Consider the following 72,089-nt stretch of genomic DNA (forward strand, 5'->3'; position numbering starts at 1 on the left):
AACCTGATCAAAGGCGGAAATATGCGCATCTTTTGTTTCATCTGCAACACGAAAACAGGTCAACCATAAAGTTGAAAGCAGGTCAGTCATAAGTTGCGATATTGTAGTGAAAAGGGAGCTATAATCAAACGTCTCTCCGTAACTATTTTTCAAGAGCTGTTTACGGATGTCAGCAACTTCTAAATTTATTCAAGGTGACATGCTGTTGAATTGATGTAAACGTGAATGATTTTACTTTCAACAGGTACATTTTCAAGCGTATAATCAAGTTAGTACTTGCATTCCATTTTCAAGACATTGTCATTCCATTTACAGTATACCTTTTACTTTTTAGTAAACCTTTTCGTCTCTTATTTCATGCTAATAAATCTATTTCGTTGCTAAACTTTATGTTGTGCTTAGCTTAAAGAGTCGCAGTCCATCAACCGCTAGTTTACGCAGACGCATGGCATGTGTTTGCTTAACCGAAGTGGTCGAGTTTTGTTTATAATAATTAACGGTACCGGTAGGTCGAACGTAGCGATAACTCCGAGTGTGGCAATAAAAGCAATCCTAGTGTGACGACATAATTATGTCATCCATCTGCGTGACATTTTGCTGAATTTACGTTGCTGCTGATGAAACACGCTTTCGCCCCCACGGCCAAAAAAATAGTTAGGCGCCTATGAGCTACAACATTAAGTTTCGCTGAGAAACGTTGTCGTGTTTTATCTGAGAAAACTTTCTTCAACGTTTATCAGCGAAACTCAACCTTGCAACACCCGAATTGACTATATATTTTTCGGACATTTTGACCAAATTGACTATATTTTTTTCGGACATTTTGCTAAAAAATTGGTCAATGACCGAAAAAAAAAACCCAGGTTGTGGCCCATTGCGATAAACAGTTGCACGCCCCTGTTCTAATCGAAGTATTAGTCTTGTTTGTGTTTTCTTTTTTGATTGTAACTGATTTGGTTTAATTGTTGATTAGTTTCATAACTTAAACTATTCTTTCCAGGGTTGCAACTTACTAGTAGACCGTATGGTCGTTTTGTTGTCTCCCTATCAATAACAAAACCTAAACATTGTATGTATATAGGCTATTACTGTTTTATGTCACTTTTATTTTTTGATAAATAAACAATTGATTGATTGATAAATTATTTCTGGTAGTTTCGCATACTTGTACTGTAGAGGCTTTTGACACAAGGCCGGTAACCAAGATTGACAGATTAAAGTTTCCTGGTTCTTGAAGTGTTGTTGCCAGGGAATTATTCCATCCAATAGATGCCGCTGAATGGAGAGCAGTCCTTAGGAATGTGTTGCTCAAACGCACACTCCGAGAGTCGAACCAGCACTGTTTAATATTAAACTTTCTTCGGTCACAAAGTCATGTGCTATTGTGCTATCCAACTGAGATATCGGGGTGGACGTGAAACAACCTCTACTAAAACTTACATTATTATACCTTTGTGATTGCAAGTATATATAATATACATGACTATTGACTATGCATGAGCTTAATAGCGTAATAAAAGCAATGTAGTATGTAGATATACACAACTTTTTACATAATTATACTAACAATCTTCTTTTTTCAACAACCCTAGTTGATACAACATGCGAATTTCTGACATGAGTGTTTTTTATACATACTAAAGTTCTTTTACAGACTTTAGGTAGGTACCTTTACATGGATATGTAATGGTAGTGTATTAATTCTATTTTATTAGAGATGTCTAGAGCTACCTGTGTTTTCAACTTCCCTGTAAAAATTGTTTCCACAGTAGTGGTGTTTCTTCCTCTGTTTGGTTTAGCTTTTGCTGTTATTTGGTCAATTTTATTTGACTTTGAACATTCTACATCAACTCATTGTAAGGTATGTTTTTGTATGATTCTTTTTGACGATTTTAACTTTTTCGTTTTCACCATCATTTACAACGATGCTTGTTAATGTGTGACACAAACCTATGTTTTGCAACAACATATTTATAAATTTCATGGTCACTTTCAAAGTGCTTGTCGCTGGATGAGACATATCAAGGTTGTTTGGGGACAAGAAATTGAAAGTGGTGACAGCCTGCTACGAAGCCCGACAGAAGTGCATGGATTTTTCAGTCAAACTGCAAGAAACGCTGAGTGCAAAAAAGTTAATCCAATATTTTTCATCACCAAAACCTTTTTATGCAGAGTAGACCTCAACTTACTTACTATTTGATGCAAAGTCTCTGTTTGTTTTTAAAGTTGTCTTTTTGAAGTATGAATCTTGTAAATCTACACTATGTCATTACCATAGGCGCCGACTTTTCAAAAAACCTTGGGGGGCGAGAAAGGTGATGACTGATGACGTCATAATCATAACGCTATTTTATTCAATTAAAATAGTCTTTGATTAAGCTTAGTGTCTTGTTTATATTGACTCTTAGGTCGCAAACCGAATTTATTAGAACCGCTGCTTGAAACGATTAGTTTTACGCATTTCGTAATAGTCGTAATAATTTTGATATTGTTAGCTCATAATTGGAACAGTTGGAAAACAAGCCGATTCATTTCCTTTTGGTGCGAGTGAATAACAACGATAAAGATAGTGAAGTAATTGAAATCAAACGCAAAAAGTCATGATCTCAAGCTGAGTGGAAACCCGCTATCAGTTTTATTAACTTCGTTTTGCTAATTACTTACCTTCAAAGCGTTGACAACGACAAAATGTTTTCTCTTCTGTTCTTTTTTATCGAAAGTCTTTATAGTCTTTTATCGAATACCGTATAATTATACTCGAGTATAGGTCGAGATGTTCGCAAGTGATTTTCACCTCAAAAAGACAGATTCAACTTATACACGGGACAACAAGCTGTTGTCTCCAGCACGGCAGGTTTCAAAATGAACGCAGTTTTGCTGTGGCAAAATCATTGCCGACGTAGATTACGGGGTGTGAAATGGCGTCGGCCGAAGTAAAGGTTTTGAATACGTTTATTTGCATTGATTAAAATTTAATTTTCAAATTTAATGATTTCTTTCAATTCTAAACTTTATGCACTTGTTGAGCAATATACAAAGCTCACGAGACAAAACAGCAGAAAGAGCTGTTTTAAGAGATCAATTTATTTTTTATTTTTGCGTGTAGGATTATAGGGATGGGCAAAATAGAACAATAAGCTATTCTAAAATTATTCTAGAATAATTTTTCGAATTTAGAATTTCGAATACCTATTCTAGAATAATTTTTTTTAATGTCAGAAAAAGTTAAAAACTTTGTTTTTATTCTGGTTTTATTGAAGACACATCGGGGCGCAACTAGGGGGGCTGTCTAGTCGGCATGACAGCCCCCTTTAAGATTTGCAACTTCAAGAAGAGGGACGACTAACTAGACTGAGACTTACGTACTACTTAACGTGTGTCCGTTCAAGCTACGTCCTATGCATACCAAACTTGTTTCACGCTCAAGTCGCATAAACCGCAATACAAAATATTAAAAGACCGTCATTTATTCACGCAATATGATGTCATAAAAACAAAATGGCCTGAGAAACCGGCTCAGCTTTACGCTTACAACAGCATGAAAAAGAAGCTTTGCAAAGCCATCATTTTAACAAGTTCTCATTCTCAATTGTTTTCTTCTTCTTGCCTTTGTTCTCTCAAAACAACACACGCGCGCACACACTCGTAAGGGACCTCTGTTAATCACATGCAGAAACGGATTGGCATGCACGACGCACGTGACTTGCAGGCGTTTTGCGGTCGGCGGAGCATTTTTTCAATTTTTTTTTTTTTAATTTTTTTCCTTTCTCCGTATTATTTCCGAATCCAATTACCCGATAAAAAGCGGTTTTTAGATTCGATTCTGGATGGATTCGAATCTTAAGGATTTGAAATTCTACTTTGGGCATCCCTACTTAGGATGCAACCTTATTAACCCACAAAACGAAACTGCAGCTGGCTTTAGGCTAGTCTGATTTGTAATCTTCGTATAGTCGCAACTTCACACATTCTTAAACCAATTTTATGATTTTGGTATCAAAAAGACGGCAATTAAACTTTCTTTACAATCTTGACGTGTATCCAGGCCCTAAGCTTGCGTGGACTACTTTTTAAAATGTGGGCTTGGAGAGCAAACAATTTGCTGTCTACTTTCGAAAGCGCGGGAATCTTTTTTGAGAGAGTAGCAAGCGCGGACAGAGCGAAAACGGTCGCTTCGCACGTCACAGAATTGGATCATTGCGCTGTCAAATTACACTAGGCTAATATTCTAACAATCTAACTGTGATATATCCACTTCTACAAATAATTGTTAGTTTTCTCTCTCGTTGCCGACCCCCTTTGATTTTTTCTAGTTGCGCCGCTGAGACACATAATGGAAAAGTGGCAACAAAACGAGAAACAACAGTAACTGCCTAGGAGAGCAAGTCTTTGCGGCTGTGAAGAATGTTTAAAGCTTCTAATTGCTCTCCAGTGACCCGCAATCGCAATTTTGATGCTGTTAATCCAGCACTTGAGAAGAATCTTTCTGAGGATGCAGTAGTGGCTAAATACTTGTAAGATCAAACAACAGCGGGATTTTTCTTGATTTTTGTTCCACAATTCAATTGCATCGCTGTATGGCACTTTTGCATTGGAAGTAGGATCGGTTTTCTTTGGCAACTCAAAGCTGTTCGTTGTTGTGGTTACTTGATGCTGAAGTATTTGTCGTTTCAACACCGGAGCTCAATAGATCATCCATTTCATTGGATTGAATTATGACACTAGTTGCAGAACTTATGACATTAGGTGTAGCGGTAGCCTCACCCAGAGTTGAATTGTGTTCCATGTTTCGTACAATAAAAATAGATGCAAATCCACAGCACAACAGTCTTCCGACGTCTACTAACTGCACTGGTAAAGAAGGCTGGCTAGCCGTTTTCGCTAGAGCTACTAGCTATCGTCGCTGAGCTGAATGTAATTGATCGGCAAAAAATCAATAAAAAATTTTGGTTGTCTGAAAAGTGGATATTTTTATTTCGGTTTGGAAAATTCGATTCGAAATGTCATTTCAATTCGAACAATTAGAGATTCGGATTCCAACTATTCGAAATTCTATATTGCCCATCTCTAGTAGGATATAATCGTTCTTATTACGTAACATTCCATGATCGTTGAAGTCGATGTAAAACCTTAGCGGTCGCATAAAACAATGATGTCAGGTTGGCTAGGTGATAATAGCGGTTAAGAGAAGTTATTAATGCAGGCAATATCTGCGACCAAGACCATTAAACACCTTTTCTTTTATCGGTTTTCGATTTAATGCTCACACATTGCGAACAAAACAATGTGTTCTGTTGAATCATAATTGATCTCACAGCGAGAAGACTTCGTTGAAAATAGCGCATGTAATTTAGCTGGTTTACTTAATATTACCGTGAATAGCTACGTGACTATTTCAGCAGCGTAAGTTACTCTACGATCTACTTTGAAATTTCCATACTGTATGTCAATGCCAATACTTACATGAATCATGACATGGTAGTGTCGGAAATAAGCTATTCGACTTATACACAGGTTGAAGGAAATATCACCGATTTTCAGCTCAAAAGTAGGGGTTCCACTTACACAAGAGATCGACCTATACTCAAGTATATACCTTAGTGGAGGAGTGTTACGAGTGTATATAGATGAGTGTATGAGATGTAGCCTGAGTAGAGACATTGCTTATTGAAACAAAACACGGATGACAGTTTCGAAAAGTGGATTTTTTTTAAGCTGTATTCACGTAATGGTTCATTGTGTCGTAGTTCCAACTCGATAAAGTTTGCTAAAATCGAAATCATGTCTGAAGTCACAAAAATTTAACGGACGTTTAGAGTACTCGTGAAATGAGAATAAACATTCAACCTCGCTTTTTTTTTTCGCTACCACGCGTTTTGACTTTGAAATTGCTCCTCACGCGCGGGAAGATGAGCAAAGTGTGTGACTCACTGTGAGCGTGCGCATCTCAGTAGTAATTCACGTTCCAGAGAAAGCCATGCGATCAGCTTCTGTTTTGCGTGCAAGAGCAACGCGTAGGCTGTTTTTCGCTTTCGGCATTCTTTAAATCCGTTTAAATGATCTAAATTTCTTTCGCAAAGTATTTTATTTTGAAACACCATCTGTAATAGCGATTTTTGTTGCCCCTCAAACATAAATTCACGGGGGGCGCCGCCCCCGGAAGTCGGCGCGTATGGTCATTACACCAATCTCATTCACATTACACCAATCTTCTTCGTGCAATTTCGCCTCTGGCAAGCAAATTTCTGCAGTATTTCAGAGTGAGAGTGATATCGCCATTTTGTAAACCAAAACCTTTCACCGGCGAATATTTTCACTAGCCAATCGGACTAGTACTGCAACGTTTCTACTAGTCCTCGCAAATATTCACTAGCCATTGGCTAGCGGACTACCGCTAAGATCGAACCCTGATTGTTCTTGCCAGCAAAACAGCTGATCGCAACGCTTTCTGTGGAGTGTGAATTATTACTGAGATGCACACACTGCTTTTCTTCCCGCACGTGAGGCACAACTTCAAACTCAAAACGCACAATAGCAAAAAAATGAATGCAAGGTTGAATGTTTGTTCTCATGTCACAAGATATCCAAAACTTTATCGAAGTTGAAACTACGACACAAAGAATAATCGGTACAGGACATCTGGGCGAGTAAGCAAGCAAGAAAACTTTAAAGTGAACAGTAGTAAAGGTGTGGACTAGAGTGGTTCAAAAAATACAATTTTCTCGGAATCTTCCTCCACAAGGCTTAAAATGTGCCATTTCCCCATAGAAGTGCCCTTGCAAAAAATTAGACTGATTGGAAGTCATTTAAAGGTTAATCAGATTTTCACTTTTTTACCACATTCTGCCTATGTCAAACCCTATCGCACACAGGCCGATATTGTGTGCAAGACTTACAGAGAGGGAAATGCCCGCTATTGTTTTGAAAACCACAGCAGAGAATGAGCTAGACTTCTATTAGGGGGGTATGTTAAAATTAAAAAAATCTCAGTACCCCCCAAAATTGTGCCACTGGGTGTAAAAAAATATGTTATGAAAAAAATTTTGGGTTGCTCCTCCGGGAACTCCCCGCTACCGGGGGGTCTAACGAGCGATTTCCAAAATGCATGGGATTTGACACCTAACTTTTGAACCGGTAGTCATAGAAAGCTCAGACTAGTCTCAAAAGTTTCATCTTGAAAAGTTAAGATAAGAATGTAACAGTTTCAGAAGTGTCAGGTGTATAGTTTGGCCCGTACAAACCAAATTTGGCCCAAAATGACCCATTTAGCCTACCGCGATGGTACAAAATCGAAAATTTGGCAATAATTGGCCTTAATGAGATGGCAATGGGCCTAAAATGTTTGATTAATAAGCTATGATAGGGTTGTAACATTTTTGAGTCATATATTTGCCCGACTTGACTATGCTTCAGGCACATCATTTCCTGCAAACATCAGAGTGTGTTACTTCTTTTTCGTCAATTGATATGTTCAAATCAACATTGCCAAAACCAACAATTCTCAGCTCGATCGATGTTTGCTTGCAAGAACACTGTAACGAAGTTAAGAGCTTGCTTGCTCTATTCTTTCAATCTTTTGCAAAAGGCTTGGCAACTCAAAAAGGGTCTCTGTTTGGTTTTGGTCCTGCTGCAAATGAGGACACAGGATCGTTGTTGAAAATTGGATGGGCAAGTGATGATGTCCTACAGAAACTGGATAATCTTCCAGTCCACAACCTGGGTGAAGAACGTAGTGTCGGATTAGCGAACTACAAGATAAATGTTTATGGTAGAAGAAATGTTGATACAGTGTCCAGAAGCGTAGTTCTCAATAAAAGCACAGATTTACTTGAAAATATTCAGAAGATTGACAAAAAGAAATGGGAAAAACCAGTACAGAAATAAGACAGCAAAGAAATTAGACTGCAATGGAATGAAAAGATGAAAGCTTATGAAGAAAAAGGTTACTCTAAAAAAGAAGCTCTTAATATCAGAGCAGAGCAAAGTAAACTTGCTGATTTAGATTTCCTGAAGGCGCAAAATCCACCAGGGCCTTTCACCACTTCTGAGGAAGTGAGTGCTTACCTTCAAAGTGATGCTGTAACAGATCACATAAAGAACAAAAGACTTTGCACTGAAGTTCGCTATGCAAAGAAGACATGCCTCTCCCTAAAATCAAGTGCTTCAATATTCCGACTGAAACGAGACTATAAAAATTCCAGATTTGAAGACTATGCCAACAACCTTATCAGCTAGTTAGATAATTCACGTTCATGTACAACAATGTCAGACCTCCAAAGTGTGCTTTCTGCTATGCATTTGCTTACAGAGGCAAATTCAAGCTCCACATCAAACGACCAGGAATCTGATTTTGCAGCACCAGCCTATCAAGCTGGTGAGTTCATAGCTGCCATCTGGATTGAAGGAAGCTAATAACACTGGTACTTTGCTAACATTGTTGAAGTTGTGAATCGTCTGAGCTTCTGGGGCCGAGGGTCTATCCTTTTATGGGTCTATCCTTAATATTTATCTTGGGTCTATCCTTAATGATGATGCCTTACTACTTACATACTTCAAGAAGGTTGGCAACAGCAGAGATGAAGAAATATGGATTTTCCTGAAAATCCTGAACTTCTTGTTACTGTGTCATATGTCAGATCTGCCCGAATCAAATGCCGTGTTTCAAATGAAACAGTTCAACTATTGCATGAAGCTCTTAATGAAAAGATAAAAAACACTAATTTGATATCTGGAACTACACAATACTTCCATAACATTGGACCTTTGAAACATAACTATTATTATTATTTATTTGCGTCAGACAAAGCTGTCCATATTCAAAACAAAACAATGAAATAATACACAAACTGCAAATGCACAAACAAACTATCATTTAATATTACATAGCATCCTGTTCTTATTATTTTATCAGTACATTATAGACACTACAGCAATACTGAATATATATAATATGTCTCATTGGTAACTGACACGTACATATTATATTTATATTCCAAAAGAGCAAACATGGGCAAGAAAATTGAAAATGCTTTATAATGACTGGCTGTATGCCTATATTACAATTTTTACGACATTACCCAAAACGTCCCTGATTTTAAACGTAATGACGTCATATAATCAATCAATTTTTTACAACTAGACATGCATATGATTCATTTGAAAGTACTAATTCGAATCATAACGTTTTAAACAAAAAATTACCCCGGTTTCATACTTAGTAAGGTAAAATTTTGAATTTCATACAATCGCGATAGGCCAAATAGGCCGCTTTGGGCCAAAATGGGCCTGTCCATACACCTGACACTTCTGAAACTGTTACATTCCTATCTTAACTTTTCAAAACGAAACTTTTGAGACTGGTGCCAGCCTTCCATGACAACCGGTTCAAATTTTAGGTATCAAATCACATGTATTTTGACAATCGCTCATAAAACCCCCCGGTAGCGGGGAGTTCCCGGAGGGGCAATCCAAAATTTTTTTCATAATATGTTTTTTTACTACCAGTGGCATAATTTTGGGGGGTACTCAGAGTTTGTACTCAAAATTCGTATTTTAACATACCCCCCTACTTCTATATGATGCAGAAGTAAACTTCGTGTGTATTTTCATACTAAACTATCGGCAATTCGGCATCTACCATTTTTATTGAAAAACACTCGAAACCGGCAGTAGTCTTATCAGTCATCACTTCAATTATTTTGATAGGTTAAATAAGTTTAAACATAATACAATTTTCCTTTTATCACAAAGAGACATCCATATCACGATAAATGAATTAAAATAAAATGTTAGCATCAAGGACTGTGGTGTTAAATCAGATATGACATTCGGCCACTGTTTTCGTCACAGTCTCATTTCAGGCTTTGTTGAGATTAAGGGTTGCTTTGGTTGGCACCGGAAACCTTTTCCTGTGGATGCTTACTAACTGCAGTAGGTACTGGTACTGTTTCTGAGTCTCATGAAAATGATTGAAGTGATGACTGATGAGACTACTGCCGGTTTCGAGTGTTTTTCAATAATAATGGTAGATGCCGAATTGCCGATAGTTTAGTATGGAAATAAGATTTTTGCTTTGTTGGGTGTTAAGTTGATAAATACTGTTTACATACACACTAAGTTTAATTCTGCATCATATAGAAGTCTAGCTCATTCTCTGCTGTGGTTTTCAAGGTGATAGCAGGCATTTCCCCCTCTGTAATTCTTGTACACAATATCGGCCTGTGTGCGATAGGGTTTGACATAGGCAGAATGTGGTAAAAAAGTGAAAATCTGATTGACCTTTAAACGACTTCCAATCAGTCTAATTTTTTGCAAGGGCACTTCTATGGAGAAATGGCACATTTTAAGCCTTGTGGAGGAAGATTCCGAGAAAATTGTATTTTTTTGAACCACTCTAGACTGTGGACACACAACACCTTCAGACTCCACACCTTTACTTTACTGTAAAGTGAAGTTGGGGATCAAGATAAGTCTTGGGCTCCCCACATTGTTTGCAAAACTTTGAAAGAACATTTACGTCAATGGACGAAACAAAAGAAGTCTAATGGTGTGGCATGAGCTAAAATATTATAATAGCGACTGCTGTTTTTGTGCAGTAAACACAAAAGGCATAAACAGGAAAAATAGGACTTTCTTGCAATATCCAAACCTAGCTTCAGCAATCAGGCCAGTGCTACACACTTGTACACAGTGAAGAACTTCCTGTTCCTGTTTTTGAAGGGTTGCCACAATTGGATTTACTTTGACGCATACTTTCTATAAAACATTGAGAACCATGGATCAATTTTGCATGGTAGACTTGTCATGTCTTAGTGAACATGCGGATAAAATTTCAGTGCAAATTTTCTCTGGGGTTATGGGTAACCGGGATATTAAAAGGACCCCACTTTTAACTTTTTTCCATTTTGACCCATGTTTCATACAAAATATCTCCCAATCTATTTAATATTTTGTACTGAAATTTTTTTAGTTCATTCCACCAAATTTCAGCCAAAATCAATCAAAAATGGGGTCTTGGTGAGCTTTCCAAATTTTGGAAAATTTTAACCAAGAGCTGGAAACGGCCAACTTTGGGAGTTTATGACCTTTGACCTTTTAGAGTGACAAAGTGAACGATGTTGTTTTTTTAATATTTGGCAGAAGTACTATCCCCTGTAAAAAAATTGGGTTGTTACCTAATTTAGTTTAGCAGTAATAGGGCCTCAAACATGGCCAAAAAAAAAAAATTGTGCCCCCTCAGCAGACCCCCCAAACTAAATGGTTCATAACTTTCGTGTTTCTCAATAAATTTAACTCAAATTTTGCAAGTGTTTATCATATAGAATAGTAAAAAGGTGTGTAAAATTTAAAGAAAATCGAAAGGTTGAATCTCTTGACTGTGTGAATCGACACGGAGTGGCCCTCATGCACAAGTTCACTCATGCAGTGGAATCACCGTAACTAGAAAACTAGATCTGATAGACAAAAACTGACTACATTTTCGAAATCAGCGACCACAAATTAGCTGAAAACAGCTGAAAAATCTTCGGCACCACAAAAATTTTTTTTTTTTGTTGGCTAGTGTAATAGATCCGCAGCTCCCCCGTGAACAAGCTGGTTTCCGACACAGACAATCAACCGTATATCAGGTCACACTTATGACCCAAGACATTGAGGACAGCTTCTCGGCTAAGAAGAAGGCTGGTCCACATGATGATGGAACTTGTGCAAAACAGCAGCTTTACCCTCACAACCGGTAGCGGTCGTCAAAGCAGACTACGCCGACTTAAAAACGGCGTCCCACGGCCACAGGGCTCAGTCTTGGCTCCTCTCCTGTTCAACATCTACACCTACGACTTGCCCCCCACCATCTCCAGGAAATATGCTTATGCAGACGACCTGGCACTCCTGCACTCAGCAGGAAACTGGCAGTCAGTGGAGAGGAACCTCAGCCAAGACATGCAAACACTATCAGCATACCTCCAGAAATGGAAACTACAACCCAGCAAGTCACAGTGTCGGCTGCCTTCCACCTTAACAACCGGGAGGCACAGCGTGAGATAAACATCAACATTGATGGGGAACGCCTACCCTACTGTGCCTACCTTACTGTGCCTACCCATCCTAGCAGGCATCCAAGCCGCTGAGCTACGCCGTAAAGGAGCCACAATTTCTCTCGCTTGCCGCGCTTTGGACCTCGACCATCTCCTCCATGCAACGGCTTAAATCCCCTTTGTGCCTGCCGCACAACAACTACTTAAGAATGCGGAAGAACTTGGTTTAAGTGCGGCACACTGGTCGAACCACATGTGGAACACGAAGTGGCAAAATCACACCTCCACGCTCCGTGACTTCATACCCGACGCCGATCCCCATCCACCAGGAATGTCCCTCGCAAGGCTTGCGTGGGTCAGGCTTAACCGCCTGCAAACTGGCGTTGGCCGCTTTCGTTCGAACATGCACAAGTGGGGCCTGGCTCCTTCATTAGAATGCAAGTGTGGCGCCACGGTACAGACCGCAGACCATGTCATCCACCACTGCCTAACCCACCGGTGCACATGGTCTGAGGGTCCTGGACGACGAGACTGTTGAGTGGCTGAAGATTTCCTGCCCTCATCTAGCCTGGAAAGATCGCTCATACGCCATCATCTTCAATGGCAACGACTGACCAGCAAGTGACAGAGTCTAGAAGTACAACAGTATCCCCAATTCCACAATAGTACCATGCGTAAACTATTTTTTTAATTTTAGCATGAATTTAATTAAGTTTATTTTTAACTAATCAGTTCTATTGACTTAAAATGAGTAGGGAAAAAGAGAAAGTATGACAACAATTATATGAAGTTTGGCTTTATAGATGTGGTAGTAAATGACCAAGTTGTACCACAATGATTCATGTGTTTTTAAAATCTGAGCAACGACGGTTTGCGACCAACTCGTTCGCAGCGTCATCTTGAAAAATAAAAACAGCTTGACCACCAAAGTAAACCTTTAGCTTTTTTCCAATGCAAAGAAGACTCTTTTGAAAAATGAAGATTGCAAGTAGCGAGTGCTTTCGCCAATCGTCGTCGGCGGAAGTAGTACTGTAGAAGCGTCTTTCGGAATTTGACATCGTCGAGTTGGCCTACCTCGTGTCGTTTTCGAAGCTCTTCATAATTTAAATCTGCTCCTGCAGGGCAAGAATACTAATCACATCAAAGACTATGATGCCATCCATGCTTTCATAGCAAAACTGGGGCTGTGGCAATGTGGCATCGTCCAGTTCAAAAAGGAAACGCAACTTCATTTTCCAACCTTGGTACTGTCCTTGAGAAAAACCAAATTGAACTGAAGGCTGAGCTTAAGTTCAAAGTGGTGCCACCTTCAACTTTGGAAACAAGAATTTGAACGCTATTTTCCAGACTTGGGTGACACCGAACTTCCAAAATGGCAGATGACAAGGAATCCCTTTTGTCTAAACGAGAAAATTCTTCCTGACAATTTACAAGAAGAATTCTTGAAGCTAAAATGAAATTCTTGCAAGGGACAACCTTGAAGCAATGCCACTATTACAGAGTTCTGGGCGAAAAATGTGCACATTTACAAGAGTGTGGGACTGTGGGTGCTGTGGCTACACGCACACTTCTTCTATTTTCATCCACTTACTTGTACAAAAATGATTTTTCTACTCTAGTCTCGTGAACATAGACAAAATCTAGAAACAAACTTGAATGTGAAGCCGATCTGAGATGTGCATTATCTGCTACTAATCCCCAAATTAAACATTTGGTATCCACAAAAAAGTTAAAACTTCGCATTAATGCAACTTACCTCCAGGAAATGAATTGCTGTTCTGATTAATGTTTTTTTATTTTGAAACAAGGTAGGTGCGAATTTTGTTAGAATTGTAAAAGGGAGGCGTGTCTCAAAAAGTTCCGTCAGTCATTCCGCCTTATTTCTAAGATTTGTCCTCATTTTGAAGGGCCAGGTCTTAGAAAACTTAAATGTTCTTATTTCTAAGAAATGTCCTTGTTTTCGACTTGCGTCTTTATTTTGTTTTATTTTCAACAATTACAGAACTTCAATCGTTTTCTTCTGGTATCCGGTGTTGCATAATATTCTAAAGTTATGCTTTTGCGCCGAGATGCTATGACATACCTTAATAAATAAAAGGTAGTCCCATGGCGTACACGTCACAGGATTTGACTTCTAAGCGATGAGACAGCTAGGGCACTCAGGGCAGTGGTACAGCAGTTTAGGCTACAGTAGAATAGGCTGCGGAGAAGGCAGCATTTATTGCGAAGTGGTTGTTAATGGGTAAATGGGTGCAGTGCAGTCGACACTTGGATTAAATCAGTAAAGCGATTAATGATTGATAAATTTATCTGAATTACATTGCACATGTAGTTTATTAGCTTCTTATAAGGCTAAATCTGATTTAAAATGAGCAAGCGTAAAAACGTTTTTTGTGACGATTATTGAGAGGGAAATCAAAGGTATCAAACGAAGCTTGAACTTCTAGTGTTCCGCACACTGCAATTGTGACATTAACCTGGAGGCCATAGATCATCGTATCATTCCTCCACAGCGCTCTCTTGCTCTTCAATAAACCACTGTTACTGCTGCAAAAGTCAACCGCATTGTTTCCAGAACTGGCAGAGATAATTGAATCTTTCAAGATCAAAATATTGCAACGCCAGTGTTCAGGATTTTTCGGAGCAACAACAGACGAACTACTAAGAACAGTCGATGAAGAGCATGCTAAGGTTCTCAAAGCGAGCTTCCAGGAGTTCTACACCATTACCTTGGAATATATCAACAAGTGGTATCGATTTGAGGGGCATCCAACGTACATCAACTGGACCTTGCTGAAAGATCAAGCAATCGAGTACGAGCAAGTCAAGGGATGAGCGAAGCAAGTTGATCCACTAATCGCAAAGATAAGCTGTTCGATGAGGCCTCGGCTGTTAACACTCCAAAATCGTCAATCCTTCAAAGAGGGGTCTGCTACTATTCGGCGAGTCCGATTCGGCTAATTCGATTCGGCGAGTTCCCTATTCGGCGAGAGCCTTTTTCGGCGAGTGCCCTATTCGGCGAGTTTTTGAAATTTTATTTTTGAAAGGGAATTATCGGGTACCGTAGCCTAATTATAATTGCCGTTTTTACATTGTTAAACGTTGAAATCGTGCAGAAAGGAATAAAAATAAAATGTTTGAACTATTAAATTAAAATTCGTTATATCAGTTCAGTTGAGTTGTTTTTATTTCTGACCATCATATCAAAAACAATACACGTCAACATAGCAAAGATAGAAGCGACAAAACACGAACGTTAAAACGTGCTTAAATTCGTCATGTCAGTTCAGTTGTTTTTATTTTTGATCATGATATCAAAAACAATACACATCAACATAGCAAAGGTTTAGAAAAAGGTAGAAGCGACAAAACGCGAACGTTAAAACGTGCTTGTGACCGAAGTAAGTTATTGAGTTGAAAGAAATTTGGCACGGTCGCAACACCTTCAGAAAAATTTAAAAAATGAAGGGAAAATAAAAAAAAGAAAATGTTACAAAAAAAAATCATATTTAATGTCTATAAGTTAGTACTTTTGAATAGTTAAAATGATTAGTTTGGATCAACAAATGTGTGGCCTACAGCTTGGATTGAAAGGAAATTATCGGGTACCGTAGCCTAGTTATCCTGACTAGCAGAAATTGCCGTTTTTACATCGTTTTAACGTCGCTAAACGTTGAAAACGTGTAGAAAAGAGAACTTTGCTGACTAGGATACGTTGAAACTGGGAAACATTCACAGAAGCCCTTCGATTTGTTCCAAGAACCCATTTAGCCTAACAGTTCATTTGTACATTGATTCAACGTCTGAATACATTATCTTAAAAATGCATAATCTTAAAAATGCAACGTATTGAAGGGCTTCTGTGAATGTTTCTCAGTTTCAACGCAAGCCTTACAACTCGTGTTTTTTTTCAGCAGCCATTGTGGCCTACCGAGAGCTCCTTCTCGGCGGCCAATTCTGTGTGCTTGGAGGCCAAAACACAATAACGATAGCACAAGTAAATAGCATTAAACTTGCAACAATGTTAAAATGATCACTTAGCGTTGTTGAAGTCTGGGCGACGTTCTGCGATAGAATCGTTGTAACACGCATTAAATGCTTTATCGGGATTGTAATCCGGTATTGCGGGACCATCTAACGACCCTAAATTGTTTTAACTGCTCGCAGGTCAGTAAATTGTTTCAACTGCATACCGCCTTTCATAAAACCTGACCATTTATTCCGTTATGATGTCACCATTGAGGGTGTGAAGTCACTAACCCACAGCGTTCTCAACTATGAAGACACGTGTTTTACCCACGGATGTCAACTAAACCTAGTTCTCCTTTTTAACAACGATTCAATGTTCTACAACATTGAATCGATATAAAAACGACAATATTGCCAGCCGATGTAAATTAGCACTTGTTTGTTTGTTTGTTTGTCATATATTTACCCTGCATTGCGGGAAAGCGGACTTGAGCGCTATGCATCGGTGTACGCCTTCCGACGTACACCTGACCCACGCTGCAGCCGACGGCAATGTCTGTTTCCGGTTATCTACTCTACTTATGACTTAAATTTGGTACTACCCATTACTCGAAATCGATCACCGGGTAGAGGCAATTATCGTAAAGTTTCTTGCCCAGAGAAACAACAGCAAGTGCGGAGGCTGGAGTCGAACATGCAGGCTCTCGACTGCGAGGTCAACGCGCTAACCACTCGGCCACTGCTGCCGGATTAACACTTCGTTAAAATAAACATCGTGAATTGCAAACAAGACTTACAGCGCTGGTGATCGCAGCTGGATATATTCAATACAACAGTAGTGACTATGATGCGCTGACCTAATTCTGCGTCACTCTTTGATACTACATATTTTCGACATTTAATCCACGATCATTCTATTGCGAAATTACATAATTGGCTAGAAGAAACCGGCCGCCAAACTTGGTCGACTGAGGAGGTAGCACAGGCGGTCATTCAAGCACTACTTAGCGGCCATGGCCGCGATAGCCGGCGGCTGCTTTAAGGCAACGTATCCTAGTCATCAAAGTTCTCTTTTCTACACGATTTCAATGTTTAGCGACGTTAAAACGATAGGCCACACATTTGGTTAGCTTTCTCATTCTGTTACTACAATGTAAAAATGAACTGTTAGGCTAACTGGGATCTTGGAACAAATTTTTGCTGGAAGGGATAACTAGGCTACTGTACCCGATAATTTCCTTTCCATCCAAGCTGTAGGCCACACATTTGTTGATCCAAACTAATCATTTTAACTATTTAAAAGTACTAACTTATAGATATAAACATGGTTTTTTTTTTGTAACATTTTCTTTTTTTTATTTTCCCTTTACATCTTAAATTTTTCTGAAAGTGTTGCGACCGTGCCAAATTTCTTTCAACTCAATAACTTACTTCGGTCACAAGCACGTTTTAACGTTCGCGTTTTGTCGCTTCCACCTTAAAAACAACTGAACGGACATGACGAATTCAAGCACATTTTAGCGTTCGCGTTTTGTCGCTTTTACCTTTGCTATGTTGACGTGTATTGTTTTTGATATGATGGTCAGAAATAAAAACAACTGAACTGACGCGACGAATTTTAATTTAATAGTTCAAGCATTTTATTTTTATTCCTTTCTGCACGTTCAGCGACGTTAAAACGATGTGAAAACAGTTAGGCTACGGTACCCGATAATTCCCTTTCAAAAATAAAATTTTAAAAACTCGCCGAATAGGGCACTCGCCGAAAAAGGTTCTCGCCGAAGAGGGAACTCGCCAAATCGGACTAGCCGAATCGGATTAGCCGAATCGGACTCGCCGAAACGGGCCATTCCGTTCAAAGAGAGTGCAAACATCAAGTGCTTCACATACCAGTACCAATGTGGCTTCACATCATGTCACACCAAATGAAGAAGATGAGACGACATCAAGTGATATCGAGAGTTGTACAAGTGATGCAGACAGTACTATGGCAGAATACAGTGCCAATGTTACCCAGTCAAAACCAGTGTTGCATTTTTCTACATCGCATGCATCAAAATTGGTTATACACAATTCTCTTTCAACCAACAAAGCAGCAGTTGTCTGTGCTAGCCTGGCTGATAATGGAATCAGTGTTCCCACACCATCACAATCTGGTGTTTGGAGAGCAGTTATGTGAGATGGCAACAATGCAAAGCTAAAATTAAAATCAATTATGAAAGAGGAAAATAATTTCTGTTTACACTTTGATGAAAAAAAGATTGGCAAACATGAATATCAGGTGGTATGCTTGAAAAGTCCATCAAGAGAAATCAAACTGGGTGTTCTAAAATGCGAAAGTGGAACAGCTCAAGATATTTTCAGCAGTCTAGAAAACCTATTAGATGAATATGATGCATGGAAAAATTTGAAAATGATCATATATGTGACACAACATCTGTTAAAACAGGATGGCTGAATGGCGTTGTTGTGAAACTGCAAAATGCAATGGTCAGCAATGGTTTTGATAAACCACAGTATACCGGTATTGGTTGCCAACATCATATTCTTGATAGTCTTAAAGCATGTACTCGAGTTCTTCAACCCGACGTCTTCAACAAAACCAACTCTCAACTACAAATTTGTAGATGATGTTGTGAAACACTACGAAAACTTGCAGCAATACTACAAGCCAGAAATTGAGGTGGAAATAGTTGAAAACCCAGGATGGAGGGATGATTTTAAGTTTCTCTTTGAGTTGTGCAGAGCATTCCGCTTCTTCAAAGAAAATGGTAGATTTCCACTAATCAAATGGCATAAACTTTCATCTCTACACAATGCTAGATGGAATTCAAGAGCCATTTATGATATGATTGCCTACTTCCTCATCCCTAGATGGAGAGTAACTCTGGAGATATCATGCTCATTCAATGCGTGGCGGGAAGCCTGGTTTTCTAACCAAAGGTTTAAAGATAGAATATATATACCAAAGATTATTTGATGCTATCTTTGAGCTCGAATGTCCTGGAGCCTTAAAGTGCCTTAAAACCCATTGGAATTTGGATAAGTCCGTTGTAGATGTCCCACGCACTAACATAATTGCAGAAAGGGGAGTCAAATTGATGGAAGAACTTTACCAGAAGTGCAAAAAGGACAAATATTTGAACTTTAAATTTGTAGCAAAGAATAAGTTTTGAATTGTATAATAATTTTTTTCTTACATTTGGACCAATGTCAAAAATTAAAGTCAGTTTGTGCAGGATATTTTTTACAATTTGAACAAAATAATTATAATTTTCTACATTTATACCAAAATGTTCATTGATTCCTGCTACAGGCAAAAAAAAATCCTAGTCATAACCCTAATGTGCAATCTATGGTGTGTAATGTGTCAGTGTTATTAAATGAGCTTGGTCAGAAAAATAAATACTCAAAACAAATAAGTAGGCTACTTTAGTAGTCGGAAGATATTTCACCAGCAACTATTTCATATATTTTTTCATTTTAGGTTAAAAATTTTCTTCCATCGGTTAGTGCTGCTATTTCTCTTACCCCACAAGCATATGTGTGGAGGGCATGCATTGCATTGCATACCACACCAAGGTATTTGATTTGTTATGGCTATTGGATTTGGTACTCTTACCAAGCTATCGATGAATCTAAAAAGGTAAGGCGGTCTTTAATCGTTTTTTCATTTTGATTTTTTTGTAAAAGATGTGTTGTAAAGGAGTATCATTACATTTAACTTACTGAATTTATGTAATTGCCTACCAGTACACAACCTATTCTCGCGAACACAACTGACATGCGATCATTTTGTCGCAATACATGAATGATGTGAGACTTACAAGTTCACCTCATTTTTAATCTGCCTTTGCTTCTGTCGTATGATCTTTGAAGGTTAATGCATTTTTCTTGTATGGTGCATCTGAAAGTTCCATTTCCAATATTTTTTTGCTTGCTTGTGGAGCAGTGGTCCTTAAAATGGGGGGCATGAGGATTCCCCAATTTCTCTCATGATTATGAACAGTACACTGCTCTAGAGAAAAATGCTAACGCATTTTCTTAGGGCTATGGCCTGCTAAACAGAACATTTGCTGAAATGGCGGAAGCCTTATGAAGTTACCAAGTCAGCTTTCACCCTATCAGAGTGGCTTTTTTGCTACAAGCTCAGAAAGTTGGTTATCAGTAAGAATTGGGACGTTATCCAATGGTGTAGGACAGTGGTTCTTAACCGCCGGTCCTCGGACCGGTGCCGGTTCGTGTAATTTTTTTGCCGGTCCGCAAAAAATCTTACTTTCTGCAAAGCTTATTTTAATGTGCAGTCATTAGCATATTGTAAACTTGTGATCGCACTGTGAAACATGCCCAGCTGTAAAACTGACATATCTCCATGTAAAATTGTTTGATAATAAAGGTGAACTTTTTGATGACTTAATTCTGTGCCCTTGATAATGTTTTTGTGACAAATTGCATAGTAGTTTTTAAAAAGTTTTGAAAAATTTCAAAGTCGTTGGAGACGAAAATTTGGAATTAGATAAGTTTGAAGTTCCGGGATAAAGTCAGGCCTGCAATGGAAATTTGCCAGAACCGGAGTTTGAGAAAGCAAAGATCTTGTTTTTCAAAGAATGGAATGAAGACAAGCCGATTTGCTAGGGAAAATGCTGGTGAAATGGAGTGGTGAAAAAAGTAAAAAGAGGTGCTGAGCGTTGTGAGTCAACAATTGAAAGAGTTAGCTAACAATTTTAACGGTTCATTTTGCGTAACATGAAGATCCTCGACATGGAAACTTTTAGATGAACAATCCATGCATCGATGATGTCAACACATGCGACCTTAATCTTCATGAAAAAGAAAGTCTGATTGAATTACAATATGTTATGCTTCTACTTTGCAGTCCAGATTCGAAAAACATCATCGTCACACTTCTGGTTATCTCTTGCAAACGAATTTGTGCCTAACTTTCAAAAACAAACGATTTGATGGTAATTGTTTCAACCAGCTATTTAGAAACGACAGTTCTTTTTCATGTCTGGCTTTACAAAGCAAAGAAATCGCCTGGATGCCGAAACAGAGCTACGTGTTTTAGAAACTTCTTTGATATGTCGTTTTCCTCACATAGGCTACTGGCAGCGTAACAGTAGCAAATTTCCCACTGACATTGATTTTGTATGGAAATGGATTGACATTTTTCTGTTTGAGTTTTGATTGCCGTTTTATTCTAATTTTCGTCCTGAATACAAATCATATGCTAAAACCTTGCATTATGGTGCGCAACGACAACTTTAGTTAACAAAACGTTACAAATCAGGGTTGGTTGATTTAAATCAAATGATTTAAATCATTGATTTAAATCATGATTTAAATCAACCAATAAAAATCAAAAAAATCAATTAAAAAAATCAAACGATTTTTTATTTGCTAAAATAAAAATAAATACATCAACAAACGTTTCACTGCTTCTTTGTAATACAAAAGTTATATTTAAATACTTAAGGCTATGCATGTTTTGAAAGGCAACTTAGTTTACTTGGCAGTTCACAAACCGGAATGGCCCGTTTCGGTGAGTCCGATTCGGTGAGTCCGATCCCTTAACAGGGGATTTTTTCAATTTTTTTTTTTTAAATTATCGGGTACCGTAGCCTAATTATCATTGCCGTTTTAGGGTTAGGGGTTAGGAGTTAAGGTTAGGGGTTAGAAGTTAGGAACTCACCGAATCAGACTCACCGAATCGGACTCACCGAATAGTAGCAGACTCGTTCACAAACAGTGTTGTTCACTAAACATAGTTTTTGAGCGAGTTTTTTCCACTTTTGGTCTGGTTCAATCAGAAGTTCGAAATCGATTGGGCACTGCAAAAGCTGGCGAGCTTGTATTTATGTACAAACTTCTCAATGCAAAATAAACTGCAATTTTGTGTCATCTGAACTTTTATTGTTTTGGTATGGTACGTCGGTAACATAATTATATTACACAATTGAACTTTCTTTGCAAAAAGTCTAGTTGTAGGCTATGCATCAGTTGAGCAAAAAAGCAAAGTGATGTGAGCTCAAACGTAATAGGAAAGATCTTAGTGTAGGGTCATTCCATGTCAAATCACCCAAAAAAAATGAAATTTTAAGCACCACCTTCTCCGATTTTGATGAAATTTGGCACGTTTGTTGCATATAGGCAGAAACCCCCAAATATAAAATTCTATCGTGATCGGACCATTCGTTCTGTAGATATTGACCTTTGAACTTTTGACCTTTTTGACGAGGCGCCAAATTATAAAACTCAATATCTCATTAACCACTTGACCAATACCCATGTGTGAGGTATCATATTAAAGGGAATTGACTCAGGAATTCATTTTTGACAATAAAATCTGAATTTAATTTTGTTTAGAAGTAATGACCTTTTCACCTATATTTTGACCTTGAATTTCACCTTGTGGAACAAGTTCGATTTTTATTTTGAAATACCCAAATTGTAGTCAAGGTAATGGACTATTACTTCTGTAAAAATCAGAACACTATTATTTTTCGTTTTTGAGATATGTGGATGTAAAAATTCTGTATTTTACGAAAAAAAAAATTTTTTGGTAAAAATTTTTGCAAAGTCAAATATCGTATCTGAATGATTGCTAACTTGAAGTCTAGACTTCAGGACTGAATCACAAAACATTTCACTGAACATTTCACTGAATCACAAACATTTCACAATAAATACATCAGAAAAGAGCATTGATCTTTGATGTTTTATCATTATTCTCCTGTCATGATAAAGCAACAGCGGCAGTATATAATTATATTGGATGAATCTGCATTCATTTAGGAGTTTTCCAATTGCTTGATATGCATTTAAATTTACAATGATATGACACAACCGTGTAATATCATACCGGTACATCTTAAGTACCGTACAGAATTAATAGGCTGAATTACAGTGCTTGAAGAATAGTTGAGAATTTTTCAAATTTGAACAGTTTTGTGATATTTATCACCTTCCATACTAATTTACAGACTTGTACTAATCATTAATTTAGTATGTTTGAATGTTAGTCTAAGTTAAAAATGTGTTTTCAAACGTTTTTGTTGTTTTTTGACTTTACTATTTACCTGCAATATTTGGTACAAATACAATGCTCAAATTAAGAAAAACTTCATGAGCTATAATTGCCGAACCTACATACCTCGGCATAACCCTGGACAGGTCACTCACGTACCGCCGGCACTTGAAGTCACTGTGCAAAAAACTATCTACACGTGTCGCACTTTTGAGACGATTGATTTGTTGTGAAACTGAATGATTTCACCATGAGTTTTGGATAGAGCTCGACCGATATATTGGTCAGCCGATATATATCGGCCGATATCAGGTATAGCCGATATATTGTATCGGCTATTTTTCGCCGATGAACATCGGCCAGCAAACTCAAAACCAGCCATACATGCCTTTAGAAGAAACACAAGTTGCTCCTACGTGCTTGCATAGCACGAACAATTGTTGCGAGAATGTGATTTCTCGCCCATTCTAGTGCGCGCATCTAGAAAATGTTAATACTGTATCCCTTAGCTTCCATTCAAGCAGGAAAACGTTCGATTTTGACGTTGCTTCAACGATTGTTGACATTGCATCAGCGTAACAAAGGTAAACTCTTCGCTAAGAATCGATGGGAGTACCGGTGCACTTCTACACTAACCACGCGCAACTTATTTCAAGTCTTACGTCACAATGTTTGGCTTTGATCTCCGAGTGATATTGATAAGGCAAGATTTGTTACAAAATTAGATCATACGAGTAGGCTATCACAGCAAGATGCAGCAAAATTTGTCAAATTTTGGTATTACAGTAAGAAAGAAAAGGCCCAGGGAAAATTAACTTTTGCTCATATGACATGCAAAAATAAACCCAAAGAAAAAATCCTAGTGAAACTTTGCACAGAAGAACATAGTAGCGTTATTGTAGAAGTTTTCCGACCCGTGCCCAGACCATTGTGACGCAAGAAGCCACACGACCTCGTTCGGTGGAAGTTAATCAGTTATGCAGCGTATTGCAGCTACACGGCGCTTTGACTCTCCAAGCGCACCTTGTTGGTTTCATGAAAGCCTTCGTTGAAATTTTAAAAAGCCTTACAAACCGTAGCCATACCTCTTAAATGGCGAAGAATTCCGACCGGACACGTTTGTCCGCCGTCAGCAAAAACGAATTTCGAGGCCTGGGTTGTTTCTTTTTTGTTCGGTGTTTTTTTGTGATTAGTGTTAAGAATGATTTTTCCATTACAGCAACTAATGCATAAACTTTCTTGGACTGGTTTGTTGCTTAATAACTTTGTTGGTGACAAACTTTTCGTTGCTGATATATATCGGCCGATATATATCGGTATCGGCCTAAAAATTTGATAAATATCGGTATCGGCCTGAAAAAGTGATATCGATCAAGCTCTAGTTTTGGACTTTGATGTATCTTACACATGCACGCAGAGTGTGTCACTGAAGTTCCAGCTAATACGCACCATTTTGGTTGAAGAGCCGCAAATGTAGAAAACCCTACTTTGCTCAAACCAAACTGCATTTGAGTCTCATTGAAAGCTGCATGAAGCTCCTTCAAATTACATAGAACCAAACGTTTCTGGTTTCCGTTTTGACAGTCCTGCTCTTTTTAACCATGTAGTTTGTTGCTGCAAATAGTTGCATTGTGCGCTCAATGGTGAACGGAAAGAGAGTCAGTATTTGAACACGTTCAGCATAGGAATTACTTTGTTTGAATCTATTTATCAGCTCACCGAACATAGAATTGTATAGTTGAATATCGTGGTTTTCATTATCAGTCTCTGATTCTGATGATTCCAGTTGAGTTTCATAGAGCTTTTCTAGACCACGCCTTAGTTTGACTGTCCCTCTTTTTAGCTTCTGTTTTACTTTTGATTTTTTGCTTGATGGTGCCAAGCCCCCAGTTTTGACGGGTCAGCGCATCAGCTGTAAAATGCTTGCACTGATTGTGAAATTGACGCAGATGCATGCGCGACGGCATTACCTCATACACGAAGAGAAATAAAGAGAAAAACAATTTACCACTGCTATGCAAATTGAAATTGTTTTAGAATTTTTGTCGTTTATTTTTTGGTCAATTAACCAACATGACCATAGCTTTTTTAGGTCACTGCAAAATCATTTTGGTTCAACTTCATGCCTGTTTCTTTTTATTGGTCAGGACCTGAAATAAGTTTGGTCACTTTTTAAATGCAGTCTAGTTACTTTGAGTCAAACTAAATTATACTGCAGTTCATGATGCTAATTGTAAAATAAAGAATATGAAGTTCCAAAAGCCTAGATTTTGAGTGACAACCAAAAAAAAGTTACTTTTTATAAAATACAGAATTTTTACATCCACATATCTCAAAAACGAAAAATAATAGTGTTCTGATTTTTACAGAGGTTATAGTCCATTACCTTGACTACAATTTGGGTATTTCAAAATAAAAATCGAACTTGTTCCACAAGGTGAAATTCAAGGTCAAAATATAGGTGAAAAGGTCATTACTTCTAAACAAAATTAAATTCAGATTTTATTGTCAAAAATAAATTCCTGAGTAAATTCCCTTTAAAATGATACCTCACACATGGGTATTGGTCAAGCGGTTAATGAGAAATTGAGTTTTAAACTTTGGCGCCTCGTCGAAAAGGTCAAAAGTTCAAAGGTCAATATCTCCAGAACCATAGGTCCGATCACGATAACATTTTAAATTTGGGGGTTTCTGCCCATATGCAACAAACGTGCTAAATTTCATCAAAATCGGAGAAGGTGGTGTTTAACCCATTGGGTGATTTGACATGGAATGACCCTGTAGTGAGATGACAGTCTGAGACGTACCTCAATCTTGATATGCACATTATGATTTAGTATAAAGCAACATATCACACCTACTTAAAAATATGTGCAGTAGACAGGCTAGCCTACAATATGATAATAAAAATGATTAAACACTTGCAAAGCAAAGCCTTTCAATCAATCAAGAGGTTAAAAATAATTCTGCTATCTTACTAAAATGATTTCTTCCCCCAAGTAGACTCGACGCTTTTTTATATAAAAAAATCAAAAAAATCTGATTTAAATCAAAAAAATCCGATTTAAATCAAAAAAATCCGATTTTTTTAAAAAAATCATGATTTTTTCCAACCCTGTTACAAATATTCATTCTATTCACTACGATCTTTGGTTGCCGGTCCGCAAACATTTTTTAAAAATTTTGCCGTTCCCCCACTGTTAAAAGGTTAAGAACCACTGGTGTAGGACACAGACATTCTGTCACTGTGGCAGTGAGCAGTGCCACCAAACAAGTGCACAGTACTCTGTTGAAAAGTAGGCAAGGGCAAGGGCTTCTGTTTGCAATTATGTCAGCTGGAGCCTGCCAGACGCTTCAATAGCACAGTGTTCCTTGCACAATGATGATCAAAGAGTGGACAAGGAATCCTGTGCATCATTTATGCAATAACCATTAAAAAGAAACCTAAAATAATCTTCCGTTTAATTTGCACGAAATTTACAAGATTATTTATAAGACTTGCAATTTTTTCTATGGTCAATACCAAATCGTAAATCATACTTTTTATAGTAGAATGGGCATCATAGATCATGATAAAAAAAAGATTTGTCCCAAACATTCCAAAAATGGCTCCAGAAGTTCGTCATGTGCAAAGTATGAAAATTGATTTTAAAATGCTATTGACCCATTTGGATTGATTTAAATGCATTTTAGACCTCAGATTTGAATTACTTGACCCTTGGGGGTTTTTTTTCGGTCATTTGTCGGTTATTGACCAATTTTTTAGCAAAATGTCCGAAAAAAAATTGTCAATTCAGTCAAAATGTTCGAAAAAAGATGTAGTCAACGCGCGCAAAACGATTTCAGTGATTGCAAAGAAGCTTCTTGCGCCACTCTACAATTTTTTGTCAATCGGAAATACAAGACATAGACTTTTCCCAAACTTTTCCCAAACATTTCCCAAACGTGACTGACTTGGTGCTTTCAAGTGTGACGCAATGTTGCGTTGCCTTGGAAAGGTCAAACCGCTTGGTAGAGATTGATCGGTCCGTTCTGTCAATCGGGTCATTTTCTCAGCATGTTGCATAATTATATTATCAATTTTTGAGCTGGTGGTCAGCACTTTCGAAATGTTATTGACCAGACCTCAATAAACAACAAAGTATCCCTTTGTACTGTATGTTGATCCAATGTCTCATTGCTTGTGATAAACGCAAACACGAAAGTAACACACTCAAAGACTTCAACTTTTTAGAAATGCCACTGTGTTTTCAAATCTTTCCTTCGAGTCGTGGAAAAGATTGATCTGTCAGTCGGGAAGTTATCCCAGCATGTTGCATAATGTTGTTAACGTTTGAGCTGGTGATAACCTCTGTGAAATGTTTGACTCCACATCGATAGATAGTGATTTTGTGTGATGGTTTTTGCAACGTCGTACTCCACTCCATTAAAAAATTTTAATTTGAAGTAATGTGTAATTGCGAACCAGGTGACAATTGGCGGAAAGTTTTAACAATAGCTGCGAAGCGTGGCATAGATTGGCCAGGTTTGGCAGCTAATTGCTAATGCTTTTCTGACTTTTAATGAAGAGATCGCAACCGCAGAACGTGGATTCAGTTTGCTTTCTCGGTTGCAAACTCCAGCAAGAAATCGCTTGCGTTGTTCAACTGCAGATAAACTTATGCGTTTGAGGTTGAATGCTGCATCATACAAAACATTCAATTATGACGTGGCATACGTGCACTGGCACGGCAACGCGAGCACGCTACAACGTGAGCGGTGAAATTGTTGACAAGTTAAATCACTTTGTAAATGCGAACCATTAGAGCGTAACGTGTTTTTTTATTTGGTCATTCTTGTTTTTATTCCTTTCCGTTGTGCAATAAAAGATGTCTGCGGTCGGGTGTTGCAAGGTTGAGTTTCGCTGATGAACGTTGAAGAAACGTTTGTCTGTTCTAACTTTTTCAGATATAACACGACAACGTTTCTCAGCGAAACTTCATGTTGTAGCTGGTCAGGAAGAGCAAATTTTGGTTTGTATCAGCTACTTGAAAGGAAATATTTCCATCAAAAAAAATGACCGAAATAAATAAAAAATGACCGAATTTTTTCAAGTCATTTCGGACAAATGACCGAAAAGTCTCAGCGAAAAAAAAAAAAACAGCTTGACCCCCAAAATATAGAGATACATACAATACATGTACTCTTATATGGTATAGTGTACAATACATGTACACTATACCATATACCATATTAAGAAAAAGGCTTGCTTGACCACCTCGCTCATACCTAAAATCGCTATCTAGTGGTAAATATTTCAAACCGTTTAACCATTAAACAAATTTCATTTTTTTGTTCATCATTTTTCATACTACTCTCTACTCAACATACAAAAAGATTATAACTGCAGACAGTGCAGACCGTTTTCGCCTTCCAGCTTCCTCAGTGTAGTACTAGTAGGTACAGTGGTACACTGGTATGGCCGCAGAGATATATACCTTCTTGTGGCATTTTCCCATTTGTGGAACCCAAGCTCCAAAAAATGGTACTACTGACAACCTTGTCTAAGTGCTCAAACTGCAGGCAGTCAGCTTTGCGCAATGCACAGCAAGGTGCCTCCAGTAAAGTGCTCAATCAGCATAAGCCAAGAGCGTCCATAACTGCAGACAGTGCACACCATTTCAGCCTTCCAGCCTCCTCAGTGCAGTAGGTACACTGCGTAGGGGAAGGGTATGGCCACAGAGATTTTCACTCTTAAAATTATAATGAAATGACCTGGATGTAAACACTAATGACAATACGAAGGAGCTTCAAATGCTATCTACTGTGTATCAGCGTATGTGTGTCATCAACACACATTATGATGCAATGCCAAGTATATAATATTGAGTATAATTGGAATGAGCTAAACTTGTATTGTATGTTTCAGTTTTCTTCACTGCGTGGCTTTCTCACTGTTTTGACAGTGTGTGCCAATTATATTGAGTTATCTGCTTTACTCGGCCTCACTTTGATCTCGTCATCTGAAAACTTTGGTAATTAATCTAATTTTACTAATTTTTGTCATACTTTTGGTGAGCACTGCTTTTTAACAGCTTTTACAACAGCATGTGAAGTTTTCGCTGAAATATGATACATACAGTACAACATTGTGTTGACAGTTTTCAAAACTAAAGATTGGGATTGTTGTACTTGAAAGCTTACCAAAGTGAATCACACACTCAGAGATGCCTCAACAACTTTTCTAATGGTTGCGATATCAAGAATATAATGTTGGTTTCCTAAATCAGCAAAGTATTCGATAAAATTCTACAATGCATGAATATATACAGGCTATATGTATAGTGTATATACCATAAAGTGTAACCTACTAAGTGAACAGCCATCTGGTTTTAGATAAAACCAATCTGTAGAAGTGCTTAGTAGCAACAAATTTGATAACTGACTAAACAACGTCGATAATAATGTTCATACTTGTACAATAGGGTGTTTCATTTGCTCCCTTTGGTTGAATTTTGATCTATCCCTAAGTTAATTATGTTCCATTTTAGGAAAAATAACCTTACTATAATTTTTAATGTTATGGCCTCCCGTTTGCAACTTTCCAAAAGGTACCATTAAAAAATCCCCTTTGAAGTTTGTTTGGTAATTACAGAAGAAAAAAGAGCAATAGCAGTGGTGGGAATCAAACCCACGTCAATGAAATGACTATTACCGCCCTAACCCTCTGCACCAAGTCAGGCGATGGAAAACCGATGACTTAATTTAGCTATTATTTGTTGTTTTTTTTGCTCAAAGGGGATTTTTTAATGGTACCTTTTGGAAAGTTGCCTCCCGTTTACCCCTCCCCCACTGCGACCCCGAAATTTCTGCCTACTCCAATCGCCATAACTCAAACACCACTTTAGATAGACAATTAGACATGGGTCAATTGACATGGGTCATGGACAATTAGACATCATATTTATTGGCATATACCACTTTAATTCAAAAATGCTGCCAAAATAACAATCTGAGCATTTTTTTTTCATGAGCAACATAAGAAAATACAATTTGGGTAGAGAGGTAACTCTTTTAAACCATAAACAGACATAACTAAGCAACAACACTACATTTAACATTATAAAAACAAAAAACAACAAGCGAACGTTTTCGGCTAGTCATATAGCCCTTTTCAAGCCTATAAGAAAAATACATTATTGAAAGAAATGCTAAAGAATCATATAGTATCACAGCAAAAATATGGTCAAATCCACTGGCGCCGACTTACGGGGTTACGGGGTGGCCACGCTGTAGCTGTAGGTAGGCTGTATGTATGTAGGTGTAGGTAGGCTGTATCCAAGCTGTAGGCCACACATTTGTTGATCCAAACTAATCATTTTAACTATTCAAAAGTACTAACTTATAGATATAAACATGATTTTTTTTTGTAACATTTTCTTTTTTTTATTTTCCCTTCACATCTTAAATTTTTCTGAAGGTGTTGCGACCGTGCCAAATTTCTTTCAACTCAATAACTTACTTCGGTCACAAGCACGTTTTAACGTTCGCGTTTTGTCGCTTCTACCTTAAAAACAACTGAACGGACATGACGAATTCAAGCACGTTTTAGCGTTCGCGTTTTGTCGCTTTTATCTTTGCTATGTTGACGTGTATTGTTTTTGATATGATGGTCAGAAATAAAAACAACTGAACTGACATGACGAATTTAATAGTTCAAACATTTTATTCCTTTCTGCACGTTCAGCGACGTTAAAACGATGTGAAAACAGTTAGGCTACGGTACCCGATAATTCCCTTTCAAAAATAAAATTTCAAAAACTTGCCAATTAGGGCACTCGCCGAAAAAGGCTCTCGTCGAATAGGGAACTCGCCGAATCGGATTAGCCGAATCGGACTCGCCGATACGGGCCATTCCGCATTGCAGGCAACTCCAAAGCGAGTACTGCAAAAATTACCGATGTACTGTGCTTCAATGATGTTTTCTGTCCTGGAGGATAAAAATTCAATGACGACAACACAAGTGGGACATGAATCATGAATAGTAACACAGCAACAGCTAACGCTCATTAAGTAGGGCATGGATAGGATACTAACTAAGGCCTGTATAGATCCAAATCTAAGATCCAAATTGAGTTCAAGCTGGAACACAAGTTGAACTTGGGCCATGGTACACCAAATACAGTACATGGACCAAGTCCAACTTGAGTTTCTGCTTGAACTCAAGTGGGATCTTAGAATACGGGCTTAAGTTCTCTACAATCCTGCAATTAGTTACATTCTTCAAAAACTGCAACTTGCAGTTACATGTACTCGCAGTCTGCAAGCACGATTTTCCCCAAGCCAGTTGATTAACAATATTATTATCATGATTGATGATGCATGCATATAATCCTCAAAGAGGCGGTTGGGCATCATCAACAGTGGGTGCTTCTTTAGCGAAAGGATGGTTTACACTTTCTGTGTTCTTGTGCCACTTGCGGGATGTCTTGGTAGGCTAATGGTCTTCGCTGTGAGAAGATCCCAAGAAGTCTGAGCTTAAATATATATACCTTTCAGTACAGTCATTAATTACATTGATTCCTTGGACATTTACCAGGTTTTCTTTGAAGATGCTGTTATCATGCCATTCATTAACAGGCATGTGCAAAAATTCATGGTTCAGGTTCAACAAGTTTAAAAAATACCATGAATCTTGTCCAACTAAATCACCAAGCCTTGTTGATGGCCCAAAATGTTGTAGAAATGTTGGCTTTTCAAACCCAGATCCATGTCGCTGTTTGGGCATGGCTGAGTGAGTGTGTATCAATGCATTGTAGCATTCGATCAGCAATAAATCTCTTTTCTTTAACAAGAGTGTTTTCACTGAATAGAGAAAGAGAAATCATTTTCTTTGTCAAGTACCAAAGGTGTCTCTTTAATGCCTTTAGAACACTGGTTGCAATATAGTCATTAATGTTGCTGTAAGTGAACAGCATCTTGCAAAACTTCAAATCATTCCATGGAGCATCAGTGGGTAATGAACATGTAAACCACCACTGAGAATACACAAGAGTGATGAAGTTGACAAAGCTTCTTATCTTTGAGGTTTGTTGAGTGGTAGTAACAGGTCCAGGTGGAAGCTCTCCAATGTATTTTTCCAGAAGACATATCTTAATGGAGTAAATCAGCTTTGCCATCCATCTGGCTTTTATGCAAAGCTCCAGACTTTTTGAAGGTTATTGGGTCTTGTAGTGAATTTTCCAGGAAAATGCGACAGAGTTTAATGAACTCTAAATAATCACCCCTCTGGAAAGTATGTTGAGCAGAACAAAGTTCCAGTATTTTCTGCTTTTGTTCTAAAGTTTTTACTTTGCACATAACCACTGGTCATGTTTAAGTATATTAATAGTACATTATTGGCAATTTTTGCAGCACTCGCTTTGGAGTTGCCTGCAATACGGCTTGAATTTGAAACTACCAATGGGTAGTTTCATGGAGGCAATCATTTTGGGTAGTTTCACTGGATATTAGTTTTGGTGTAGTGTTTGGGTAGTTTGGGTGGTTGGGTAGTTTGGGTAGTTTCACTGATGGGTAGTTTCACTGGATATGGAGGCAATCATTTTGACCTTTTTTGCCCAAGAAAACAGCAACACAGTGGTTTCAGTAGCTGGAATTAATGTAAACACTCTTTGGTGCGAAGACCGATGTGCTAAGCACAACACACCACGTTGCTGCCTGCTTTATGGAGGTTTCGTGAGCCCTTGCTATGCTATTACTTATTGTAATGTCCTATTACTTCATAGATGGTTTTTGGTAATATTGTGTCAATGTGATTAATTTTGGTGTGTCAATTGCCACTTATGTCTGGTTGTTCACATCGTATGTTGGCTATTCATGCTAACTACTTTTCTTACGTTGCGCAAGAAAAAAAAATGTTTTGCTCTTATTGTTATTTTGGCAGCATTTTTGAATTAAAGTGAGGTATGCCAATAAATTTGATACCCAACAACCCATGTCTATCTAAAGTGGGGGTTGAGTTATGGCGATTGGAGTAGGCAGAAATGTTGGGGTTGCGGTGGGGGGTAAACGGGAGGCCATGACATTAAAAATTATTGTAAGGTTATTTTTTCCCAAAGTGGAACAGAGTTAACTTAGGGACAGATCAAAATTCAAATAAAGGGAGCAAATGAAACACCCTATTGTAGAATGTATTATACATAGCCAAGATGTCTATTGGCCAATGCATTTGATGCTGTCAACTAGAATTGGATCAATTATAATTGGGACTTTTCGTTGTTGTGTAATTGCAATTACAATTACATTTGGTAAGTTGCACGCATGGCATCAGTCCTTTTGTTGAGCCCCTTAACATGGGGTTTAAAAGAGGCTTCTACATTGCAACCCAATCTTTATTAAATGCAATTCTACTTTTCTTTGATAAAATCAAACTGTCTAAAATTAGCGATAAACATTAATACTATAACATTTAATTTTTGTAATTGAAACGTGTAACTAATTACATTTTCTTAAAAGTAAATTGTAATTTGGAAATTTCAGAACAATGCAATTGTAATGTAATTAAAAATTTTGAACTGATACTGATAAACTTGAACTGAACTGAACTGATATTGAACTGATAAATTTGAACAGTTTGTTTACATAGAGAAAATATACAAAACTATTGAACACTTCATTGCCCATTTTTAAGTAAGGTTTCCACTGCATCAACTTTCACCTTCTGGCCTGGTTCATCTCAAAACGGAAATTGAATATGCGGCTTGCAAACCCTGCTCTGTGGCTTAGTGGTTAGTGTGCCCGCCTCTGAATCGGTAGGCATGGGTTTGATACCCTGTCGGAGTGTCGGGTCATACCAAAGACCTTTCAAAAACGTTACTGAATCTAATTGCTGCTTGGCACTGAGGATTGAATTCGGGTAATAATGTACTCCCTTGCGGCTCTATACGGCTGCATCGACACTGTCTGCTTTGTAAAGCGCTAAGGAGCAACGCATTCAGCGATGGATACAGCGCTATATAAAAACATACATTATTATTATTATAATGATGTGATTGATCCAACTCTACGGCTAACCACGAGTTTGTAATCTGAAATCTTCAACACCATTAATTTCGTTCCTCTCGTCGACGGTTGGAGAATGAAGCACTACTGTTGTGAGATTTTTCTACAGCAATTTTCTAATCAGGACCTGACCAGTCTTTAATATCATTGGTCCAAATTCTTGGTGGTCTAACTCTATTTTGTTCACCACTCATTTTTCCTTCGAGTAGTTGTCTTTGAATAGAATTATTGCGAGTCTTGTGGCCAAAGTATTTCAACTTTCTTTTAATTGTTTATAGAATTTTCATGTTGGTTTGTAGTCTAAACAGTATTATATAGTCAGTTGGGGCAAAAAAAAAACATAGGGGTACTTGGGGTAAAAAAGGACAACCCCCCCAACTCCCCCTAAGAATGATTTTTTTTTAAAAGCTTTGCATAGTTAGAAACATCATTTATTTGCATAGTTTTTTAACATACAATACAGGTTTAGAGGTAAGTAATCTTCAAGTATTATACAAATCATTAAAGGGGTACTAAAGGAAAAACCTGACTTGGCGATTTTCCACGTTCTTTGTGTTTAACATGCTACCATAAAACGATTTTCAATAAAATTTTGCCCCATTGCGGTCTGACCACCATTGTGGGCGTGCTTTTGTCAGAGCTTTCAAAATGAGATTGAGCCTGAGCAACGAAGCGTGCGACTGTGCAGTCTACGTCATAAAGGCTAGCAATCAACCGATCACGCAATAATTGTTACTGCGGGCGATTTGACTGTAGGCTATGTATGTATTTACATCAAAACAGAAGACAGTTTGCTCAAAACATCAGATTGGTAACGTGGCTTTTGTTATTGCTGGCCTTTATGACGTATTCTCGAGCAGTGTTTGCACGTTTTGGTCATTTTGAAAAAAATGAAAATAAATGAAACTCTGGACTTTGGGCCTTGCCAGCGCCATTGAAAACAAATTTTTTTCGGTAATTGTTTTTGAAATGTATTCTTAAATGTTCAGTTTACTCATTTTAACGCTTAATTCCGGTTTGAAATTTTCCTTTAGTATGCCTTTAAATTGACCTAAAAACTGTCCAAAAAAACTTTTTTTGCTCTTTACTAAACTTTTTGTGGATCGAAAACGATTGTTGACAATCACAATTTTTTTATGTGTATTTACATGATATTTTAGTGTGATTGTACTCCAGTACTTCAAGTTTGATTGCTGTTAACCTTTCATTCTATTCTATGTTGTCTTTTTTTACCCCAAAACTACACAATGTGTTGGGGCAAAAAAAACAGTTGTTTTTATTTTCCCTGTGCTTGTTTTTTTTTACCCCATCTTTAATAAATTTCATTTTAAAACGATTTTGGTTGCTATATAAGGAATTAAACTAACATTTTAATGTTTTACTTGCATTGTTTCAGTTTCCTGATCTATAATAAATACATTAATCCCAATGTACTGATGATTCATGACAGGAAAAGCGAAGTTAAGCGTGAAGTTTCACGCTCCAATCATTTTGTTTTGTTCTTTGTAGTTAATTGATTTTTGTACCATTCCACTAGTTGAACTCCTGCCAAGTAGCCATTCAGCCATTCAAAAGCTTAACCTTCTTCTAAGCATTTACCAGTTTCAGAAGTCTCAGTTCAGTGTTAGTTTAACCAGTCCTGGTAGCATTATGTTTCGTATATAGGCAAATAGGAAATTTCGTTGAGGCAAATAAAATGCTTTAACGACTTGCCCTTAATCAATATGATTAGCTTTGAGGTCGTCTCAATTGAGCAATGAGCAAGAAAAAAAAAAGTCTCATTGAGCAATGTAGTGTCGTTTCAGGATAATTTCTGATTAGATAAATCCTAAAGTACTCGCATGACGTGCCAAAAGATGAATCGGTTTTGATAGAAAGTGTGTTAACATCAAGGGGACGACATACCAATGACAAGAAGAGTAAAGATGAATGCAAGCATTTTAACAAATGAAGAATATAAAGTGCAAGTTGAAAACTTTGAAGCAGATGGAACAATTGCAAAAAAGAGAAAAGCTGGGAGAAGGAAAAGGAACGCAGACGAAGATAAGAAATAAATTTACGAAGATAAGAAATAAATAAGATAAGACCTGGAAGAGGAGGAAGAAATAGAAAAAAGGATGGAGAGAGAAATTTAAAGACAAATGGATGAAGACAGGAGGAGAGTAGATACAAAGGATAAGATGGTAGAAGAGTCTGACAATGAACATGAAGAAATGAATGACGAAACAAGAGAAGACATAGTTGTTGCATGGCCACCTAAAGATACGGCCTGATTTGTCACATTTTGTAGAAATTTCCAGGTTTTTCTAACTTTGGGCAAACGTTTAAATAATTTTTTCTAAAAATTAGATTTTAACGCTTTCTTTTCTCTTTTTCCCAGATGACACAATAGGTTTTAACATCCTCACATGTTGAAAAAGATAGAAAATTTGAGTTCGAAGATTTTAGTTAGACTGTTAAATTTTCAATAACAGTCTGATTTAGCGTTTTTCAAATACTTTTTCTCATTTGCTACTGCTTCCCCAAGCCAACAAAAAAGTTTTATGTCATTAGGAAACTGCAAAAAGTAAAAACATCTCAAAAAATGTCAGTCAAGCACTAGCAGTAGCTGTAATCAAAATCTGCCAAATGTGACAAATCAGGCCGCACCTCCAGCTGGCCATGGTTGTTGGAATGGAAGATGTAGAGGAAGAGAGAAAAGATCTAACTGAAGAAAGTGTAAATAAACAGAGGAAAGAAAAGAGAACAATTAAATTGGAAATAAGCAAAGAGCAAGTTGGAAAGTACTTTGCAGTGTTTTGGGAGAAGCCAAGAACATATTATTGGGAAAAACTTCTGAAGGTCTTTAGAGACGAGGTTGATGGAAAAATTGAGCAAGCTGGATTTCAGTTTTTGCGCAATAAATCAACTTCAGAAGATGCAGTGTACTGGGACTGGCCAGCAAAGGAGGACAGATATCCTCAAATGTTGAAAATTGTTTTTGGGGCCTTTCAACTGCAGTGTTAACTGCTGCTGGACGTGCACAATCATATTTTGGTTTTGCCGAAGGAGAAGAAGTAAAAGAAAAACTTGTGTTCCTAAGCAAATATGGACTTCATAATGCATAAACTTCTTTGTTTGTTTGAACAAGATGTTACAATTTCATCCTCATCTGTATATATACCTATTTCTTCTGCTTTGTGTAGCTTTTAACAAACAAAATTTGCTGTGAAAATTGATTGTTTTTTTTACCCCGTGCATGGTTTTTATCGCCCCAAACACTGGGGGGAAAAAAACAACACAAAATATTCGATAAAAATAAAAAGAATAAACTTAATGCTCCAATTTTTTGGATACATCAATGGAGTATCAATATTGATCAATAGAGGGTAAAATTTGACTTTTTGGCCGATTTTTCAGCGAGAAAATCAAAAGTTTGTCAATTTTGCATTTTTTTGCCCCACTTGACTATACATCTTTGTTTGTGATTTTATCCTTCCATGAAATTTTAAATCCACATTTCAAATGCCTTTTAAAAGTCGTTCTACCATTTGTTTGGACAATGTCCATATTTTTACATCGTATTCGTAATGTAATTTTGCCCAGATATACCATTTCATAATTCGTTGTCGTGTGTGGATGTCAAGTTTTGTGTGTTGTTAATGTCTTTTAATGTCAACCCGGGGTAGTCACTCGGAGACAAGGGGCGGCATCAGTGATGGTGTGGTCTGCGGTCAACGAATCAGAAAGGAGTCCATTGATTTTTGTGGACCAAATGAAATTGAACCAAGAAAACTACCGAAATGATATTCCTGGGGGTTCGTTGTTGCAAAGAAACACTTCAAAAAACGTAATTTGTCATTCCAGCAAGATTCTGCCCCTTCGCATGGAGCTAAGAGAATGCAAAACTGGCTTTCAGCCAATGTGCCATTCTTCATTTCCAAAGAAGAATGGCCTCCTTCATCACCAGACCGGAACCCCCTAGACTTTGGCATCTGGTGTTACCTTGAGAGTAAGATTTCGACTAAACACCACCAAAGTTTGGAAGCTCTGAATGCTAATCTGAAAAACGAATCGACCTAAATACCTTAAAGAGTTATTCGTGACTCTTGCATGTCATTTTCGAAGCGTCTCCGACTTGTTATCGACGCAAATGGCGGACACATTGAGTAAAACTTGTTTTTCCTAAATATTTATTTGACTATAATATTATATGTTTATTACTCAAAAATTGTCTATCTTCTGTTAAATACAGTTTGAAGTTGCAATGTTAATTATTGATGACCCTGTATTTAAACTTGGTGCATTTTCTTTTCTTATAATATAATCATCGTTTTCATTTTTTCTATGTTAATTTTCATCTTATATTCCTTTCCAGTACCGTATTGGTTGCTTTTTCAGTTTTTCTATATATAATTCTTGTTTGAAGAGCTTCTGCTGATTCAGATACACGACTTTATGCCGAGGTCCGAATGACGTCATTTCTAGGCCGCAAGACACGAACGACGGTATTCAGGTCGAACGTGAAATTTCTGTTTAACATTAGTAGGGGGGTGTGTTATTTGACGAATTTCACGATGGCAACGTGGTACGGTGCTTAAAATATGTGGAGTAGTATCCAAATCCGGAATATGAAAACAATTATCATATTGGACCACCCTAACCCCCATGTACATGCCCCCTGAAAAGGAGGTATCCATAAATTCACCAAAATATGAGTTTTTAAGCCTTTTCACCAAACGACGGGTATTTTGGTGGTATTTATGGTGCTCCTATAGGGGTTTTTGGGGTCTGTGAGTTCAAATATGGCATTAGAAATTACCTCCAAAAATCCAATATAATGGTAATCCAATATGGCGGCCAAAATGGCGCTTAGAATGGGTACTTTCGTAAAGTTTAACCAAACATAGTCATGTAATATGTCGAATTATAGGTTTTCGCGGGCGTAGAATACGAATTCATGATTATTTCAAACGAAAAATAAGCTGATAACAACATATTTTCAAACTTATGACGTACTGTATATGTAATTTAGTATAAAACACAGTATTCAGCTCTTTGTTAGATTCATGCCGTCAAGAACAGAATTTAAATCAGTCATCGTAACATCCGCTTTGCAACTCAAATTACTCAGGTAAGCTTTCAGATTGGATCCATAAACAGAAGATGGCAACTTTTTATGGTCTTTCAATAAACGAAAAATGTCACTTTGTTTTGGAACTGAGAGTGCAGTGTCACGGGCGTATCTGATCTCGAGGTATAACCGCTTCTGTTTCTCAATGTCTGTTATATTACTATTTAGAGTTTCATCCACATCAGAGTCCTTTGTAAAAAGACCGCCTTGTTTTTTCAGTACCATGAGTATCATAAACAATTAACTGTAGCAAGCCAGCCATCTTCAGTCTAGTGCATTGGATACTGCCAGACTTGTAACAAAGGACTTGCAGGACTGGTGAGCAAATACTGGTATTACCCTTAAATCGTGGCAAGCGATAGAACAGATGATCCTTACAGTTATTGAAGAATACAAACTAAGGAAGAGTAAGAGGAATAGGTCAACAGATACAGAGCCAAAAAAGGGGAGTTTTTGGCAAACACGAGGCAGACATTTTGGAATGGAGACAGAGCTTCGTAGAAGTTTTCTGCAACTGGCATGTAGACACCACATCCATGAGTTGATTGGGGGGCATCTTGCTCAATTGTGTATAGCCTAACCACATGATCCAATGAACAGCTGTTTAAGCAACTGGTGAACAATTGGAGCGAATTGAACCACAACTACACATTGATCGAGGTGACTGCTCCATAAAGAGAGTTGATAGGCTATATACATGACACCATCACCTTCCTTCAGACATGGATCGAGAACAGCACCAAGGAGACTCTTCAACATGACTACCTGGAGGTGACAGAACTAACACTGCTGTTTGTTGGAGGGATCGTCCCTGCCAGTTGGAGATCCATCACCATCAAAGCGCCTGGGGCATTCCACCATGTCCGTTGGATTAGCAAAACTTTGTAAACTTTGTACACTCTTCCGATGCCAGCTTGGGAATGTATATGCACCCGAAGAATTGGAAGACATCACCACTCACCAGTCTTGCTGTATTCTTGGCAATCTTTTACACGAAAGCGTAGTTAACGTGCAGGAGTGCTGCTGATGCACCATCGAAGGACCTGGTACTAATGAAGAACCCCCTCAAGCCAGAGGCCAGTATCAGCAAGAACCCAATGATGTGGCCTGCCAAATTTCTCTCCTTTGTTGTTCTGGCCAGACAGAAGCTACAAAACCATATGTGGTATCTCTCAGAGAGATTGGTCTCTTTGGCACTCTTCTCAGAACGAACATCATCTGACAAACAGACGATGAGAAATGCTATGCTGATTGCTGAGGTACCATAACGCGACAGACAGTACACAGACAAGAAAACAGGAGATGCCAGCCTCATCAATTGGACACAAAAGCCCTCAAAGACTTCATTGGACATGACTCTTGGAGCATGTTTGAGCTTTTGAATATTGACTCCAGCTTTGTCAAGCTGCCCGTTGCACAATGGACCACCTCAGATAACTACCGTCATGGCAAAAAAGTTGTGGCCAACCTCCATGTTGTCAATGACGCAGCAAAGCGGGCACTAGGACTCGCCACAGATTTGAACACAAATAAAGCGTCCAAATGTGAAGAGCAGCTCGGCTCCAGGCACTATGCAGAGTTGTGAAGGGTGTCCGAGAGAAGTTGCATGGACTGGCAACGTCATCTGAGGTTGTGACAAAAAAGTCACTGGCCTCCATTTTGTACAGTTGAGACTAATATGAATATTTATTGTATGAGTTTGTATTGTGTACTGAAGTTACTTGGAAGTAATTGACTTCCATTGGTACATTTCGGGATAACTAATTTTCATTTTGAACAATAAATGACCATAAATGTGAAGAAAATATGTTTTTTTATTTAAAAGTGGAATTAATTGTTTCATAGACATCGTGTATAATATGTTCCATGCTCTTTGGCTGTCTTTTTTGCATATTTTGGTACCGAAATGAGCCCTGACAGTCATTCACAGCCTGAAAAATCACCACTTTAGTCAAGTTGTTGTCTTGCCGGAAACGGTTGCTATGGTAACGGACTGTCTGACCGTAAGATGTCATTGAAAAATAAAAATTTTATCATGGGTTTGCTCCTGATACCCATTCACAACTTTTAGGTGACTTACAACTTCGTAGTATAAATTCTTAAAAATAACCCCTTTTTTGGCCCAGCCTAATAAGAGGATATTGCAAAACACAATGCAAAATAACAAGCATAATTTATCAGTATGAACATATATAAATACTCAGGTATATTCATTGCGCATGCCAGGAAAGAATAAGCCTACTTTTGGGATCAAATTCGTATTCTACGCCCTCGAAAACTTATAATTTGACATATCACACAACTATGTTTGGTCAAAATTTACAAAAGTACCCATTCCAAGCCTCATTTTGGCCGCCATATTGAAATACCGCCATATTGAAAATTCTTAGGAATTTTCTAATGTCATATTTGAACACACAGACCCCGAAAAGCCACATATGAGTAAGATAAATACCACCAAAACGCAAGTATAGTTGGTGAAAAGGCCAACAATCTCATATTTTTCTGAAAATAGGGGTACCTTTTATTCAGGGGGCATGTACATGGGGGTTAGGGGGATCGTATGTCAAATTTTCATAAATATTCTAGATTTTGATACTGCTCCACAAATTTTTAGCAGCGTACGGTATGAATCGACAATTAACACACCCCCCTAACATTAGGCTAACAATTTTTGTTATTACAAAAGCCTGTTTTGTTTACAATGTGGTCTTATTTCCAGCTGCCCATGAGGCTTGTTTTGTTCTGTTTATGCTCGGATCTCTTGTGTGCATGATTACTGCCCTCATGCTCAGCTCTATATCCACAAAGGAATATCAACATGAAAAGAGGGCTGCAAAAAGGAAAGCATTGGCAGTAACAATAAATGTATCAACATTTCTGATGTGCTTGTATTTTTATTATCGTCACAACACTTTTTGTGAACCAGGAGGTGAGTAAACTATACCTCATAGCAAAAGTGTTATGACGAACCGCTCGCTCACTAAGGGAACGTTCAAATATTACGTAACGCCTTCGAGAGGGAGGGGGGGTTTATGCAAAGCGTTACGTTAGCGTCACATCGGGGGGGGGGGTTCAAGCAAAACGTTACGTAACGCTTTCGAGTACGGAATGGTAGTTTTTTGTGCTGAATTCGTAGTGAAAAAGCGTTACATGGGGGAGGGGGGGAATTGAAAAAAGCGTCACGTTGGCGTTACATGGGGGAGGGGGGGATTAAAAATTCGGAAAAAAAGCGTTACGTAATATTTGAACATTCCCTAAGAGTAATTTTTCATGTTTTAAAGCATCTAGATTCTAGACCAGGGGTGGGCAAATTTTTTGCACTGAGGGCCACATTTGAAAAAAGCTTGCAGCCGGGGGCCGCACACTCTCATTACAAATGACTCATGAGATCGTCACTTATTTTTCCAACACGTCTAATCACAGTTCTCCTCGATAAGGCAATACTATCCATTTTGGTTTTCTGTTCTGGACACATGATATTAACTACGTCAGAAATGCATTCCTTGATAAACTCACCGTCTGAAAACGGCTTGTTCGTTTTTGCAAGTTTGTAAGAAACCATAAAACTGGCTTCCGTTGCAGCCTCTTGTATGGTCGACAGTTTGGTGAAAACACTCTGTTGTTTCTTCAGCTTGTTCACTAGCTCTTGGCATTTCCGTTTTCTTTCTTCACTGGTGAAATTTTGTCCAAACTTTGCGTGCTTGGTTTGGTTGTGTCTTTTTAAATTGTACTCCTTGAAAATAGCCACGGACTCACGGCACAACAAGCAAACTGCTTTATTTCCAATTTCGATAAAATAGTATTTATTCAAACACTGTGCGTCTCAAATAACAATGAAAAGCTATTTATAGGAAAGTAGAAGTACTGGTAGGCAGGCCTATGGTAGCCGCTACCGTATTTGTATTTTATGATCAAACAATTGAATCAAACAATGCGTGAGAGCATGTTGCAATACATGCGCGACTGACGTGTGTGTGTTTACGCACTGAAAGTGAAGAAAAAAACACACTCGTATACAGGGGCGCCGGAAGCGGGGGGGCAGGGGGGGCGAATGCCCCCCTGCCCTCAAATTTTCTGCAGATGGAGGGGCAGGGGGGGCAATGGTGCCCTTTTAAAGTCATGTAAGCTACTGCACATTTTGCAATATAACAATTTTTGCTATTCGCTTTTAGCCTAATTATAATCTTTCATTTTTCCCTCAAAATAATATTTACGGCACAAAATTTTGCAACACAGTTCAAGCCTTAAAACTCGTTTTTTTTCGGCAGCCATCGTGGCCTACCGGGAGCTCCTTCTCGGCGGCCAAATCTGCGTGCTTGGAGGCCAAAATACAACATAAAAATAACGATAGCACAAGTAAATAGAATTAAACTTGCACCAATGCTAAATGATCACTTAGCGTTGTTGAAGTCTGGGCCTGGGCGACGTCCTACAATAGAATCGTTGCACCACGCAATAACTGCTTTATCGGGATTGTAATCCAGTAGGCTACTATTCAAACGACACTCGTACGAGTAGCCTATCTCCAATGTGGCTGATTTTATAGAAGTTCGCCACTCCCCTATAATTCTTTTTAGCAACGAAAAACAACGTTCGACATGTGTTGACGATGACGGCAAGGTAATAAAATAAGTATTTCAATGATTAAAACATTACTTGTAGGCTTTAACTGCCCTTTATCAGATCTGACGATGCACTAGCAAGAGCGAAATATTTTTTCTGTTACATCTACTGACATCTGATCCCTGTTGCCTTAGCAATTGAGGTTTTAGCTATTTCAATGATGTACATTACTAAAAGAAGCATAATTTTTGCAAAATATGATCAAAAAATGTTTTCCCCATTGATGTCAACTAACTTAGTTCTCCTTTTTAACAACGGTTCAATGTCCGACAACATCGAATCGACATAAAAACAACAGTATTGCCAGCCGATGTAAATTAGCACTTCGGATAAGACTTTGTTAAAATAAACATCGGGAATTACAAACAAGACTTACAGCGCTGTCGATCGCAGATGGATATATTCCATCAATAACAAATAGGCCTATTCCCGGCTGGCCTGCACAATGCAACAGTGGCGATTATAACGCGCTGACCTAATTTTGCGTCACTCTTTGATACTACATATTTTCGACATTTAATCCACGATCATTCTATTGCGAAATTAAATAATTGGCTAGAAGAGACCGGCGGCCAAACTTGGCCGATTGAGGAGGTAGCACCGGCGGTTTATTCAAGCACTACTTAGCGGCCATGGCCGCAGGCTGCTTTAAGGCTTGGCAGTAGGTTACATCATTATAACATTGCATGGTGCCCTTCTTTGTATACCGGATTATTATTATCGTTATATTTTATCTCAAAACTTGAAAAAAAATGGCCTTTTAGTAAACAAAAGTGCCTTTTTTTCGTAATCTTGCCCCCCCCAGTCAAAAATCGTTCCGGCGCCCCTGCTCGTATAGGGAATAATATTTTGTCATGTAACCTGTTTAATTAAAACAATAAGTGATGAGTAGGAGTTTCTGCAAGTGCCGGCGGGCCGCATAAAATGGTCTCGCGGGACGCATGCGGCCCGCGGGCCGTAGTTTGCCCACCCCTGTTCTAGACCTACACTACTTTTTTTTCAATTCAATTCATTTTTCATTGCTGGCGCGAACATGTAGAGAACGGCAAAGTAAACACACGAATATGGCACCAACAAAAGGGAAGGATGGCAAAACCAAAAGGTTTAAAATATGCAAAAACAGTGTTTGGATGTCTCTGTTTTTAATTTGCACAGCCACCAAACCTAGAAAAGAGATGAAAAAGGTAAAAAAAATGATTTGAAAATACTACAAAAATAGGCTACAATTACAATCAACACTTGCCAGTGCAACAAGGGCGATTTTAACCACCACCTGAAGTTAAACATAACAATCCCAATCAGGGCCGGATTTAGCTGATGGGGGGCCCGGGGCACTTTTAGATCGGGGGCCCCCTTGCAAAAAAATGTTCACGCCTACGGCGCGAATAACCACCTCTGCATCTACAGTAGCATCAATCCAGCACTGCACAGCATTTTGCACAAACTTTAAAGGCTGAAAGGAAGAAAAAATAACACAAAATCACATTTTTTCCACGTAGGGGGGGCCGGGGCACCTGCCCCCCCCTAAATCCGGGCCTGATCCCAATCCCTCTCTTCAACAAAAGCAAAAATAGGCCGAAAATTACCGCACAATGAACACTTGCAACAAGGGCTATTTAAACTTTACAGAACTACACACAAGTTTTCTGAACTTTTCACCTTGAAAGTTTAACGAAATTATGATGTCACAAAATAAAGACTCGGCAAAGTTAAAAGTTCAGGAAACCGGCTTAGTCTGACCAAACGAATTCAGGGGAAAAAGATTAAATCCAACGTGAGACACAACTAAGCACAATCAACTACATACGCACCATTTATGTTTTAGACAAGGTTTGATTAATACAATAGTTGAAAGTTATCAATATTTCAAAAACCAAATAAAAACTTTGGTGATTTAAATGCATTTATAATTTCACAGAAGGTAGACTTAGTGAAAATAGTATAAAAAAAATATATTTAAAAGCAAATTAAGGAGATTATACTGTAATCGCAACAATTTGTATAATAAATTAAGCCACATAAATGAAGCAGTTTTGTAATAATACGAATTTTAATGCAAATATCAAATAAGGTCTGGCAGCACTGCTTTTAGAAATACAGGTTAGGCTACCAGTCAAGATTTAATTGTAGTGGCAATTTAATGACTAAATAACTATTTAATACAAATTAAAGTTGCATTTCAATAATAATTGTATCTCATTCTAGCGCCAGTCTACTTTTTTATATAATGCAATTTCCGCTCTTGCATGCCTACTTCTTGTCTTTACTTTTTGTCTTCACGTTTTTCTGAAATTCCACTTGCTGATAGTTTGGAGAATTATAAGATTGTGTGATTACTACATGTGTGCTTCTCTGTTTTTGTTTTATTTTTTGCTATTTGTTTTTTCGGGTTTTGTGGCCGTGCTAACTACGGATATATAGCCTACTACATAATTTTTCATTCAGGCACGTTTTAAACCTTTCAAGGTTTTGCCACCTTCTCCCGTTCGTTAACGTGCTGGTAGGTTTATATCGATTTTTGTAGTTAGTATCTTTTTCGTCCCGGACGCGTTAATGACAAAAAATAAAATGATTGATTGATTGCGTTTTTGTTTTCTAGTTTTTCACTGATTCCCTTCATCTTGGTATCAAAATGACCATAAGCAAATTTTCCTCAAAATGGGATGTCTCCAGGCCTAATGTTTTCGTTGAGTTCAATTTTTACATTTAGACCTGGAAAACAAACAACTTACTACTGATTCTAAAAAGCGCGGGGAAAAAGAAAAAAAAAAACTTGATATTCGTGACAGTCTAATCTAATTTGTGCTGTGCCGCTAATCTTAGTAAACCTTTTACAAAAGAATAAACTGTTGTGAAATTATTATTATATTTTTCAGTGTAGCCTACTCAATGTTTGCTCTGTGCGAGTACATTGTTAACCCGGGGTAGTTAACAATTTTTCTGATTTGTGCTGTGCCGCTAATCTTAGTAAACCTTTTACAAAAGAATAAACTGTTGTGAAATTATTATTATATTTTTCAGTGTACTCAATGTTTGCTCTGTGCGAGTACATTGTTATTATCAGCAACATGGCGTTCCACTACACTGTGGCTTTGGATTTCGAAGATTACTCCTTTTGCATTGTGGACAGCAGTGAAGGAAAGCTGAGATGATAGTTCAAACAATCTTTTTAAGTTTTTTTGGACTTATGCAGATTTATATAATTATTTGCACTAGAATCTACAGGTTTGATTTCCAGCATCAAAGAAATTGCATATCGGGTGTATGTTGTATGAGGCAACACTACAGATTCATCTGTTGTTGAATAGTGTAATTTAAATTACAGCCAAGGACTACGGCGGTCGTGTAGATCGCCACTACTAATAAGCAGTGTTATGTATCTTGATTTACATGCTCTTTGCATTGAAGAGATTACGACATCCAATAGATTTGTCTTCTTCCAAGGCATATAAACGCACAATATGATCAAACTGAGCAACACACGAATTTCTAAGAATTTCTTTGTGCCCATTTATTGGAAGATGCATTCGTTTTCTATTAACAAAATTGTTGAAGATATTCTTGAAATTGTGTAATGTGTATGAAGTCAAAAAGTAAAAATAAATGTTCTTCATCTCCTAATGGATGTTTTATACTGCTTGACAATTCTCCTCCACACAGAACAGTAAATAGTTTTCTAGAAACAAAATAAAGTAGATGTTGAGTTTGTGTTACAGCATGGCTTCATTTTTAAAACAGTTCAACTATATTAATATGCCAACCACAGTAAGATATTAACATTTAAATTCATCTTTATTGTCAGAATGCAACAAACAGCAATGTAAACTCAAATTATTATGCCTCGCCGACTTAAAAGCTACGAACAGTACAGAAAACAAGACACCGCCCATTACAAAACATGCTTTTAACAGTCTTCTGCAGTTGCAGAGTGACCCTGCTCCTGCCGCGGAAAACTCCGTAAATTTTTCCAGTTCTTCGTCCCGTAAAAAAAGTCCCAGATTCCAGTACATAACTTTAATGGTCTTATTATAGCTATCAACAAGTACCATACCCAGGTAACTGTAGCTAAACTAATTAGATAGCTAACCAGCTAGCTATCAATAAATTGTATATATCATCACATCAGCATAATGTTTCAATCCTAAAACTAGCACTGTTACCACCAGTGGCGTATTCTCCATGCATGCACTGCATGCCTTACAATTTTGATGAAATCAGAAATCTTTCAGAAGCAACAAATTTATGCGTAGAAATTGAAAATGTTAATAGCAGAACCACCTCGCTCTCTTAATTTCAATATTCGAAACAACTGTTCGTTTTCTAAATTTGGAAACTTTGCTGATCCTGGCAACTCGTTCAGCATGGCAACGAGTTCAGCATGCGTTGATAATACAATGTGCCTATTCGCCGCTCTTTTACAACAGCGTGGCGCAAATGGAACCAAGGCATGCAGATTTGAAATTGCATGCAACACAAAAATCACCTTCTCGAGACAGAGTTGCCAGATTGGTCTTTTTAAGGCTAATCTCAAAAATTCTGGTTTTTAAAAAGTGTTTGGCCGGACTATTTTTGTTTGGACGCTTGGTCGTTTTTAGTTTTCCGATTGGCAGTTGTTTGGCCTTTTTTCTTTTGATCCTCATAGTTTAAGTCCTTGCGGTTTTCTACTGTAGATTGTATGATATACTTGAGACCTAAGCATAGTAGATTAAAAGATCATCAAGAAAACGGGTCGTATAAAATTGCAAAACAGCTCAAACAATTATCAGCTAAGTAAGGCTCAGATTGCGAGAAAAGCTATAAAACCTAAAGCAAATTTGCAAAATTTTCCTAGGGGGGCATGCCCCCAGACCCCCCTACACTGGCTATGACCCTCCTTTCATTGCATGCCTACGAAAATCAACCAGGATACGCCACTGGTTACCACTATACCCTCAAAACCTTTTTTTCCACCTGCCACAATTGGAGTCCTTTTGCACTCACCAATACAGCCCAGCCTATCTGTGGTTTTAGTAGCCAGCTTGGAGAAAGATATTAATTGCACAGGCTTTCTCAAGTTTGCAACGTTCTAACCGCTTTACCAATTGCACAGGTGGTAGGCTACCTGAGAAGCCATGATGCCAGCAATTGCCTAGGTTAGGCCACCGAAAAAGAAAAATTAACATTGCCGTACCAATTTGTCAGGCTCAATTTTACATGCACATTGCACAAGTACCTAGGCTACAGTTAACTGGCTAACTTGCTATAACTGTACATCGAGTGCCAAAAAAATTACACTAACTCATTTTTCATTGATAGCCTAATTATGTTATGCGCGCTTTTAACTGACTAACTTGCGAACGTAACCTACCAGCCTACTACTGTACCAGACATTAAGACAACTAGTAGAAGACCAAAGAAAGAAAACGTAAATGACGTAAGAAAGCGATACGGCATCTGATTGGTCAGTTTTCGAGATAGGCACAAAATAGGGAACCTTTTGTAAATATGTCTCCGGGATACTTGCCAGGGTTGCCAAAAGATAATCTGGTCTTCTTCTTTCGTTTGAGACTAGATCAAATTTCAAGGCAGGTGGTGGAGAGCCAGGTGAGTGTAGCTTCGTCCAGCGTTGCTATATCATGCGTTCCATTTGGGGCATTCGAGAACGACATGGTCAGCAGTTTGTTCCTCCGCATTCGCAGGTCGATGAGGGAGCCAGACCCCACTTGTGCATGTTGGAATGGAAGCGACCGACTCCGGTTCGGATTCTGTTGAGCTTGACCCAAGTCGGCCGAGGCAGGTCCATACCAGGGGGGCGCGTCACCGGGTGGGGTATAAAACCATGTAGTTCGGTGGCGCACCACGCCGCATTCCAAGTGTCTTCCATGAAGTGTGCTGCGCTGATGGCGTGATTGCTGAATGGATGTAGTAATTCAACAGCAGCTGGCACAAAGGGGTGTCTTGACTTTAGTTGCCGGGGAGATTCCTGAGGTGGGATGTTGAGTTTTGCATGAAGCAAGTGGTTAGGATCCCCTGTCTGGCGAGCCAGGTGTATGATGGCTCCCTTTCGGCGGAGCTCAGCAGGTTGAATGCCTGCAAGGATTGGTAAATACTCTGTTGGAGTTGGGCGCAGGCATCCAGTCACAGTTCGCAATGCGTCGTTGATTGGGCTGTTGATGAGGCGGGTGTGGGCACTGCGGCACCAGGCAGGGGGGCAGTATTCAGCAGTGGAGTGAACCAAAGCCAGGGTTGCAGTGCGCAAGGTGTCAGCACCTGCACCCCAAGTTGTGCCTGCCAACGTGACGCGACAATTTATCGAAAGACAATTTATCGAACCACAGTTTATCGAAAGACAGTTCATCGAACGACAATTCATTGAAACGACAGTTCATTGAAACGACTGTTTATCGAAACGACAGTTTATCGAATGACGAAGCACATAGGCTATGCAATGGAATACTCAGGGGTTAAGGGTTAGGGGTTAGTGGTTAGGGTTAGGTTTTCGATTAACTGTCGTTTCGATAAAATGTCGTTTCGATAAACTGTCATTTGATTAATTGTCGTTCGATAAACTGTCGTAGCACCGCCTGCCAAACGTCTCAGCAGGGCGACGCGAGATGTCAGCTTTTTGCGTAGTGACTGTAAATGGTGACGGTGTACCGACTGCTGTCTCGCATTCGTCACCAGCCATCATTCTGTAGTGCAGTCCAACGTTCTCATAATTCCATAATTCTACTGTTTAGCTCTTTCAAGTTTCAATTATTATTTAATTAGCTTTGCGTAGGGACAGTAGAATACCATCCCTAGCTTTGCGCCTGGCAACCCGCGGATGAATATTGTTTCGCATATAAATTAAGAGACTAGGTATGAATCTTCCCTTTTCGATCTACGCTCTCACCACGGGAAGTCAGTAACTTTTCTGAATTTGCCTTGATCGCTTCACATGTGGCGTAATACAAGATGTACTTTCTGATACCAACAATCTAGTGTCGTTGTCAGCCACTCTTAACCAGACGCATCCAACCAGCCATCCCAGAAACGTTACAATGGTGCCTCGATATCAACAGAACTCACGACTTGGGAACAAGACTTCACTCCATTTCAACAGAACTGACGACTTGGGAACAAGATCTCACTCCATTTCAACGGTGGCTGGTAATGCTACCGTACCATGTGTTTTGTTATCTTTCTTTAAGTAATTGCAATTAACTACCGTCCTTGTAATTATCTAGCACTGGAGCATACGTTCACTATTTTCAACCACTTAGGCTACAAATTCTATTCCATTGTACCGTATTCTTGTGGTTGCTATAGAAACCACTGCATGCAAAAAATTTTTAAAAATATCTCTAATCATCTAGCAGCCTATTTTAATCATTTTAAACCATTTATAATTTCTATTCCATGGTACTTTATTCTTGTGGTTGCTATAGAAACCACTGCATACAAAATTATTTTTTAAGTATCTGTACAGTAATCATCTAGTAGCTTACTGTAGCCTACATTAATCGTTTTCAACCACTTATAAATAATTTCTATTCCATGGTACCTAATCCTTGTAGTTGTTATAGAATCCACTGCACAAATTTTTTTTTAACTTGTCGCAAGTAACTAGTACGGTAGCCTACAGGTAATTGCCGCCCTTATTCCTCATCAATCTCCCCATTATGCATCGATTTCCTAACAACTGCCACGTTTACAACACGTCATGATGTCTCTCTGCGCTCACGTCACTTTGTACACTCTTTTACTTAAGCCTACTTCCACCTTGTGTTATACTTAACGTCATCTTGCCGCAACTCGTGTTGCTGTTTTGTATTTATTTTGCCTAAGCAGGCCTATCTAAGCTTACGCTATGACAACGTCATGTACTCTCTGTGCTCACGTCACTTTGTACACTCTTTTACTTAAGCCTACTGCCACCTTGTGTTATACTTACCATCATCTTGCCGCAACTCGTGTTGCTGTTTTGTATTCTATTTTGCCTAAGTAGACCTATCTAAGCTTACGCCATGACAACGCCATGACAACTCAACTATATGCCTAACGACTGAATTCTACTGTAATTTATCGTCCTGGGCAAGACGTCAAAACTGCATCCAGTCAGTAGCTTACCGTCCTGAGCAAGACGTGAAAACTGCATCCATTCATCCATTTTATAGTCACTCGCTTAACTACAGTCACGTGACGTTGCAACAACTTTTTATGCTCGTGTTTGTCGCTTTTTTTAATAAGTGCTGAGCCTACTCAGTACCTATACTACGACTCTCATAGTTTCATGTCTAGTTTCCTACCTATCATCAGCCGGCATTTGTCGCCATGACCACGTCATGCCTTGCAACTTTAACAACTTGCATGCCCGCATGTATCGCTATTTTTTTTTGTAATGTGTCGTTGTACTGCTTTCTAGCGGATGCCACTTTGTATCAATTTTATTTCAGACGCGCCCATCAACACGGTTGCTGCGAGACTTGATGCGCGACTTCAAGGACTTCAATAAATAAGATAAGACCTGGAAGAGGAGGAAGAAATAGAAAAAAGGATGGAGAGAGAAATTTAAAGACAAATGGATGAAGACAGGAGGAGAGTAGATACAAAGGATAAGATGGTAGAAGAGTCTGACAATGAACATGAAGAAATGAATGACGAAACAAGAGAAGACATAGTTGTTGCATGGCCACCTAAAGATACGGCCTGATTTGTCACGTTTTGTAGAAATTTCCAGGTTTTTCTAACTTTGGGCAAACGTTTAAATAATTTTTTCTAAAAATTAGATTTTAACGCTTTCTTTTCTCTTTTTCCCAGATGACACAATAGGTTTTAACATCCTCACATGTTGAAAAAGATAGAAAATTTGAGTTCGAAGATTTTAGTTAGACTGTTAAATTTTCAATAACAGTCTGATTTAGCGTTTTTCAAATACTTTTTCTCATTTGCTACTGCTTCCCCAAGCCAACAAAAAAGTTTTATGTCATTAGGAAACTGCAAAAAGTAAAAACATCTCAAAAAATGTCAGTCAAGCACTAGCAGTAGCTGTAATCAAAATCTGCCAAATGTGACAAATCAGGCCGCACCTCCAGCTGGCCATGGTTGTTGGAATGGAAGATGTAGAGGAAGAGAGAAAAGATCTAACTGAAGAAAGTGTAAATAAACAGAGGAAAGAAAAGAGAACAATTAAATTGGAAATAAGCAAAGTGCAAGTTGGAAAGTACTTTGCAGTGTTTGTTTGTTTGTTTATCTTTATCCTGCATTGCGGGAAAGCGGACTTGAGCGCTATGCATCGGTGTACGCCTTCCGACGTACACCTGACCCACGCTGCAGCCGACGACAATGTCTGTTTCCGGTTGTCTACTCTGCTTATGACTTAAATTTGGAACTACCCATTACTCGAAATCGATCACTGGGTAGAGGCAATTATCGTAAAGTTTCTTGCCCAGAGAAACAACAGCAGGTGCGGGTGGCTGGAGTCGAACACGCAGGCTCTCGACTGTGAGCCCAAAGCGCTAACCACTCGGCCACCACTGTTTTGGGAGAAGCCAAGAACATATTATTGGGAAAAACTTCTGAAGGTCTTTAGAGACGAGGTTGATGGAAAAATTGAGCAAGCTGAATTTCAGTTTTTGCGCAATAAATCAACTTCAGAAGATGCAGTGTACTGGGACTGGCCAGCAAAGGAGGACAGATATCCTCAAATGTTGAAAATTGTTTTTGGGGCCTTTCAACTGCAGTGTTAACTGCTGCTGGACGTGCACAATCATATTTTGGTTTTGCCGAAGGAGAAGAAGTAAAAGAAAAACTTGTGTTCCTAAGCAAATATGGACTTCATAATGCATAAACTTCTTTGTTTGTTTGAACAAGATGTTACAATTTCATCCTCATCTGTATATATACCTATTTCTTCTGCTTTGTGTAAATATTTTTCTCTCATGGCTGATTTTACAGTTGCGCCCCAGTATTCAATTTCAGTTTCTAACCCTAAATCATAACTTACTGTTTTCGTCATTCACGACATCTCTCCTATGTTTCAATGTCGTTTTGACTGGGGCCAACGTATGTACCGACTGCTGTCTCGCATTCGTCACCAGCCATCATTCTGTAGTGCAGTCCAACGTTCTCATAATTCCATAATTCTACTGTTTAGCTCTTTCAAGTTTCAATTATTATTTAATTAGATTTGCGCCTGGCAACCCGCGGATGAATATTGTTTCGCATATAAATTAAGAGATTAGGTATGAATCTTCCCTTTTCGATCTACGCTCTCACCACGGGAAGTCAGTGACGTTTCTGAATTCGCCTTGATCGCTTCACACGTGGCGTAATACAAGATGTACTTTCTGATACCAAAATCTAGTGTCGTTGTCAGCCACTCTTAACCAGAAGCATCCAACCAGCCAACCCAGTAACGTTACAACGGTATGTGAGTGACCTGTCAAGTGTAACCCCAAGGTATGTTGGTTCTGGGCAGGGCGGCAGAATTTTGCCGTGTCACTTTCAGGTCACATTTTTCCTCCCTGTTGTTGAGGTGGAAGGCTGCCGTCACAGTTTTACTTTTGCTGAGCTTCAGTTTCCATTGATGAAGGTATCCAGATATGGTCGTCATGTCTTGGCTCAACGTCGTTTGTAATGATTGCCAGTCTTTCGCAGAGTGCAAGATGACCAAGTCATCAGCATATGCATATTTGTCAGATGTTGTTGATGGTAGGTCGTGCGTATAGACGTTGAAGAGGAGGGGAGCCAAGACTGATCCCTGTGGGACACCGTTTTTGAGTCGCCGCAGTCTACTTGGTTTTCCGCTTCCGGTGGTAAGTGTAAAACTCCTGTTGTGGATGAGTTCCATGATCATTTTGACCATGTGCCTGTCAGAGAGTAGGCGGAGTAGCCTAGCTTGTAGACTAGGCTACGGTGCCAAACAGTGTCATAGGCTGCTGTTAGATCGATAAAAACAGCCCTGCTTTCTTTTTTGCCGAGAAACTCTCCTCAATATCCTGAGTTAGTAGTGTGACTTAGTCTACGGTTGACCTCCGTGTCGGAAACCAGCTTGTTCTTTGGGAAGCAGTGGGTCAATTATTGGTTCGACACGGGAGTAGATCAGTCTCTCAAGGATCTTGAAAGGGATGCAGAGCAAGGAAATGGGGCGATAGCTCTTTGCATCGTCTAGTGTTTTGTTTGGCTTAGAGATCGCGACTACCAGAGATCTTCTCCATACGGTACTTTAGGAATCTTGAGGCGGCGCAGGCAGGACGACAGGAAATCGCATAGCAATGATAGACCAATGTGTGTAGATTTATTAGCAAAATTGTAAGGTTGTAAATACTCCTACTGGCTTTCTGGTTCTTGTGTTTTTTGTCCACAGAAGTTCTACAGAGTCTGCAAAAGTTTTTCCATCCTGTTTGACCAATCGCCATCTTTCGGTGAAGCGGTGACCATGTGCTCCAACCAGTTGTTTTATATCAATATCTTGGACTGGATCGTCATGCTATTGTCTGTTTGTTTATCTATTTTTTCTAACGTAATATGTCGAATTTTTTTTCACTTCTATTATGGTTTAATGTGTAAACCATATGGTAACCCAAATTTCTCATATTACTGTGACATGCCACTACTACATCCCAGCTAGCGATGCCTTTCATTTTTGCATTAATTCAACGTTTGCTAACGTTGGATCGGTGTGGAGGTGACGAGTTTAGCTGACTGGGGTATAAAATTATCGCTTTATCAATGCAACTTTATATCAAAGCACGCTTGATATCTTCAAGACATAACTTCCCTGGGTATAATTGAATTTCCGCAAGATAATGATGTTGTTTTTGCAAGTTTGTTTTATTTGTTTTCGTCATTGATTCGTATCGCCAAGTTGTATCTTTTTTATGAGTCGTGCAAAAAAGGTGCCTGGTGCGTTGCGCTTTAAATATACGTTAATTGTTATACTTGTTTTATTTTTTTGTAACAGCTTCTTTTTTTTTATTTTCCCTTTATATCTTAAATTTTTCTGAAGGTATTGCGACCGTGCCAAATTTCTCAACTCAATAACTTATTTCGGTCACAAGCACGTTTTAACGTTCGCGTTTTGTCGCTTCTACCTTTTTCTCGATCTTTGCTATGTTGACGTGTATTGTTTTTGATATGATGGTCAGAAATAAAATACAACTGAACTGAACTGCATGATAAGCTCTGGACATATCTTATCTGGACCAGGGGCCTTACCAGGTTTTAGGTGCTTGAGGGCAGCATTGAGTTCGCTCCGTGAGAAGGAGCTAGAAATGCTCTCCTGGTCGGGTGTATTGATCTTCCAAAGCTTTGTCACTTTATTGGTAACAAACCGGACGGAGGTACGACCACACGGCTTATATGTCCCATTTTTTATTACCTGCGATCAGGGCCGGATTTAGCTGATGGGGGGGCCAGGGCACTTTTAGATCGGGGGGCCCCCATGCAAAAAAATTTTCGCGCCTACGGCACGAAAAAATAGGCTACCTCTACGTATCATCATCATCTGTTCAGTCGTTTACGACTCTCGGTCACTCTATACGTCATTTTTTTCCACATCTCTCGATCCCACACAGCCTCCTTCCATTCATGCACTCCCATACCACTGTCATTTACAATTGTGTCCAGCCATCTTGTTTTTGGTCGCCCCCTTCCTCTTCCTCCGCTGACCAAACCAAGCATGCATCGTATACGTGAACAGTAGCATTAATCCACCACTGCATAGCATTTTGTAGCGACTTCAAAGGCTGAAAAAAAAAAAAATAACACAAAATCACATTTTTTCCACGTAGGGGGGGGCTTTAAAAGTCGGGGGGCCCGGGGCACCTGCACCCTCCCCCCCCTAAATCCGGGCCTGCCTGCGATGCGATCTTATTAGCAGGAATGGGACATTGTCTGGGTGATTGTCTTGATCGTCCCATAAGGTTATTGAGTGTGCTCCACGCTGTACGGCTTGAGTGTGAGAGATCGATAGATTGGATGGTCTCTGTCCAGCGTTCTTTTCTTTTTGCATCGAGTCTTTCCAGAAGAGCCTTGGCAGCTGAGGGTGTTGTTTGACCATCTGAAGAGCTAACAAAAGATTGGTAGAGGCGCTCGCACTCTGCATCCCAGCACGGAGTGTAGTTACTTCTACAACCGCGAGGGATGGCTTGTTTGGCACATGTTTAGATGGTGTTGCAAAAGTCCTGATAGGCCTCGTCCACTTTGTGACAGTTAGGTGGAGGTAACTCATTTCTGAACTTGTTGGTAAGGAGGCTAAAGCGATTCCAGTCGGCTTTACGGAAGTTCCACCGCTTGACTGGTTCACTCGTAATTAGTGTCTTGAGCAGTATTGCGGTAATGAGAGAAGGTCGGTGCTGGGACCGAAGGAACCTCTGTAGCACACGTCTGTCCGGAAGCTGATTGTCGTTGCCAGTGCTAGCAAAGGCCATGTCTGGGTTTGTTCCAGTGCCTCATCACCCGGATGTGAAGCTGGCTTCGTCTTTGGGGTTGTACAGTGGGGCATAGTTGTTATTTGATGCCCAGTTAGCCAGACATGCACCAGAAGGACTGGTGATGCGGTATCCCCAGTCGACGTGCTGGCAATTAAAATCGCCAGCATAGAGGCAGGGGTGGGGGTACACTGGGATGGCCGTCGGAGTGAATGGCGAAGGAGGTGGCTTGTAGATGTTTACAATTTTGTAGCCGGTGACGTCCACACTTAACCATTCAATCTCCGAGTCTGAAGAGGATTGTTCAACCAGTCTCCAGTTCAGCTTCTTGTGGACAAATGTGGCTAAGCCGTGTATCCTGATTAGGATTGACCCAGTCAGTGAGTAATTTGGGATCACTAGCCTGTCTGCTAAGGCAGTGGTTCCCAACCTTTTTGTTGTCATGGATCCCTTTAGACAAATTATTAGTTCTGCGGACGCCTACCTAAATTTGGCATGAAACTCAATTAACATACTATTGACTATTGTAATTATGCTACTAAACTACTGCACTGTGTCATATTGCATTGCCGCTATGACTCCTGCGGCAAATATCAGGTTAAACAGTAGGGTGGATAAAAAAAAACGAATTTTTGAGTTCAGCTTAGTGCATCTGCCAAAAGATGCAGTTTGGGCTATCTTTTACATTGGTACTTGAAAAAACATTTTTTGACCCCATTTGACCCCTATCCAAGAGCGCTCTAGTGGCCGCCGAGCCAAAATTCTTTAAATTAGCCATAATACTTTTTCTAGTGGGTGTAGGCTAATGATTTTGGTGTCTAACCCCACTAAATCAAGTCTTAATTAGGAAGTCACTTCTGCAGTCTAAAATGATGCATGGGCAGCCAAAATTGCATAATGACATTTTTGCTCTAAAAAAGGCATTTTATGGGAAAGAAATAGCATTTTTAGATATTTTGGGCAGTTTTATGGATGAAATACTAAAAAAAAGTGTAACCTAGGTAAAACACACTAGGATGTGACCATTTGTGTGCAAACTGGCCTCTAGTTCAATGAGGTGGTTGAGGTGATATGAGGTCCAATAGACTACAGAAGTGTAACAGAAGTGGTTAAGCTAACATTCTGTATACATAGATAGAGTACTACTGTTGTTTCTCAAAAGGGTTTCTTTATTGATTACCCAGCATACAAGTCGATGTCATCAGATAGCCGAGACAAAGACGTGTTATCCCAAGTTGTGTCAATTTGAAAAGGAAGGAAAAAGAGCGAATCTTGCCACGCTAGTGCTTTTATCACGAAAATATTCATCCGCGCGAGTGTTGCCAGGAGCCATGCTAATGAATTAAAACTTGAAACAGTTGGGAGTACGGTAGGCTAAACAATTGAATTAACATAACTGCACTGCAGAATATAGGTTGATGACGAATACGAGACAGCAGTCGGTACATACGTTGGCCCCAGTCAAAACGACATTGAAACATAGGAGAGATGTCGTGAATGACGAAAACAGTAAGTTATGATTTAGGGTTAGAAACTGAAATTGAATACTGGGGCGCAACTGTAAAATCAGCCATGAGAGAAAAAAATTTTACAAGCGTTTTTTTTTTAGAGAAAAATTAAGCATATATACAAACAGGTAAGCGTCCATGGCTGTCCATGTCCTGCCTCCGAAGAGATAGGACCTGACACCCATGGAAGCAAACCAGAAAGGTAAAAAAAATGTATGTAGCCTAACGTTGCGCGCTCGGTTGTGCAAGACAGGATGTTCTAAAGTCATACTATTAGTTTGAGTATTTTGATGAGGGAGGACGAGACAGCAGTTGATGTGGAAGTTCGATGATATATGATGAGCACGACAGCAGGTGATAAGCAGTTCAGTTAGTAGTCCATTGATGGATGACGAGCATGACAGCTGTTGAGTTGTGAGTCCGTTGATATGGGCGAATATGACAGGAAAGAGGCCAGCTTGTATAGTTGCAAGCTGTGTGACATGCAGCCATTGCATGTCGAAAGTGGCGCAAAATAGCGGCACTGGTTGGGTTGACGTCGCAGTGTGCTTCAGACGTGGAGAAGGCTTGAAACGTCGTGGTGTGCTTCTGACGCAGAGAAGGCTTGAAACGTCGCGTTGTGCTTCTGACGCAGAGAAGGCTTGAATGATGAACGATGCAGCAATTGCACGTCGAAGGTGTGTCGCAGGGAGTAGCGACAGATATGGGGTTGACCATATTGGTTGCGTCGGTGGCTGTGGATATAGCCGTATTGAAATCATCTCCGTGGAGGCATCTCATGTTGAGGAATGTGATGAGGGACTGTTCAACTCAGTGCAAGTCGTGGAGAACATGGGGTGCTGTGGTGCCATGTTGAAGTGGTTTCATCAGTGAGCTTGTCGTGACATCAGTAGTGACAACATCATCAAAAGGCCCTTGATACGGACGCTGAAGTGGAGATCTAACTGTGTCGTCGCGAATGAAGACATGGGAGCACGAGAATAAGGCATCGTCAATGTGAGTTTGGCGGTTGCGCGTTACGTGGGTAGGAGCATAACGCAACGCGGCCATGAACTTGATGAAGTCATTGACGAGTGGAGTGTGAGATGAAGGTGTGTCATCGGAAGGAGTAAAAAATGGCCCGGCAGACGGAGTTGTGTGCCAAGGGTCAATTCTGCGGCAGAACAGTCAATTTGTTCTTTCAAAGCAGAGCGCAAACCTAATAAAACCCATGGAAGGTTGGAGACCCAGTCTGCAGAGGTAGCTTGTGCTTTTAAAGCCCATTTAATCACGCAGTTATATTCTTCAACAGCGCCCTGGCATTGAGGATGATAGCTAGTGGAATGTGAGAGCTTAGATCCAAGAAATTGGGCAATATCTTTCCACAGAGTGGAAGTGAATTGAGCGCCCCGGTCAGTGGTAATTCGGGCAGGCACGCCGAATCGGCTGACCCAGTGCATGAGAAAAGCGTCTGCGCATGATTTTGCAGTTATATCATGTAATGGAATGGCCTCGACCCAACGAGTGAACCGATCCACAATGGTGAGAATGTAGGAGAAGCCCTGGGAAGATGGCAGCGGGCCAATGAGGTCCAGGTGAATGTGAGCAAAACGACCAGCTGGCGGTTGAAACTGCTGTAAGGGTGAGATATTGTGACGAAAGATTTTAGTTTGCTGACAGTGCAAGCAGGTGCGGCACCAGTCGCGAACATCTATTTTAAGCTTAGGCCAAAAAAAGCGGTCAGATAGTAAACGCTGTGTTTGTTTGATGCCTGGATGAGCCAGAGAGTGGATAATGTCGAATACCTGTCTGCGCATGAGCGGAGGAACATAAGGGCGAAAACGGCCGGTAGATGTCTCGCCTAACAAGGAGAGGCCATTCGGGGCAGGTCGAGTGGTCAGATTCAGCGATGAATTGTCATGGAGAGGCGGAAGCGTAGTGTCTTGATTCTGCAGGATAGCCATACGATTATAATCAAGGGACGGAACGTCCTCAAAAATAGCGGCTATGGGAGGGCGGGAGAGACAATCAGCGGTTACGTTGTCTTCACCAGCGAGATGCTGAAGATTCTTAGTGAATTGAGCTATGTACGACATGTGGCGAATCTGTCGCGGCGAATGTGATGCGGTAGGACGGTGGAGAGTGCTGATTAGCGGCTTGTGGTCCGTGAGGACGATGAAGGTACGACCTTCTAAAAAATAACGAAAATGTTGTATGCCGAGGTAAACGGCTAAAAGTTCACGATCGAACGTTGAGTAATTGCGTTGTGCAGTAGTTAGACATTTTGAGAAGAACGCTATGGGCCGGGATTGGCCGTGCACGGTTTGTTGCAGTGCGCAACCTATGTGAGTGGCGGATGCATCTACCGCAAGAAAAGTAGGAGCTTCGTGCGCGGGAAATGCGAGAATACACTCCTTAGATAAGGACGATTTAGCTTGAACAAACGCTGCTTCGGCTTCAGGCGTCCACGTGAGACGTTTACGACTGGCTTTGTTATGTGTGATGAGCAAAGCATGTAGCGGTCGCAGAGTGTCAGCACAGTTGGGAATGAATTTGGAATAAAAAGCGATCATACCTACAAAACTGCGTAGTTGTTTCATCGTAATTGGTTGAGGAAACGATTGAATTGTGTCTACCTTTTCAGGATTGGGTTGAATACCTTGCGATGAGAGAAAGTGACCTAAAAAGGTGATTTGGGGTACCGCAAATGTGCATTTGTTTTTGTTAAGGGTTAGGCCAAAGTTGGCAAGTCGTGAAAAGACTTCTTGCAAGTGAAATAAATGCTCTCATTGGATTTTGAAAAAATGAGTATATCGTCAATGTAGCAAAAAATGAAGGGTAAGTCGCGTAAAACTTCATCCATGAGGTGCTGAAAGGTTTGACTAGAGTTCGATAGGCCCATGGGCATGAAACGGAATTGAATGGAGCCTTTAAGGTACCGTAGAAATAGAAGTTAGAAACTATGCATGTAGACTACAGTAGGAGATAATTTCAGAAAGTTAAAAAAAATTTAGCATGCGGTGGTTTCTATGGCAACCACAAGGTTAAAGTACCGTAGAAATAAAAGTTAGAAACTATGCATGTAGACTACAGTAGGAGATAATTACAGAGGCTAAAAAATTTTTTGCAAAAACGTGGTACATTACCAGGTGGCGTTGATGTCTTTGTTGAGGGTCGTGAATTCAGAAAATGTACTCGGGGTCAACATTGTAACAGAAGTGGTTAAGCTAACATTCTGTATGCATAGATAGAGCACTACTGTTGTTTCTCAAAAGGGTTTCTTTATTGATTACCCAGCATACAAGTCGATGTCATCAGATAGCCGAGACAAAGACGTGTTAGATGGAGAGAAAAAATTTAAAAAAGCGGAAGTCGTTGATCGCAGTTTTCGCAAACATTTTAAAATTTTCCCCCTGAAAAGATCGAGAGAGAGAAAGCCGAAGTCGCTGATCGCAGTTTCCGCTAACCCTAACCATATAGACTAATCTATGCTCCAACCCTAACCCTCGCTGATCGCAGTTTCCACAAACATTTTTCTGCACTTTCCGCTAACCCTAACCATAAACTAATTTATGCTCTAACCCTCGCTGATTGCAGTTTCCGCAAACATTTTTCCGTAGTTTCCGCTAACCGCAGCTTCCGCTAACCCTTACCCTAACCATGCCCTAGCCTTAGAGTAATCTATGCTCTTCTAACCCTAACCCTCGCTGATCGCAGTTTCCGCAAACATTTTTCCGCAGTTTCCGCTAACCTTTACTCTAACCAGGGTTGGAAGTCGTTAGTCAAAAAGCAATGACTATTTCACTATTCGATAGTGTCCAAAAAAGCAATGACTTTCCGCTATCGATACTTAAAGAAAGCAATGATTAGCAATTACTAAAAATATTGCATTTGCGTATTTAAAGACCAGTGATGCCAGGTTGTTTTTTGAAAACAAGCAATTGAATCTAAAAAACAAGCCCACAATAGGCAAATCAATTCCAATAATTTACAACTAATACCAATTAGCATAAAGCACGCAGTTTAGCAGTTCAAAATTTTCAATACAACCTTTGCAGTCCATAGCCTACATCATGTTTATTTCAAGAATGACATTTGTTTACGCCATTCCAAGAAATAATTATCTTGAAAAGAAGGGATACAATGTTGACTACAATAAAAGCATCGCAATTTCAGTGTCAGAAACAAGTTAAAAAAAGTTTGACTGGCCAAAAACTAGCAACCCGCAAACTGAAAAAAAGGTACGCAAACTCGAAAAAAACAAGCCCAAATTTGCGGGATAACAAGGTTGGCAACACTGTTAACGACTCTCACTGGCATGGTTTTTCTGAACTGTGTTGCCGCAAAATTTTCCTTAATCCTTTAAAGTTCGAAAATCGGAAGAGGACTAGGTCGGATAGTAATCCGAAAACTAAATCTCGTAAATTCGTTTTGACGACGAAGTAAGTGAACGACAAAAAATGATTCAGCAGTTCTCCTAAATATCGATTAGAGAAAAACGAATAACGATTTCGTTGCTTGCATAAAAAAGCAGTGAATAACGCGCATTCGATATTAATTTTTAAAAGGAATGGGTATAAGCATTCGATATTCAGAAAGCAACGAATAACGCTATCGAATAGTGACAACTAGTCGTTACTTCCAACCCTGACTCTAACCATAGAGTAATCTATGCTCTAACCCTAACCCTCGCTGATTGCAGTTTCCGCAAACATTTTTCCGCAGTTTCCGCTAACCGCAGCTTCCGCTTACCCTAACCATCGAGTAATCTATCGCAAGGCCTCCGAGAGAAATCATGACTGGTCGGGAAACAATACTAAAAGTGGGCCTTAAAAAAACATTTTTCAGCAAAAATACAAGTAACGAATTTGTATCATGCCTTGCATCATGTGTCTTAAGCCGAACTTGGCTACTTTTCTCATCAGGAAATTGAATTCCTTTAAAGTTTCGATTTTAAACAGCGTATATATTTATAAGAAAAAAATTCTTTCAATATGAAAATCAACAAAAAATACTCGACTACACTTGCAGCAAAATTGCCATTGTTGCTTAATATTTTCTCTTGAAAGAATCGCAGTGAAGTTATATGATGTTCACATGCACATCTCATACATGGTGCCTTTGACAAGTCTGCGTCACTGCATCTGCGTTGGCTCCAGTCATGTTGTGAATCGAAATTGTTATAGGTGGTAATTTTAGTATAACTTACAGTAGATGGAGGAAGAGTTGTAAACACACAGACACAGTGCGGGCAATGAAAATAGCTCAAAAAGCATTCAATCCATTCCGAACCTTTTGCAATGCAAAGTTACGGATCACAGCATCAAATAATAACGATTTTGAAACGTCTAATTTGCTGCACAACATGCATAAACTGTTCACTCGGTTTTGAGTCGTGGTGGAGCGTAAACAATTCTTACAACTTTCTGTGTGCTAAAACCACGTTTTTAACTTACAACCGTTGGAGGTACTGGTTTACGTAACAAATTTTCAGAGCAACAAAATATTTGGAAAAGTGTTTCGAAAGTTGCAATCAATGATTTCCTTGAGCAGATATCATGAGCCTGAGGTGATGCGTTCCGGTTTGCAGCTCAAGTTTGCTAGGTAGCTTTCTTTCAAAAGTAGCCTACAAACTCATCCAAAATGTCATTGTTGTACAACTTGTTTAAATTTGTGCAAGTCCTATGGAAATATCATTGTATGTCTGATGTGTAGTTGCAAGCATGGGGATCCCCATGCTTGCAACTACACATCAGACATACAATGATATTTCCATAGGACTTCAAACTTATCGATATCTTTGAGTTTGTTGATACATTTGTGAATAAACTACCAACAGCTAGCAAATCCTTTGCAACATAGCGTACAGTAAAATAAATTTCGTTTGTAAGATTGAGCTGGTGAAGTGGAGTTGTTGGAGCGTTCCGTCCCCAAAAACATAAAATCTTTTTTTAATTCATAGTTCCCATAACAACTTAAGCTTGCGAGTAGTCAACTCTTTCCAGCTTTCTGTAACTTCGATTACATCTTCCTTTAACTCCATTAAATCCATCAGCTTATTGTCCATTTGTCGTCGTCGTGTGGGCCTCCTCTGGGGCCGAAAAACATTGCACAGCTCTTTATCTCTGCATAAATAGGTTAGTAGAGTGAATCTCGCTTAGGACTGTGATCTACATAATGCAGAGAAGCACATGTTCGAAACTGCTCAGGTAGGCTGCTTGGAAATGGGATAACTTTCTTTAGAATTTCCTATCTGGCTTGGCTGCAATTGAAAATGACATATAAGCTTGTAGTCGATCAATTAGACTACTTAAAACTGATATAATATTTGGACAACGCTGCACACCATGAACTCCAACTCTAGTGCATTTGTAACGTTACTGGAATTGCCGGTTGAATGCTTCTGACTAAGAGTGGCTGACAACGACACTAGATTGTTGGTATCAGAAAGTACATCTTGTATTACGCCACGTGTGAAGCGATCAAGGCGGATTCAGAAACGTCACTGACTTCCCGTGGTGAGAGCGTAGATCGAAAAGGGAAGATTCATACCTAGTCTCTTAATTTAAATGCGAAACAATATTCATCCGCGGGTTGCCAGGCGCAAATCTAATTAAATAATAATTGAAACTTGAAAGAGCTAAACAGTAGAATTATGGAATTATGAGAACGTTGGACTGCACTACAGAATGATGGCTGGTGACGAATGCGAGACAGCAGTCGGTACACATTTAAGCAATGAGATCCTTAAGCAGAAAATAGGCAAGAAGGGTTTACTTCCTTCAATCTTGCTTGGCACTTTTCCAAATATGTTGGATCCATTATCATAAGCCTGGCAAACGCAGTTTTTCATGTCAAGCTACAGTTGGTCAAGCAAACTTAATACACGCTTAGCCAAAGCAGCACCAGTTTTCAAGTTAGAACAAGATAAAACGTTCAGTGATACAGAGATCAGCAGGCTTAACAGCGACAAATTTCACGCGTTGAAGCAGTTTTTAACATAGCCGGACTCAATACAAGAATGGTTTGTTCTTGATAAGAAACATCTAAAGTAGCATCTACAATGATCGAAAAATACTTGTAACTACGCATTTCATTCAAATATTTTTAAGTTGATAAATTTTTATTTTAGTCCGGTAGTAAAAATGTGCCCCCCTCTAAAGTGACAAAACAAAAAACTACTCGTTTTTCCTTTACAATATTATGCTAGGGGGGAAAGTAGCCCGACTTCCCCGCTCTCGGAGCCACTGAATCTATGTTCTCTAACCCTAACCCTCGTTGATCGCAGTTTTCGCAAATATTTTTCCGCAGTTTCCGCTAACCGCAGTTTCCGCTAACCCTAACCCTCGAGTTGTTTGCGGAAACTCCGATCAGCGAATTCGGCTTTGTGCTATTAAACTGCGATCAGCGACTTCGGCTTTTTTAATTTTTTCTCTCGATCTTTTCAGGGTACGAACTGTTCAGGGTACGAACTAGGTTGCACCCGTGCAGCTGCATGCCGCATATATATTTATTTGATAGTGTAAACTTAACTATTGCATTTATTACAGCTTTAGATATTGTTTATTTCAATGTTTGTAAATATCTGATCACACTTAACTTAATTGAGTTTGTATGATGTTTAATAGAGGCAAAACTTGCATTTGGCTTCTGAATAAGCATCCCATTGAACACATCCTGGGTAGTGTGCACACAACCCCCTTGTTTTTTACTTTTTTGTGTACTATTGACTTGTAGATTTGTGAGATTTTTCCACTAGCCAAGAATCTTTGCTGGTCCAAAAATTAGTGGAATTGGGGCACGTTTATGTGGGCCACCATCACCATCCCATTCAAATTTTCAGGTTTGCCATTAAGTAAATAGCCTATTGAATTATCGGTATTTTCACGCTTAACAGAATTTGTATGTTTCAACAAAATAATATGCATAAAACTTTTGCCTGTTCGACTATCTATTGTACAGGTAATTAAAAGAATATGCTTGTCTATACGAGTTGTCTGTGAATTCACATTTTTTACGCGTTGGAATAGCTAAAAATACAACTCCAGTGAGTGGAAGTGGTCTAAAATTCTAATTTTGCACTGGAAATAGATCAAATACACATAGAAAGTTACCAATAGGCTAGTAAGTTTGCTACATGAAAGCCTGGTATTGAATCTGTACGTATACAGTAGGCTATATGGTGATTCCCCTAACCACAAATTTTTGGTAAAATAACCCGAAACACAAATTTCAAAATAAACAGGCTAATATTTGTTCAAACTCAAAAACTGAAATGGCACAGGCAAGAAGATTGCTATCCTTATTTCTACACTAAAAATTATACCAAAACCGCTTTTCAGAGGGTCCCACGAATTACCCATAAGCCCCATAAGTACCCATAAGCACCATAAGTCGCGTCGAATTACCCATAAGCACCATAAGTCGTGTCGAATTACCCATAAGCCCCATAAGTCACGTCGAATTACCCATAAGCTCCATAAGTCGCGTCGAATTACCCATAAGCACCATAAGTCGCGTCGAATTACCCATAAGCCCCGTAAGTCGCGTCGAATTACCCATAAGCCTCATAAGTCGCGTCGAATTACCCATAGGCATCATAAGTAGCATTGAATTACCTAGAAGTAGCGTCGAATTACCCATAAGCCTGTAGTGTAGAGTGTAGTCTATAGCCGTCTAGAAGCCTTGTAGTCGGCTGCATAGCCGAGTGGTGAGGAGCACTGGCTGGGCGTTCCAAAATATAGTTTGACACCGCTCAAGAGCAGGACACTTGAAGGCATGCCTAAAGAGGGACACGAAGATTGGCTTCCTTGCCTTCTCATCCGCTCATGTGTAATCTGCAGTTTGCTGCAGCAGATGGAGTGTTTTGTCCGATAAAACTCTTTAACATTAGACAATTTTCCCTATGAACCAGGTGACTGCAGCATAGCAATCGTTCTCGCACTCAGCTAGAGACCTAATTCTTGCTTTGAACTTGATAATTAAAGAAAAAAAGAATAATGGCAATGGTGGGAATCAAACCCTTGTCACCAAATTCAATAGCCCTTTGGCTGAACCACTCCGCCACGCAAGCGCTCGCAAAATTTTGCTTAATTTGGTTTATATGGGTAATGTTTCGAGAACGCTCACAATATCATCAGTTTAGTTTGTTTTTATTTCTGACCATCACAACGAAAAAACAATACTATACGACAAACTTAGCAGAGATCTATAATAGGTAGAAGCGACAAAACGCGGACGTTGTAACGTGCATGATACCAAAGCAGGACAATCAGTTTAAAATTACACGATCGCAAGTCGCAACAACGACTTGCAGATTAGGCTACATACAAGTTGACATGAAGGCGTAAGTAATTCCACGTTGCTTATGGGTAATTCGACGCGAGTCGAATTACCCATAAGTCGAGTCGAATTACCCATAAGCCCCATAAGTCGCGTCGAATTACCAATAAGCCCCATAAGTCGCGTCGAATTACTTACGTTTTCATGTCAGCGTATATGTAATCTGCAGGTTGCTGTTGCGACTTGCGACCGTGTCATGTTAAACTGATTGTCCTGCTTTGGTGTCATGCACGTTATAACGTCCGCGTTTTGTCGCTTCTACCTTTTATAGATCTCTGCTAAGTTTGTCGTATATCGTTTTTTCGTTGTGATGGTCAGAAATAAAAACAAACTAAACTGATAATATTGTGAGCGTTCTCGAAAAATTACCGATATAAACCAAATTAAGCAAAGATTTCACGAGCGCTTGCGTGGCGGAGTGGTTCAGCCAAAGGGCTATTGAATTTGGTGACAAGGGTTTGATTCCTACCAACGCCATTATTCTTTTTTTCTTTAATTATCAAGTTCAAAGCAAGAATTAGGTCTCTAGCTGAGTGCGAGAACGATTGCTATGCTGCAGTCACCTGGTTCATAGAGAAAATTGTCCAATGTTAAAGAGTTTTATCGGACAAAACACTCCATCTGCTGCAGCAAACTGCAGATTACACATAAGCGGATGGGAAGGCAAGGAAGCCAATCTTCGTGTCCACCTTTAGGCATGCCTTCAAGTGTCCTGCTCTTGAGCGGTGTCAAACTATATTTTGGAACGCCCAGCCAGTGCTCCTCACCACTTGGCTATGCAGCCGACTACTAGGCTTCTAGACGGCTATAGACTACACTCTACAGGTTTATGGGTAATTCGACGTTACTTCTAGGTAATTCAATGCTACTTATGGTGCCTATGGGTAATTCGACGCGACTTATGAGGCTTATTGGTAATTCGACGCGACTCACGAGGCTTATGGGTAATTCGACGCGACTTATGGTGCTTATGGGTAATTCGACGCGACTTATGGAGCTTATGGGTGATTCGACACAACTTATGGGGCTTATGGGCAGTGGCGTAGCTGGGGGGGGGCGGGGGGGGCGGCACTTTCAGACAGGACGTTTGTTTTTATAATGCAAAAGTACACGAAAAATAAAAGCAAACAGAATGGCAACGTTCAAAACACAGGGCCGGATTTAGCCTAAGCGCTGCCCTAGGCAGATACGAAAAGTGCCGCCCCCCAAAAAAAATTTTTCGATGGTGCGCTACGATTTATATTTTCAATTCCTTACAAAAAAGTTATTTGCACTGTTTATTTGAATACATCAATGAATGTCATTGTATAATGAACTAATTGTTTAAAATCGCTTGCGGCGGGCTTTTTCTCTTGCAAACAAATCAATAATTTCTTCAAAGTCTGTAGAAACAAGTAAAGATGAGTTAATCCTCAAAAATGTGAGATCATTCATGGTTTACATACTTTAAGCATCAAGGCAAGTACACAAAATAGCCTGCAACTTTTCCATCAACCTAACATTGACTAAAAACATTTTTTCTAGGCTCCTTTAAATTTACTAACAGTGAAACAAACCGAACAAAGATTAATAAAAATTGCACAGACAAACCCTAGTCCTCCATACTAAGCGAGACAGAAAAATAAAACAAGCGCTAAGCAGCACATATTGTTGAAAACCAACCAAACGTGAAGTACTCTAGGGGCGATAACTTGCCATACATGACTTGCCGCACTGTTTATAAATGTGTGTGATGTGATAACATATTTATTAATTCCTATATATCTGTTGTGAATTATTATATTCACGTACAGTATTATCATTTATCAATGTAATATATTCGTATATTTTGCCGCCCCCAATAATTTGCCGCCCTAGGCAACTGCCTACTCTGCCTACTGCTAAATCCGGCCCTGTCAAAACATCTTAAATATCTAAAAACGTTTCAAATTTTCATGAATTTTTCTGGCGTTATGTTTTTAATACGTTACAAAATTCCTACTAGCCTTTATTAAGCAGAGGCGGAAATATGCTCTTCAAATTTGGGTAGCCTTGTAAAAGGTTACAAATTGATTATTTTAATGCTGCAGTGCTTGTGCTTTTGCACTTGTGCTTGTGCATTCTGCAGTGTTTGTGCTTTTGCATTCAGTATATTACTAAATTATAGTGGTCAGTGGCGTAGCCAAAGGGTGGGGAGGGTTAGGGGTTTCAACCCCCCCTTTTGAGAAAAACTAAATGGAGAAAACTGAATCACTCTTTGAATTTTACGAAGCAGATCTGCCGTGTATAAACGCCCTTGCTATTATATCTGAACTGCGTATATGTGGTATCGATGTCTGTTCCCGACAATTTTCACCAAATCAAACGTCATATAAAAACCGTTCAAGTCTACTGAATATTACGTCATGGAAATTCCTAAAACATGAGCCAAAATTGCACCAGCGTTAATAAGACTTGTGTCAGACCTGTTTAAATCTGTTTGGACCGGTTTGGGCCTGTTTAAACATGAATGCATTGGTTCACTAGCTCGAACACCTGTTGAATGACTTCATAATTGTTTTTCATTATTGCGTCACAGTACTGCATACGTGAATTTGAGATATTGATATCTATTCTGGTCATTCGTAAAATGATTGTTTGAAAGTTGGCCGCTCATTTAACTGTTGGCTTAGTGCTTGCTAGCTGGACAAAAGTTCCGTCTTTTATCCAATTAATCTGTATTGTAGTGACAGTTTTTTAGAGGTGTAGGCGTTGCATCTATTTTCGATAGCCTCGGGCTAATTTTACTGGAATACACTGTTTGAATAGACGTTTCGAAAGTGTGTTTATTTTTGGGTCATTGCATGCAGACGAACGGATTTGGGAATCTTACGTTACAATTTTCCCACGAAGAGATTATGGTTTACCGCTGTGACCATAAAAAATAAAAGACGAGTTCTTGTTAGCTGGTAGGCCAAGAAGCACTAAAAGCATAAAAAATAAAAGACGATTCTCTGTCTAGTGTTTGGCACAGAAGCACTTAGAAGCATAAAAAATAAAAGACGAAGTTAGTTAGTTGGTAGGCCAAGAAGCACTTAGAAGCAAAGAAATAATAAAAGAAGATCTTATTGGTTGGTAGTCTAAAGAAGCAAAGAAAATTAAAGACATTTCTTCTCAGTTTGGTGCAGAAGAAAAATAACTTTGACATTCATTGGCAAGAAAGAAGATTAAAAGGCAGTCCATCTGTGCTTGAAGATTCAAGTGGAAGAATCCAAGCAAGTTTTGTGGACTTTAGGACTTCATACTCGTACAGATACGGTATCGTGCATTTAAATTCTTTTTTGTATTTTTACGGTCTTTGCAGTTAAGTTTTTTATAACTACTGTAATAATTTTGTGTGTTTGTGTAACTTAATTTTTTTAATTGTTAAATTTAGCCCTGACATTTAATATGTCTACACGCGGTGGTGACAGGGACTCGACCGCCGTCGACTCGACTGAGTTTAAGCCTGATGATGTTCTTTGCGGTCGGGCAGGCCATTCTGGGGAGGGACCCATTAACGATGAGGCTAAGTCAGTTCGAGAGGCCCGGCATCTTAGACGGGATATTTTGACTCAAATTGGGAAACTTTCTGTGGCCCTAGGTTCTTTGAGTGATAAGCAGGAACTGTTAATTTTTCGATCTAAGTCAGCGTTTCTTAACCTTTTCTGACTCTAGCACCCCTGTAAACAAGCTTGAACAGTCTCGCACCCCCTAACTATCATTAACATACAACTACTACAGTGCCAGCCAAAAGTTTAGTAGAGGCCGAAATCTTGACATGCTTTCACATCGACGGCGATATACTTTGTAATGATGTCTTTTATTGTTGTCTAACAAACTGTACTGCTGTTTTGATTCATGATTTGGTATTTGACTTTCATTTTCCAACAGAAATTCAATAACCATATGTAAGTGAATCAACTCTCTTGAAACGACAGCACAGTTTGTTAAACAACAAGAAACTTCACTATAAAATATACCGCCAGCGAGCAAAAAGCATGTCAAAATTTCGGTGCCGCCATTGAACTTTGGCCTGCATTATTGAAAGGAAAGCAATGT

The 72,089-nt window shown here is 39.2% G+C and overlaps 1 protein-coding gene across 1 annotated transcript; it reads left to right on the forward strand.

The window, feature by feature from the left end:
• Positions 1 to 784: 784 nt before the first annotated feature.
• Positions 785 to 47,422, forward strand: LOC145774402 (acyltransferase PGAP2-like). The gene is made up of 5 exons (XM_082585651.1): positions 785 to 1,861; positions 19,489 to 19,647; positions 28,937 to 29,042; positions 41,904 to 42,113; positions 46,829 to 47,422. Exons 1-5 carry the CDS (start codon positions 1,718 to 1,720, stop codon positions 46,957 to 46,959), a joined length of 750 nt encoding a protein of 249 aa, XP_082441777.1. The 5' UTR covers positions 785 to 1,717; the 3' UTR covers positions 46,960 to 47,422.
• Positions 47,423 to 72,089: the final 24,667 nt, after the last annotated feature.

The sequence above is a fragment of the Aplidium turbinatum genome, chromosome 7 (genome assembly GCF_918807975.1).
Source record: "Aplidium turbinatum chromosome 7, kaAplTurb1.1, whole genome shotgun sequence".
NCBI classification, from domain to species: domain Eukaryota; kingdom Metazoa; phylum Chordata; class Ascidiacea; order Aplousobranchia; family Polyclinidae; genus Aplidium; species Aplidium turbinatum.

Coding starts and splice junctions, on each gene's coding strand:
- LOC145774402 (XM_082585651.1), top strand. CDS start 1,718: ATGTCTAGAGCTACCTGTGTTTTCAACTTCCCTGTAAAAATTGTTTCC. Junction 29,043..41,903: donor CTCGTCATCTGAAAACTTTG/GTAATTAATCTA, acceptor TCTTATTTCCAG/CTGCCCATGAGGCTTGTTTT. Junction 42,114..46,828: donor CACTTTTTGTGAACCAGGAG/GTGAGTAAACTA, acceptor TATATTTTTCAG/TGTACTCAATGTTTGCTCTG.